Raw genomic sequence first — 57031 nt, 5'->3', positions numbered from 1 at the left:
CAGGTCTCTGAGACTTCTGAACAGCTGTGCTTAGCCCAAAATCAGACAGTTTCACATCACCCTGGGAAAAAAAAAATCCAAGAAAAGAATTCAGAAAGATTGTGCTTGAGCAAAAGAAAAGGTTTAACCGCTGCACAGCCTCCTGAGCCCATGGCAGGCTTGCAGAGCTACTGTGAGCACCACTCTGCGCGGCCTCTGGGGGGTTTCAAGCACAGGCACTCCAGGAGACTGCAGGCACTCCATAGAGACTCCAAAACCTCACTGAGAACCCCCCAACTCCTTCAGGACCCCCACAGATTCCCCAACTTAGATGCCCACAAAACCCCTTTGGAGGCACCCAAACCCCCCATCTGATACGCCCAGCTCCGTTTTAGGTACCCCCAGACGCTTCTAATGTCCCCAGACCCGCTGGTGGACCAGCCCAGAACCCCCTGACACTATCCCAGACCCTTTCAGGGGGCTCCACACCCCTTCTAGATGCCCACAAAACCCCTTCACACGCCAAAAGAAACCTTTACCTGCCTCCAAACCCCATTTGGGGCCCACTCAGACCCCTTAGCAGCGGGTGGCAGCAACCAAGTCTGTTGCTCTCACCAATTAAACCCTTTGGTGCTCTCAGCTCTCTGACCCTGTGTCAGTGCAAGTCCTTGTCAGCCGGTACCTTTGTCCTGATCCAGGCGGAGAGAGAACTGCCAGGAACACAGCTTCGCCGCTCCGCTTGCGGCACGCCTGCTGCCGAGGGCAGCCTCGTCCGCAGCCTGCCCGAGAGGAACACGGCCCCCGGGGCCGGGGGACAAACAAAAGCCTTCCACAAAGGAAACAAGGGAAGTCTCTTGGCCACTCTTCACGTGCCGAGTGCGATTGTCATGTGGAACACACCGCGGCATCTGGAACGAGTTTAAGTCCAGGTCTATGGCAGCACAGAGGTTCCTGGAATATCCCGGTACATCGATCCACAGGAGGTTGTCTTTCGGTCCCCAGTCTGATGCTTTGCAGCACAGCCATCACATCATTTCTCTCGAGTGCTTTGAACTGACAATTCATACAGGAGAATAAACCCAAACAGGAGTAAGCAGGTTGGAAAAGAACTTTGATCATCACCGGGCCCAGCAAGAGGACACAGTCTCAGGCTGCACCAGGGGAGGTTTAGGCTAGAGGTTAGGAAGAGGTTCTGCACAGAGAGAGTGATGGCCCATTGGAATGGGCTGCCCAGGGAGGTGGTGGAGTCACCATCTTTGGAGGTGTTCAGGAGGAGACTGGATAGGGTGCTTGGTTGCATGGTTTAGTTGATTAGGTGGTGTTGGATGATAGGTTGGACACGATGATCTTGAAGGTCTCTTCCAACTCGGTCTGGTCTATTCTTTTCTATTCCGTTCCATTCCATACCATTCCATTCCAACACCATCTAATCAACTAAACCATGGCACTGAGTGCCTCATCCAGTCTCTTTCTAAACACTTCCAGTGATGGTGACTCCCTGGGCACCACCTCACTGAGCAGCACATTCCAAAGGCCAATCTCTCTTTCAACCTGCTCTATTCTATTCTATGAAGACCTTCTTCCTAACATCCAGCCTAAACCTCCCCTGGCACAGCTTGAGACTGTGTCCTCTTGCTCTGGTGCTGCTTTCCTGGGAGAAGAGACCAACCCCCACCTGGCTACAACCAGAACTGAGGGGACTGCAGTCTTTGCAGCTTCAGCTTTCCTTCTCTGCTACTTCTTTTTTCAGATGGATTTTTTTTCAAAGGGACTGCTGGACAGCAGAACAGGATGGATGGCCAGGCCCCAAGAGCGGTGGGGAACAGAGTTAAACCCAGCCGGTGGCCGGCCGGGCACAAGTGGTGTTCCCCAGGACACCCCTTGTGAGAGAGTGAGTCCAGAGAAGGGCCACAAAGCTGGTGAGGGGTCTGGATAACAAGTCTTATGAGGAGTGGCTGAGGGAACTGGGACTGTTTAATCTGCAGAAGAGGAAGCTGAGGGAATTATGGTGTGGTCTGGCTTCAGCTCTCAACTACTTCCACGTTGAGCAAGGACAGCTTGTACTCACAGAAGGCACTGGCTGCTTGGGTTCAAGGTTCCTGCAGAGCTCAGGCTATCTCTCTTCATTAGTGAGGTCGTCCTGTCACCTAGGCAGAGAGATGAAAATGCAGCTATGAAATTAGACCACTGGAATCGTGAGAGTCGTTCTGTGTGCGACTCCAGGAGAATCCAAACCTAACCTTGGAGCTGCCCTGAAGAGCTCCTCTTTGGAAAGCTCTCGCTGCCGGGCCCCACAAACCCCACACCCTCTGTCAGCAAACCGGATGTACGAGCTGAAGAGTGTCGACAGAAACTGTACATGGACAGCTCAGGAAGATCCTGCCAGTCCCAGCACACCAGACCTGGAATGATCAAAGAAAGTCCGTTAACATCTCTCTGTGTGTCTGCTCATAGCTTGACGAGAACCCCCCAACTCCTTCAGGACCCCCCCAGATTCCCCAACTTAGATGCCCACAAAACCCCTTTGGAGGCACCCAAACCCCCCATCTCATACGCCCAGCTCCATTTTAGGTACCCCCAGACGCTTCTAATGTCCCCAGACCCGCTGGTAGACCAGCCCAGAACCCCCTGACACTATCCCAGACCCTTTCAGGGGGCTCCACACCCCTTCTAGATGCCCACAAAACCCCTTCACACGCCAAAAGAAACCTTTACCTGCCTCCAAACCCCATTTGGGGGCCACTCAGACCCCTTAGCAGCGGGTGGCAGCAACCAAGTCTGTTGCTCTCACCAATGAAACCAGGATGTTAGGAAGAAGGTCTTCATAGAATAGAATAGAGCAGGTTGAAAGAGAGATTGGCCTTTGGAATGTGCTGCCCAGGGAGGTGGTGGAGTCACCATCACTGGGAGTGTTTAGAAAGAGACTGGATGAGGCACTCAGTGCCATGGTTTAGTTGATTGGAATGGGATGGAATGGACCAGGTTGGAAGAGACCTTCAAGATCATCGTGTCCAAGCTATCATCCAACACCACCTAATCAACTAAACCATGCAACCAAGCACCCTATCCAGTCTCCTCCTGAACACCTCCAAAGATGGTGACTCCACCACCTCCCTGGGCAGCCCATTCCAATGGGCAATCACTCTCTCTGTGCAGAACCTCTTCCTAACCTCTAGCCTAAACCTCCCCTGGCACAGCTTGAGACTGTGTCCTCTTGTTCTGGTGCTGCTTGCCTGGAAGAAGAGACCAACCGCCACCTGGCTACAACCTCCCTTCAGGGAGTCGTAGAAAGCAAGAAGGTCTCCCCTGAGCCTCCTCTTCTCCAGGCTAAGCAACCCCAGCTCCCTCAGCCTCTCCTCACAGGCCTGTGCTCCAAACCCCTCCCCAGCTTTGTTGCCCTTCTCCGGACACCTTCCAGCAACTCAACGTCTTGCTTAAACGGAGGGGCCCAGAACTGGACACGGGACTCAAGGTGTGCCCTAACCAGTGCCAAGTGCAGGGGCAGAATGACCTCCCTGCTCCTGCTGGCCACTCTGATCCTGATATTGGCCAGGTTGCCAGTGGCCTTCTTGGCCACCCGTGCACGCTGCTGGTCACGACCAGAAGACAGGGATCGGAAGAGTCTTTGGCCAAGCTGTAAGCCTCTTCCTAACATCCAGCCTAAACCTCCCCTGGCACAGCTTGAGACTGTGTCCTCTTGTTCTGGTGCTGCTTGCCTGGGAGAAGAGACCAACCCCCACCCGGCTACAACCAGAACTGAGGGGACTGCAATCTTTGCAGCTTCAGCTTTCCTTCTCTGCTACTTCTTTTTTCAGATGGATTTTTTTTCCATAGCGACCACCGGGACGCTGCCCCCCTGGCGCGAGCAGAGCCGGGCTAGGGCGCAGGCGCCGGATCCATAGCGACCACCGGGACGCTGCCCCCCTGGCGCGAGCAGAGCCGGGCTAGGGCGCAGGCGCCGGATCCATAGCGACACTCGAGTCAAGCTCTCCGCTCTCCGCTCTTCCCTTAAGAATTTTCGAGCATTCGGCGCAGTTAGGCTGCAGAAATTAGCTCCCACGGGGCGGCACACGCCGCGGCACGGCTGCACTGCGGCCATTACACACAGGGTTGAGCACTGAGCTCCCACGGGGCGCTATACGCCGCGGTACGGCTGCACTGCCGGCCATTACACACCGGGTGGCAGCATTGAGCTCCCCCGGGGCGGCACACGCCGCGGCACGGCTGCACTGCCGGCCATTACACACAGGGTGGCAGCATTGAGCTCCCCCGGGGCGGCACACGCCGCGGCACGGCTGCACTGCCGGCCATTACACACAGGGTGGCAGCATTGAGCTCCCACGGGGCCTCTGGGTACGGTTGAGGCAGCAGCCGCCACCCCCGCAGAGCCCCACCGGTCAAGCCCGGACACGCCCCCCCCCCCCCCCCCCCAAAAGCCCCGCGCTGCCCCGCCGGTGGCCACCCCCCCAAGCCCCGCGCACCTCCAGCGGCTGCTATAGAGAAACCCCACAAAGCAGCAGAGACTGGCACTGACCTGGGACACAGCAGAAGAGCTGCAACCTCTACCAGCCACAACCCTGAAAGCATCTGGCGCCATGTTGTTGAGGGCGGTGCCATGCTGGGGGGTGGGGTTCAGGCTGGGGGGCGGTGACACGCTGGAGGGGGGTGGTGACACGCTGGGCGGGGGCGGTGCCACGCTGGGGGGGCGGTGCCACGCTGGGGGGGCGGTGACACGCTGGAGGGGGGCGGTGCCACGCTGGAGGGGGGCGGTGACACGCTGGAGGGGGGCGGTGACACGCTGGAGGGGGGCGGTGCCACGCTGGGGGGGCGGTGACACGCTGGGGGGGCGGTGCCACGCTGGGGGAGGCGGTGACACGCTGGAGGGGGGCGGTGCCACGCTGGAGGGGGGCGGTGACACGCTGGAGGGGGGCGGTGACACGCTGGGGGGGCGGTGACACGCTGGGGGGGGGCGGTGACACGCTGGAGGGGGGCGGTGACACGCTGGGGGGGCGGTGCCACGCTGGGGGAGGCGGTGCCACGCTCGAGGGGGCGGTGCCACGCTGAGGGGGCGGTGCCACGCTGGGGGGGCGGTGACACGCCGGGGGGGGGCGGTGCCTGCGTTGTCACCTCACGCTCAGCTTTCCATTGGGTTTTATTCCCCTCCAAGACAACACGTTGAGTTCTGAGCAGCTGAGGAGCCCTGGGGAACACCTGTACAGAAATGTTCCTCCAAGAGCTGTCAGAAAAACGTTCGTTCTGCCAGCAGGCAGCTCTGGCTTCAGAGCAAAAGCCTTCTGTGATCATTCTGTTTAGCTCAGCACCAGCTGCAGCCGTCGGTATTACCAAACTACACAGTAATGGCCTCCTCCCGGTGCCCTCCCGGTCCCAACAGTTTCCCCCCACCAAAGGACTGGCAGAGAACTGGAAGCGACTGGGAAGCAGATCCGGGCTAGGGCGCAGGCGCCGGATCCATAGCGACGCTCGAGTCAAGCTCTCCGCTCTCCCCCTAAGAATTTTCGAGCATTCAGCGCAGTTAGGCTGCAGAAATTAGCTCCCCCGGGGCGGCACACGCCGCGGCACGGCTGCACTGCCGGCCAGTACACACCGGGTGGCAGCATTGAGCTCCCCCGGGGCGACACACGCCACGGCACGGCTGCACTGCCGGCCGTTACACACCGGGTGGCAGCACTGAGCACCTCCCTGGGCGTGGGCAGCAGCCGGGCCCCCACGTGGGTTTTATTTTCCAATGCTAAAAGCCTTTTAGAAGCAGAGAGGGCAGACAGGGGTCGTTTCCAAAGCTTTCTTACGCACCAGTCACTCCAAGCCCTCCCTCTCCAGCTGCAAACCAGAGGTTTGCCTCCGCCTCGCCTCACCCCAGTACTTACACTTTCAAAGATAGTGTGGTGCCCTCGGAGAATTTTCAGCACTTTAGGGGGGGGCCCCCAGCCCTCGCTCACCTGCTCCTCTGCTGCAGCAGCCCCCTGCCCCACGTGGCAGAACCAGCCCACCCACAATCCCCCCACTCCCTTTGATTCGCCCCCAGAAAGGCACAAAATAAAGCAAACTGCCCAGCCAGCACCTCCTGCCTTTCACAGCAAGGACTGAACATTGCAGCTTTGGCCAAGACTATCAGCCCAAAGGAAGGCCTGGCCCCTGAGGAGCTAAATGCAAGTGAACTGTCTGACACCACCACAGTCCTGTGAATGTTGCAAAGCAGTAGTGCATGCAGTATAATAATTCGAAAGTTAAGGGCTGCTCAAGCTTTACACAAAGTATCCTATTCAGTTTTGGGTTCCACTTAACACAAAGTAAAAGTATAAAAGGTCAGAGGGAAAGCCAACTCTACCTCTGAACTACAGCAAGAAATACTGGAATCAAGGGGCCCTTTCTTCTGCTACTAATAGATGAAGAGAACATGAAAACTGATGGGCTAAACCAACAGGGCAAGATTAGAATAACTCGTAGAGAGAACGGAAGATACAAAGCTTCAACTACATCTGTTTAGCAACGACTCCTACCAGATAACTTCCATGCCATAACTTTACTGAATTCAAACAAGCCAGCTGGCGAAGCGTCTCGCTTACAGGCGGCCGACGAGGACACGCGCAGAAGGAAGAGGCGAGGGAACAAGTCCTGAGCTTTGCTGCAGGCTGTCCTGCGGCTTCCCCTACCGACTCTTTCCCGTACACCACCGCAGAAGGAGTTGGGTGAATTTTGTCTCAAACCCATTAAACCCTTTGGTGGTTTCAGCTTCCCGAGGATGTGTCGGCACAAGTCCTTGTCGGGGCACCGCAAACAGGGAGAGACAAAGCTCCGAGATCCAGGAAGAGGACGGCTGAGCAGACACTTCTAAAAGAGAGAAACTTCATCAGCTGAACCTCACACTTCTCCCAGCTTTGCAACAGCAAAGAACTTTGTGAACAACACAGTGGTGCTCCTAAGGAGGTCACCAGCTTGCAAGTTACAGGAGAAATAAAAACCTTTTTATTACAGAAGCACTGGCAAAAATTTACGGACAGGAACAGCAGACGAGGAAATTCTGCAATTGAGCTAACGATAGACATCAGGCCTAGGATCTGGCTACCCTGACAAAGGATGCCAACAGGACAGAGTGAGGCCTCAGCAGCACTCCCAAAAAGCCCCACAGAGAGCCACAGGCTCTGGCCCGTGCCCCACCTACGGGCCGGCCCTCCTGGCAGCAGCGCAACACCACCTCTTCAGGAGCCCAGGGACTGACCTCAGCCCCCTAAGGGCCAGGCAAGGTTGGTTCCTGTTAGCTGCCTAAAGCAGCCTCCCCAGCCCTGCTTACAGGGACCTTGGGCTGCTGCTGGGGACAGAAGGGGGAATGGAGGGCTCCACAACTCGTCACACAGACCCCAAGTACAGGGCTGTTAAGCTGACAGGGTGCCAAGGGAACAGGCTGCCATGAAGGCACAGACCCAGGCCCTGAACTACAGGGTGGGTCACCTTGCCGCAGCAACACGACCGAGCGGCTTCGCTGTGTCCGACGAATAAAAGGAGGAAGTTCCACAGGAACAGAAGGGAAAACCTTTTCACTGTGTGTGCCAGAGCCCTGGAGCAGGCTGCCCAGAGAGTTAGTGGAGTCTCTGGAGACATTCAAAACCTGCCCCAGGTGATCCTGCACTGGCACAGGGGTTGGACCGGATGCTATTTTGGGGTCCCTTCCAACCCCTAACACTCAGTGATTCTGTGATTAGCTATGCTGGTGACAGAGTCTCACTGAGTGCTCTTTAAAATGTTTTTCTTTTCTTTCAGCCTAGGAGTTTCATATTTAAATAGACCTTCTGCTCTGTCTTCCCCCTTCCTTCTTCCATCTTGCGTCTAAAAACTAGGAGAGCTTGATGAGGTGTATCCTGGGCGTCCCAATGTAACACATCTCAATTGCATACATGGATTTTGTAATCTTTTGCCCCATTGCTTGCACAGGGTGGATTAAGTTCATTACTTAGAGCTTGTCAGGACAGCTGTTGAAGTGTCCTGTGCAATGCAGGAGGAGTTGAATCCCATAGGAAACCACATTACTGTGCTTTGTCAGCCTGGTTATGGTCAGAAACCTCCTTCATTTTTTTTTCTCTTAAACAGATATATCACATGAGTCCCCAGAATTAATTTGCCTCTTCTCATAATTATTTCTTTAAAACTGTCTTAGAAGTGTCACTGTCCTTCCCTCTCCCTCTCTCTAGATACTGGCCTCCTGAGCCCATGGCAGACTTGCACAGAGCTACTGCGAGCACCACTCTGCACGGCCTCTGGGGGGCTTTCAAGCACAGGCACCCCTGGAGAATCCAAACCTAACCTTGCAGCTGGCCTTAGAGCTCCTCTTTGGAAAACTGTCGCTGCCAGGGCCCACAAACCCAACATCCTCTGTCAGCAACCTGGATGTAAGAGCTGAAAAGTGTCAACACAAATTGTACTTGGACAGCTCAGGAAGATCCTTCAATGAAAGAGCTGGCTCCTCCTGAAGGGCAAGTATGAATGGAGCTCTCAAAGTACCACACTTCAGAGCCTCCTGCTTGCTAGCACTAAGACAATTGTTCATGTAGAACGACTGGCCACTCACTTCAACAAACCCCACAGAACTGGCTCCTATCAACTCTCCAGAAGACACTGCTGCACTAGCTTGGCTGCCTGACCGGCTCAGTTCAGGTGGCTTAGGATCTCACAGAGGGTACCACAAGAACTGAGGGGACTGCAGTCTTTGCAGCTTCAGCTTTCCTTCTCTGCTACTTCTTTTTTCAGATGGATTTTTTTTCAAAGGGACTGCTGGACAGCAGAACAGGATGGATGGCCAGGCCCCAAGAGCGGTGGGGAACAGAGTTAAACCCAGCCGGTGGCCGGCCGGGCACAAGTGGTGTTCCCCAGGACACCCCTTGTGAGAGAGTGAGTCCAGAGAAGGGCCACAAAGCTGGTGAGGGGTCTGGATAACAAGTCTTCTGAGGAGTGGCTGAAGGAACTGGGACTGTTTAATCTGCAGAAGAGGAAGCTAAGGGAATTATGGTGTGGTCTGGCTTCAGCTCTCAACTAGTTCCACGTTGAACAAGGACAGCTTGTACTCACAGAAGGCACTGGCTGCTTGGGTTCAAGGTTCCTGTAGAGCTCAGGTCTCTGAGACTTCTGAACAGCTGTGCTTAGCCCAAAATCAGACAGTTTCACATCACCCTGGGAAAAAAAAAATCCAAGAAAAGAATTCAGAAAGATTGTGCTTGAGCAAAAGAAAAGGTTTAACCGCTGCACAGCCTCCTGAGCCCATGGCAGGCTTGCAGAGCTACTGTGAGCACCACTCTGCGCGGCCTCTGGGGGGTTTCAAGCACAGGCACTCCAGGAGACTGCAGGCACTCCATAGAGACTCCAAAACCTCACTGAGAACCCCCCAACTCCTTCAGGACCCCCACAGATTCCCCAACTTAGATGCCCACAAAACCCCTTTGGAGGCACCCAAACCCCCCATCTGATACGCCCAGCTCCGTTTTAGGTACCCCCAGACGCTTCTAATGTCCCCAGACCCGCTGGTGGACCAGCCCAGAACCCCCTGACACTATCCCAGACCCTTTCAGGGGGCTCCACACCCCTTCTAGATGCCCACAAAACCCCTTCACACGCCAAAAGAAACCTTTACCTGCCTCCAAACCCCATTTGGGGCCCACTCAGACCCCTTAGCAGCGGGTGGCAGCAACCAAGTCTGTTGCTCTCACCAATTAAACCCTTTGGTGCTCTCAGCTCTCTGACCCTGTGTCAGTGCAAGTCCTTGTCAGCCGGTACCTTTGTCCTGATCCAGGCGGAGAGAGAACTGCCAGGAACACAGCTTCGCCGCTCCGCTTGCGGCACGCCTGCTGCCGAGGGCAGCCTCGTCCGCAGCCTGCCCGAGAGGAACACGGCCCCCGGGGCCGGGGGACAAACAAAAGCCTTCCACAAAGGAAACAAGGGAAGTCTCTTGGCCACTCTTCACGTGCCGAGTGCGATTGTCATGTGGAACACACCGCGGCATCTGGAACGAGTTTAAGTCCAGGTCTATGGCAGCACAGAGGTTCCTGGAATATCCCGGTACATCGATCCACAGGAGGTTGTCTTTCGGTCCCCAGTCTGATGCTTTGCAGCACAGCCATCACATCATTTCTCTCGAGTGCTTTGAACTGACAATTCATACAGGAGAATAAACCCAAACAGGAGTAAGCAGGTTGGAAAAGAACTTTGATCATCACCGGGCCCAGCAAGAGGACACAGTCTCAGGCTGCACCAGGGGAGGTTTAGGCTAGAGGTTAGGAAGAGGTTCTGCACAGAGAGAGTGATGGCCCATTGGAATGGGCTGCCCAGGGAGGTGGTGGAGTCACCATCTTTGGAGGTGTTCAGGAGGAGACTGGATAGGGTGCTTGGTTGCATGGTTTAGTTGATTAGGTGGTGTTGGATGATAGGTTGGACACGATGATCTTGAAGGTCTCTTCCAACTCGGTCTGGTCTATTCTTTTCTATTCCGTTCCATTCCATACCATTCCATTCCAACACCATCTAATCAACTAAACCATGGCACTGAGTGCCTCATCCAGTCTCTTTCTAAACACTTCCAGTGATGGTGACTCCCTGGGCACCACCTCACTGAGCAGCACATTCCAAAGGCCAATCTCTCTTTCAACCTGCTCTATTCTATTCTATGAAGACCTTCTTCCTAACATCCAGCCTAAACCTCCCCTGGCACAGCTTGAGACTGTGTCCTCTTGCTCTGGTGCTGCTTGCCTGGGAGAAGAGACCAACCCCCACCTGGCTACAACCAGAACTGAGGGGACTGCAGTCTTTGCAGCTTCAGCTTTCCTTCTCTGCTACTTCTTTTTTCAGATGGATTTTTTTTCAAAGGGACTGCTGGACAGCAGAACAGGATGGATGGCCAGGCCCCAAGAGCGGTGGGGAACAGAGTTAAACCCAGCCGGTGGCCGGCCGGGCACAAGTGGTGTTCCCCAGGACACCCCTTGTGAGAGAGTGAGTCCAGAGAAGGGCCACAAAGCTGGTGAGGGGTCTGGATAACAAGTCTTATGAGGAGTGGCTGAGGGAACTGGGACTGTTTAATCTGCAGAAGAGGAAGCTGAGGGAATTATGGTGTGGTCTGGCTTCAGCTCTCAACTACTTCCACGTTGAGCAAGGACAGCTTGTACTCACAGAAGGCACTGGCTGCTTGGGTTCAAGGTTCCTGCAGAGCTCAGGCTATCTCTCTTCATTAGTGAGGTCGTCCTGTCACCTAGGCAGAGAGATGAAAATGCAGCTATGAAATTAGACCACTGGAATCGTGAGAGTCGTTCTGTGTGCGACTCCAGGAGAATCCAAACCTAACCTTGGAGCTGCCCTGAAGAGCTCCTCTTTGGAAAGCTCTCGCTGCCGGGCCCCACAAACCCCACACCCTCTGTCAGCAAACCGGATGTACGAGCTGAAGAGTGTCGACAGAAACTGTACATGGACAGCTCAGGAAGATCCTGCCAGTCCCAGCACACCAGACCTGGAATGATCAAAGAAAGTCCGTTAACATCTCTCTGTGTGTCTGCTCATAGCTTGACGAGAACCCCCCAACTCCTTCAGGACCCCCCCAGATTCCCCAACTTAGATGCCCACAAAACCCCTTTGGAGGCACCCAAACCCCCCATCTCATACGCCCAGCTCCATTTTAGGTACCCCCAGACGCTTCTAATGTCCCCAGACCCGCTGGTAGACCAGCCCAGAACCCCCTGACACTATCCCAGACCCTTTCAGGGGGCTCCACACCCCTTCTAGATGCCCACAAAACCCCTTCACACGCCAAAAGAAACCTTTACCTGCCTCCAAACCCCATTTGGGGGCCACTCAGACCCCTTAGCAGCGGGTGGCAGCAACCAAGTCTGTTGCTCTCACCAATGAAACCAGGATGTTAGGAAGAAGGTCTTCATAGAATAGAATAGAGCAGGTTGAAAGAGAGATTGGCCTTTGGAATGTGCTGCCCAGGGAGGTGGTGGAGTCACCATCACTGGGAGTGTTTAGAAAGAGACTGGATGAGGCACTCAGTGCCATGGTTTAGTTGATTGGAATGGGATGGAATGGACCAGGTTGGAAGAGACCTTCAAGATCATCGTGTCCAAGCTATCATCCAACACCACCTAATCAACTAAACCATGCAACCAAGCACCCTATCCAGTCTCCTCCTGAACACCTCCAAAGATGGTGACTCCACCACCTCCCTGGGCAGCCCATTCCAATGGGCAATCACTCTCTCTGTGCAGAACCTCTTCCTAACCTCTAGCCTAAACCTCCCCTGGCACAGCTTGAGACTGTGTCCTCTTGTTCTGGTGCTGCTTGCCTGGAAGAAGAGACCAACCGCCACCTGGCTACAACCTCCCTTCAGGGAGTCGTAGAAAGCAAGAAGGTCTCCCCTGAGCCTCCTCTTCTCCAGGCTAAGCAACCCCAGCTCCCTCAGCCTCTCCTCACAGGCCTGTGCTCCAAACCCCTCCCCAGCTTTGTTGCCCTTCTCCGGACACCTTCCAGCAACTCAACGTCTTGCTTAAACGGAGGGGCCCAGAACTGGACACGGGACTCAAGGTGTGCCCTAACCAGTGCCAAGTGCAGGGGCAGAATGACCTCCCTGCTCCTGCTGGCCACTCTGATCCTGATATTGGCCAGGTTGCCAGTGGCCTTCTTGGCCACCCGTGCACGCTGCTGGTCACGACCAGAAGACAGGGACCGGAAGAGTCTTTGGCCAAGCTGTAAGCCTCTTCCTAACATCCAGCCTAAACCTCCCCTGGCACAGCTTGAGACTGTGTCCTCTTGTTCTGGTGCTGCTTGCCTGGGAGAAGAGACCAACCCCCACCCGGCTACAACCAGAACTGAGGGGACTGCAATCTTTGCAGCTTCAGCTTTCCTTCTCTGCTACTTCTTTTTTCAGATGGATTTTTTTTCCATAGCGACCACCGGGACGCTGCCCCCCTGGCGCGAGCAGAGCCGGGCTAGGGCGCAGGCGCCGGATCCATAGCGACACTCGAGTCAAGCTCTCCGCTCTCCGCTCTTCCCTTAAGAATTTTCGAGCATTCGGCGCAGTTAGGCTGCAGAAATTAGCTCCCACGGGGCGGCACACGCCGCGGCACGGCTGCACTGCGGCCATTACACACAGGGTTGAGCACTGAGCTCCCACGGGGCGCTATACGCCGCGGTACGGCTGCACTGCCGGCCATTACACACCGGGTGGCAGCATTGAGCTCCCCCGGGGCGGCACACGCCGCGGCACGGCTGCACTGCCGGCCATTACACACAGGGTGGCAGCATTGAGCTCCCCCGGGGCGGCACACGCCGCGGCACGGCTGCACTGCCGGCCATTACACACAGGGTGGCAGCATTGAGCTCCCACGGGGCCTCTGGGTACGGTTGAGGCAGCAGCCGCCACCCCCGCAGAGCCCCACCGGTCAAGCCCGGACACGCCCCCCCCCCCCCCCCCAAAAGCCCCGCGCTGCCCCGCCGGTGGCCACCCCCCCAAGCCCCGCGCACCTCCAGCGGCTGCTATAGAGAAACCCCACAAAGCAGCAGAGACTGGCACTGACCTGGGACACAGCAGAAGAGCTGCAACCTCTACCAGCCACAACCCTGAAAGCATCTGGCGCCATGTTGTTGAGGGCGGTGCCATGCTGGGGGGTGGGGTTCAGGCTGGGGGGCGGTGACACGCTGGAGGGGGGTGGTGACACGCTGGGCGGGGGCGGTGCCACGCTGGGGGGGCGGTGCCACGCTGGGGGGGCGGTGACACGCTGGAGGGGGGCGGTGACACGCTGGAGGGGGGCGGTGACACGCTGGAGGGGGGCGGTGACACGCTGGAGGGGGGCGGTGACACGCTGGAGGGGGGCGGTGACACGCTGGAGGGGGGCGGTGACACGCTGGAGGGGGGCGGTGACACGCTGGAGGGGGGCGGTGACACGCTGGAGGGGGGCGGTGACACGCTGGAGGGGGGCGGTGACACGCTGGAGGGGGGGCGGTGCCACGCTGGAGGGGGGCGGTGCCACGCTGGGGGGGGCGGTGACACGCTGGGGGGGCGGTGACACGCTGGGGGAGGCGGTGACACGCTGGAGGGGGGCGGTGCCACGCTGGAGGGGGGCGGTGACACGCTGGAGGGGGGCGGTGACACGCTGGGGGGGCGGTGACACGCTGGGGGGGGCGGTGACACGCTGGAGGGGGGCGGTGCCACGCTGGGGGGGGCGGTGCCACGCTGGGGGAGGCGGTGCCACGCTCGAGGGGGCGGTGCCACGCTGAGGGGGCGGTGCCACGCTGGGGGGGCGGTGACACGCCGGGGGGGGCGGTGCCTGCGTTGTCACCTCACGCTCAGCTTTCCATTGGGTTTTATTCCCCTCCAAGACAACACGTTGAGTTCTGAGCAGCTGAGGAGCCCTGGGGAACACCTGTACAGAAATGTTCCTCCAAGAGCTGTCAGAAAAACGTTCGTTCTGCCAGCAGGCAGCTCTGGCTTCAGAGCAAAAGCCTTCTGTGATCATTCTGTTTAGCTCAGCACCAGCTGCAGCCGTCGGTATTACCAAACTACACAGTAATGGCCTCCTCCCGGTGCCCTCCCGGTCCCAACAGTTTCCCCCCACCAAAGGACTGGCAGAGAACTGGAAGCGACTGGGAAGCAGATCCGGGCTAGGGCGCAGGCGCCGGATCCATAGCGACGCTCGAGTCAAGCTCTCCGCTCTCCCCCTAAGAATTTTCGAGCATTCAGCGCAGTTAGGCTGCAGAAATTAGCTCCCCCGGGGCGGCACACGCCGCGGCACGGCTGCACTGCCGGCCAGTACACACCGGGTGGCAGCATTGAGCTCCCCCGGGGCGACACACGCCACGGCACGGCTGCACTGCCGGCCGTTACACACCGGGTGGCAGCACTGAGCACCTCCCTGGGCGTGGGCAGCAGCCGGGCCCCCACGTGGGTTTTATTTTCCAATGCTAAAAGCCTTTTAGAAGCAGAGAGGGCAGACAGGGGTCGTTTCCAAAGCTTTCTTACGCACCAGTCACTCCAAGCCCTCCCTCTCCAGCTGCAAACCAGAGGTTTGCCTCCGCCTCGCCTCACCCCAGTACTTACACTTTCAAAGATAGTGTGGTGCCCTCGGAGAATTTTCAGCACTTTAGGGGGGGGCCCCCAGCCCTCGCTCACCTGCTCCTCTGCTGCAGCAGCCCCCTGCCCCACGTGGCAGAACCAGCCCACCCACAATCCCCCCACTCCCTTTGATTCGCCCCCAGAAAGGCACAAAATAAAGCAAACTGCCCAGCCAGCACCTCCTGCCTTTCACAGCAAGGACTGAACATTGCAGCTTTGGCCAAGACTATCAGCCCAAAGGAAGGCCTGGCCCCTGAGGAGCTAAATGCAAGTGAACTGTCTGACACCACCACAGTCCTGTGAATGTTGCAAAGCAGTAGTGCATGCAGTATAATAATTCGAAAGTTAAGGGCTGCTCAAGCTTTACACAAAGTATCCTATTCAGTTTTGGGTTCCACTTAACACAAAGTAAAAGTATAAAAGGTCAGAGGGAAAGCCAACTCTACCTCTGAACTACAGCAAGAAATACTGGAATCAAGGGGCCCTTTCTTCTGCTACTAATAGATGAAGAGAACATGAAAACTGATGGGCTAAACCAACAGGGCAAGATTAGAATAACTCGTAGAGAGAACGGAAGATACAAAGCTTCAACTACATCTGTTTAGCAACGACTCCTACCAGATAACTTCCATGCCATAACTTTACTGAATTCAAACAAGCCAGCTGGCGAAGCGTCTCGCTTACAGGCGGCCGACGAGGACACGCGCAGAAGGAAGAGGCGAGGGAACAAGTCCTGAGCTTTGCTGCAGGCTGTCCTGCGGCTTCCCCTACCGACTCTTTCCCGTACACCACCGCAGAAGGAGTTGGGTGAATTTTGTCTCAAACCCATTAAACCCTTTGGTGGTTTCAGCTTCCCGAGGATGTGTCGGCACAAGTCCTTGTCGGGGCACCGCAAACAGGGAGAGACAAAGCTCCGAGATCCAGGAAGAGGACGGCTGAGCAGACACTTCTAAAAGAGAGAAACTTCATCAGCTGAACCTCACACTTCTCCCAGCTTTGCAACAGCAAAGAACTTTGTGAACAACACAGTGGTGCTCCTAAGGAGGTCACCAGCTTGCAAGTTACAGGAGAAATAAAAACCTTTTTATTACAGAAGCACTGGCAAAAATTTACGGACAGGAACAGAAGACGAGGAAATTCTGCAATTGAGCTAACGATAGACATCAGGCCTAGGATCTGGCTACCCTGACAAAGGATGCCAACAGGACAGAGTGAGGCCTCAGCAGCACTCCCAAAAAGCCCCACAGAGAGCCACAGGCTCTGGCCCGTGCCCCACCTACGGGCCGGCCCTCCTGGCAGCAGCGCAACACCACCTCTTCAGGAGCCCAGGGACTGACCTCAGCCCCCTAAGGGCCAGGCAAGGTTGGTTCCTGTTAGCTGCCTAAAGCAGCCTCCCCAGCCCTGCTTACAGGGACCTTGGGCTGCTGCTGGGGACAGAAGGGGGAATGGAGGGCTCCACAACTCGTCACACAGACCCCAAGTACAGGGCTGTTAAGCTGACAGGGTGCCAAGGGAACAGGCTGCCATGAAGGCAGAGACCCAGGCCCTGAACTACAGGGTGGGTCACCTTGCCGCAGCAACACGACCGAGCGGCTTCGCTGTGTCCGACGAATAAAAGGAGGAAGTTCCACAGGAACAGAAGGGAAAACCTTTTCACTGTGTGTGCCAGAGCCCTGGAGCAGGCTGCCCAGAGAGTTAGTGGAGTCTCTGGAGACATTCAAAACCTGCCCCAGGTGATCCTGCACTGGCACAGGGGTTGGACCGGATGCTATTTTGGGGTCCCTTCCAACCCCTAACACTCAGTGATTCTGTGATTAGCTATGCTGGTGACAGAGTCTCACTGAGTGCTCTTTAAAATGTTTTTCTTTTCTTTCAGCCTAGGAGTTTCATATTTAAATAGACCTTCTGCTCTGTCTTCCCCCTTCCTTCTTCCATCTTGCGTCTAAAAACTAGGAGAGCTTGATGAGGTGTATCCTGGGCGTCCCAATGTAACACATCTCAATTGCATACATGGATTTTGTAATCTTTTGCCCCATTGCTTGCACAGGGTGGATTAAGTTCATTACTTAGAGCTTGTCAGGACAGCTGTTGAAGTGTCCTGTGCAATGCAGGAGGAGTTGAATCCCATAGGAAACCACATTACTGTGCTTTGTCAGCCTGGTTATGGTCAGAAACCTCCTTCATTTTTTTTTCTCTTAAACAGATATATCACATGAGTCCCCAGAATTAATTTGCCTCTTCTCATAATTATTTCTTTAAAACTGTCTTAGAAGTGTCACTGTCCTTCCCTCTCCCTCTCTCTAGATACTGGCCTCCTGAGCCCATGGCAGACTTGCACAGAGCTACTGCGAGCACCACTCTGCACGGCCTCTGGGGGGCTTTCAAGCACAGGCACCCCTGGAGAATCCAAACCTAACCTTGCAGCTGGCCTTAGAGCTCCTCTTTGGAAAACTGTCGCTGCCAGGGCCCACAAACCCAACATCCTCTGTCAGCAACCTGGATGTAAGAGCTGAAAAGTGTCAACACAAATTGTACTTGGACAGCTCAGGAAGATCCTTCAATGAAAGAGCTGGCTCCTCCTGAAGGGCAAGTATGAATGGAGCTCTCAAAGTACCACACTTCAGAGCCTCCTGCTTGCTAGCACTAAGACAATTGTTCATGTAGAACGACTGGCCACTCACTTCAACAAACCCCACAGAACTGGCTCCTATCAACTCTCCAGAAGACACTGCTGCACTAGCTTGGCTGCCTGACCGGCTCAGTTCAGGTGGCTTAGGATCTCACAGAGGGTACCACAAGAACTGAGGGGACTGCAGTCTTTGCAGCTTCAGCTTTCCTTCTCTGCTACTTCTTTTTTCAGATGGATTTTTTTTCAAAGGGACTGCTGGACAGCAGAACAGGATGGATGGCCAGGCCCCAAGAGCGGTGGGGAACAGAGTTAAACCCAGCCGGTGGCCGGCCGGGCACAAGTGGTGTTCCCCAGGACACCCCTTGTGAGAGAGTGAGTCCAGAGAAGGGCCACAAAGCTGGTGAGGGGTCTGGATAACAAGTCTTCTGAGGAGTGGCTGAAGGAACTGGGACTGTTTAATCTGCAGAAGAGGAAGCTAAGGGAATTATGGTGTGGTCTGGCTTCAGCTCTCAACTAGTTCCACGTTGAACAAGGACAGCTTGTACTCACAGAAGGCACTGGCTGCTTGGGTTCAAGGTTCCTGTAGAGCTCAGGTCTCTGAGACTTCTGAACAGCTGTGCTTAGCCCAAAATCAGACAGTTTCACATCACCCTGGGAAAAAAAAAATCCAAGAAAAGAATTCAGAAAGATTGTGCTTGAGCAAAAGAAAAGGTTTAACCGCTGCACAGCCTCCTGAGCCCATGGCAGGCTTGCAGAGCTACTGTGAGCACCACTCTGCGCGGCCTCTGGGGGGTTTCAAGCACAGGCACTCCAGGAGACTGCAGGCACTCCATAGAGACTCCAAAACCTCACTGAGAACCCCCCAACTCCTTCAGGACCCCCACAGATTCCCCAACTTAGATGCCCACAAAACCCCTTTGGAGGCACCCAAACCCCCCATCTGATACGCCCAGCTCCGTTTTAGGTACCCCCAGACGCTTCTAATGTCCCCAGACCCGCTGGTGGACCAGCCCAGAACCCCCTGACACTATCCCAGACCCTTTCAGGGGGCTCCACACCCCTTCTAGATGCCCACAAAACCCCTTCACACGCCAAAAGAAACCTTTACCTGCCTCCAAACCCCATTTGGGGCCCACTCAGACCCCTTAGCAGCGGGTGGCAGCAACCAAGTCTGTTGCTCTCACCAATTAAACCCTTTGGTGCTCTCAGCTCTCTGACCCTGTGTCAGTGCAAGTCCTTGTCAGCCGGTACCTTTGTCCTGATCCAGGCGGAGAGAGAACTGCCAGGAACACAGCTTCGCCGCTCCGCTTGCGGCACGCCTGCTGCCGAGGGCAGCCTCGTCCGCAGCCTGCCCGAGAGGAACACGGCCCCCGGGGCCGGGGGACAAACAAAAGCCTTCCACAAAGGAAACAAGGGAAGTCTCTTGGCCACTCTTCACGTGCCGAGTGCGATTGTCATGTGGAACACACCGCGGCATCTGGAACGAGTTTAAGTCCAGGTCTATGGCAGCACAGAGGTTCCTGGAATATCCCGGTACATCGATCCACAGGAGGTTGTCTTTCGGTCCCCAGTCTGATGCTTTGCAGCACAGCCATCACATCATTTCTCTCGAGTGCTTTGAACTGACAATTCATACAGGAGAATAAACCCAAACAGGAGTAAGCAGGTTGGAAAAGAACTTTGATCATCACCGGGCCCAGCAAGAGGACACAGTCTCAGGCTGCACCAGGGGAGGTTTAGGCTAGAGGTTAGGAAGAGGTTCTGCACAGAGAGAGTGATGGCCCATTGGAATGGGCTGCCCAGGGAGGTGGTGGAGTCACCATCTTTGGAGGTGTTCAGGAGGAGACTGGATAGGGTGCTTGGTTGCATGGTTTAGTTGATTAGGTGGTGTTGGATGATAGGTTGGACACGATGATCTTGAAGGTCTCTTCCAACTCGGTCTGGTCTATTCTTTTCTATTCCGTTCCATTCCATACCATTCCATTCCAACACCATCTAATCAACTAAACCATGGCACTGAGTGCCTCATCCAGTCTCTTTCTAAACACTTCCAGTGATGGTGACTCCCTGGGCACCACCTCACTGAGCAGCACATTCCAAAGGCCAATCTCTCTTTCAACCTGCTCTATTCTATTCTATGAAGACCTTCTTCCTAACATCCAGCCTAAACCTCCCCTGGCACAGCTTGAGACTGTGTCCTCTTGCTCTGGTGCTGCTTTCCTGGGAGAAGAGACCAACCCCCACCTGGCTACAACCAGAACTGAGGGGACTGCAGTCTTTGCAGCTTCAGCTTTCCTTCTCTGCTACTTCTTTTTTCAGATGGATTTTTTTTCAAAGGGACTGCTGGACAGCAGAACAGGATGGATGGCCAGGCCCCAAGAGCGGTGGGGAACAGAGTTAAACCCAGCCGGTGGCCGGCCGGGCACAAGTGGTGTTCCCCAGGACACCCCTTGTGAGAGAGTGAGTCCAGAGAAGGGCCACAAAGCTGGTGAGGGGTCTGGATAACAAGTCTTATGAGGAGTGGCTGAGGGAACTGGGACTGTTTAATCTGCAGAAGAGGAAGCTGAGGGAATTATGGTGTGGTCTGGCTTCAGCTCTCAACTACTTCCACGTTGAGCAAGGACAGCTTGTACTCACAGAAGGCACTGGCTGCTTGGGTTCAAGGTTCCTGCAGAGCTCAGGCTATCTCTCTTCATTAGTGAGGTCGTCCTGTCACCTAGGCAGAGAGATGAAAATGCAGCTATGAAATTAGACCACTGGAATCGTGAGAGTCGTTCTGTGTGCGACTCCAGGAGAATCCAAACCTAACCTTGGAGCTGCCCTGAAGAGCTCCTCTTTGGAAAGCTCTCGCTGCCGGGCCCCACAAACCCCACACCCTCTGTCAGCAAACCGGATGTACGAGCTGAAGAGTGTCGACAGAAACTGTACATGGACAGCTCAGGAAGATCCTGCCAGTCCCAGCACACCAGACCTGGAATGATCAAAGAAAGTCCGTTAACATCTCTCTGTGTGTCTGCTCATAGCTTGACGAGAACCCCCCAACTCCTTCAGGACCCCCCCAGATTCCCCAACTTAGATGCCCACAAAACCCCTTTGGAGGCACCCAAACCCCCCATCTCATACGCCCAGCTCCATTTTAGGTACCCCCAGACGCTTCTAATGTCCCCAGACCCGCTGGTAGACCAGCCCAGAACCCCCTGACACTATCCCAGACCCTTTCAGGGGGCTCCACACCCCTTCTAGATGCCCACAAAACCCCTTCACACGCCAAAAGAAACCTTTACCTGCCTCCAAACCCCATTTGGGGGCCACTCAGACCCCTTAGCAGCGGGTGGCAGCAACCAAGTCTGTTGCTCTCACCAATGAAACCAGGATGTTAGGAAGAAGGTCTTCATAGAATAGAATAGAGCAGGTTGAAAGAGAGATTGGCCTTTGGAATGTGCTGCCCAGGGAGGTGGTGGAGTCACCATCACTGGGAGTGTTTAGAAAGAGACTGGATGAGGCACTCAGTGCCATGGTTTAGTTGATTGGAATGGGATGGAATGGACCAGGTTGGAAGAGACCTTCAAGATCATCGTGTCCAAGCTATCATCCAACACCACCTAATCAACTAAACCATGCAACCAAGCACCCTATCCAGTCTCCTCCTGAACACCTCCAAAGATGGTGACTCCACCACCTCCCTGGGCAGCCCATTCCAATGGGCAATCACTCTCTCTGTGCAGAACCTCTTCCTAACCTCTAGCCTAAACCTCCCCTGGCACAGCTTGAGACTGTGTCCTCTTGTTCTGGTGCTGCTTGCCTGGAAGAAGAGACCAACCGCCACCTGGCTACAACCTCCCTTCAGGGAGTCGTAGAAAGCAAGAAGGTCTCCCCTGAGCCTCCTCTTCTCCAGGCTAAGCAACCCCAGCTCCCTCAGCCTCTCCTCACAGGCCTGTGCTCCAAACCCCTCCCCAGCTTTGTTGCCCTTCTCCGGACACCTTCCAGCAACTCAACGTCTTGCTTAAACGGAGGGGCCCAGAACTGGACACGGGACTCAAGGTGTGCCCTAACCAGTGCCAAGTGCAGGGGCAGAATGACCTCCCTGCTCCTGCTGGCCACTCTGATCCTGATATTGGCCAGGTTGCCAGTGGCCTTCTTGGCCACCCGTGCACGCTGCTGGTCACGACCAGAAGACAGGGATCGGAAGAGTCTTTGGCCAAGCTGTAAGCCTCTTCCTAACATCCAGCCTAAACCTCCCCTGGCACAGCTTGAGACTGTGTCCTCTTGTTCTGGTGCTGCTTGCCTGGGAGAAGAGACCAACCCCCACCCGGCTACAACCAGAACTGAGGGGACTGCAATCTTTGCAGCTTCAGCTTTCCTTCTCTGCTACTTCTTTTTTCAGATGGATTTTTTTTCCATAGCGACCACCGGGACGCTGCCCCCCTGGCGCGAGCAGAGCCGGGCTAGGGCGCAGGCGCCGGATCCATAGCGACACTCGAGTCAAGCTCTCCGCTCTCCGCTCTTCCCTTAAGAATTTTCGAGCATTCGGCGCAGTTAGGCTGCAGAAATTAGCTCCCACGGGGCGGCACACGCCGCGGCACGGCTGCACTGCGGCCATTACACACAGGGTTGAGCACTGAGCTCCCACGGGGCGCTATACGCCGCGGTACGGCTGCACTGCCGGCCATTACACACCGGGTGGCAGCATTGAGCTCCCCCGGGGCGGCACACGCCGCGGCACGGCTGCACTGCCGGCCATTACACACAGGGTGGCAGCATTGAGCTCCCCCGGGGCGGCACACGCCGCGGCACGGCTGCACTGCCGGCCATTACACACAGGGTGGCAGCATTGAGCTCCCACGGGGCCTCTGGGTACGGTTGAGGCAGCAGCCGCCACCCCCGCAGAGCCCCACCGGTCAAGCCCGGACACGCCCCCCCCCCCCCCCCCAAAAGCCCCGCGCTGCCCCGCCGGTGGCCACCCCCCCAAGCCCCGCGCACCTCCAGCGGCTGCTATAGAGAAACCCCACAAAGCAGCAGAGACTGGCACTGACCTGGGACACAGCAGAAGAGCTGCAACCTCTACCAGCCACAACCCTGAAAGCATCTGGCGCCATGTTGTTGAGGGCGGTGCCATGCTGGGGGGTGGGGTTCAGGCTGGGGGGCGGTGACACGCTGGAGGGGGGTGGTGACACGCTGGGCGGGGGCGGTGCCACGCTGGGGGGGCGGTGCCACGCTGGGGGGGCGGTGACACGCTGGAGGGGGGCGGTGACACGCTGGAGGGGGGCGGTGACACGCTGGAGGGGGGCGGTGACACGCTGGAGGGGGGCGGTGACACGCTGGAGGGGGGCGGTGACACGCTGGAGGGGGGCGGTGACACGCTGGAGGGGGGCGGTGACACGCTGGAGGGGGGGCGGTGACACGCTGGAGGGGGGCGGTGACACGCTGGAGGGGGGCGGTGACACGCTGGAGGGGGGCGGTGCCACGCTGGGGGGGCGGTGACACGCTGGGGGGGCGGTGCCACGCTGGGGGAGGCGGTGACACGCTGGAGGGGGGCGGTGCCACGCTGGAGGGGGGCGGTGACACGCTGGAGGGGGGCGGTGACACGCTGGGGGGGGCGGTGACACGCTGGGGGGGGCGGTGACACGCTGGAGGGGGGCGGTGCCACGCTGGGGGGGGCGGTGCCACGCTGGGGGAGGCGGTGCCACGCTCGAGGGGGCGGTGCCACGCTGAGGGGGCGGTGCCACGCTGGGGGGGCGGTGACACGCCGGGGGGGGCGGTGCCTGCGTTGTCACCTCACGCTCTGCTTTCCATTGGGTTTTATTCCCCTCCAAGACAACACGTTGAGTTCTGAGCAGCTGAGGAGCCCTGGGGAACACCTGTACAGAAATGTTCCTCCAAGAGCTGTCAGAAAAACGTTCGTTCTGCCAGCAGGCAGCTCTGGCTTCAGAGCAAAAGCCTTCTGTGATCATTCTGTTTAGCTCAGCACCAGCTGCAGCCGTCGGTATTACCAAACTACACAGTAATGGCCTCCTCCCGGTGCCCTCCCGGTCCCAACAGTTTCCCCCCACCAAAGGACTGGCAGAGAACTGGAAGCGACTGGGAAGCAGATCCGGGCTAGGGCGCAGGCGCCGGATCCATAGCGACGCTCGAGTCAAGCTCTCCGCTCTCCCCCTAAGAATTTTCGAGCATTCAGCGCAGTTAGGCTGCAGAAATTAGCTCCCCCGGGGCGGCACACGCCGCGGCACGGCTGCACTGCCGGCCAGTACACACCGGGTGGCAGCATTGAGCTCCCCCGGGGCGACACACGCCACGGCACGGCTGCACTGCCGGCCGTTACACACCGGGTGGCAGCACTGAGCACCTCCCTGGGCGTGGGCAGCAGCCGGGCCCCCACGTGGGTTTTATTTTCCAATGCTAAAAGCCTTTTAGAAGCAGAGAGGGCAGACAGGGGTCGTTTCCAAAGCTTTCTTACGCACCAGTCACTCCAAGCCCTCCCTCTCCAGCTGCAAACCAGAGGTTTGCCTCCGCCTCGCCTCACCCCAGTACTTACACTTTCAAAGATAGTGTGGTGCCCTCGGAGAATTTTCAGCACTTTAGGGGGGGGCCCCCAGCCCTCGCTCACCTGCTCCTCTGCTGCAGCAGCCCCCTGCCCCACGTGGCAGAACCAGCCCACCCACAATCCCCCCACTCCCTTTGATTCGCCCCCAGAAAGGCACAAAATAAAGCAAACTGCCCAGCCAGCACCTCCTGCCTTTCACAGCAAGGACTGAACATTGCAGCTTTGGCCAAGACTATCAGCCCAAAGGAAGGCCTGGCCCCTGAGGAGCTAAATGCAAGTGAACTGTCTGACACCACCACAGTCCTGTGAATGTTGCAAAGCAGTAGTGCATGCAGTATAATAATTCGAAAGTTAAGGGCTGCTCAAGCTTTACACAAAGTATCCTATTCAGTTTTGGGTTCCACTTAACACAAAGTAAAAGTATAAAAGGTCAGAGGGAAAGCCAACTCTACCTCTGAACTACAGCAAGAAATACTGGAATCAAGGGGCCCTTTCTTCTGCTACTAATAGATGAAGAGAACATGAAAACTGATGGGCTAAACCAACAGGGCAAGATTAGAATAACTCGTAGAGAGAACGGAAGATACAAAGCTTCAACTACATCTGTTTAGCAACGACTCCTACCAGATAACTTCCATGCCATAACTTTACTGAATTCAAACAAGCCAGCTGGCGAAGCGTCTCGCTTACAGGCGGCCGACGAGGACACGCGCAGAAGGAAGAGGCGAGGGAACAAGTCCTGAGCTTTGCTGCAGGCTGTCCTGCGGCTTCCCCTACCGACTCTTTCCCGTACACCACCGCAGAAGGAGTTGGGTGAATTTTGTCTCAAACCCATTAAACCCTTTGGTGGTTTCAGCTTCCCGAGGATGTGTCGGCACAAGTCCTTGTCGGGGCACCGCAAACAGGGAGAGACAAAGCTCCGAGATCCAGGAAGAGGACGGCTGAGCAGACACTTCTAAAAGAGAGAAACTTCATCAGCTGAACCTCACACTTCTCCCAGCTTTGCAACAGCAAAGAACTTTGTGAACAACACAGTGGTGCTCCTAAGGAGGTCACCAGCTTGCAAGTTACAGGAGAAATAAAAACCTTTTTATTACAGAAGCACTGGCAAAAATTTACGGACAGGAACAGCAGACGAGGAAATTCTGCGATTGAGCTAACGATAGACATCAGGCCTAGGATCTGGCTACCCTGACAAAGGATGCCAACAGGACAGAGTGAGGCCTCAGCAGCACTCCCAAAAAGCCCCACAGAGAGCCACAGGCTCTGGCCCGTGCCCCACCTACGGGCCGGCCCTCCTGGCAGCAGCGCAACACCACCTCTTCAGGAGCCCAGGGACTGACCTCAGCCCCCTAAGGGCCAGGCAAGGTTGGTTCCTGTTAGCTGCCTAAAGCAGCCTCCCCAGCCCTGCTTACAGGGACCTTGGGCTGCTGCTGGGGACAGAAGGGGGAATGGAGGGCTCCACAACTCGTCACACAGACCCCAGGTACAGGGCTGTTAAGCTGACAGGGTGCCAAGGGAACAGGCTGCCATGAAGGCAGAGACCCAGGCCCTGAACTACAGGGTGGGTCACCTTGCCGCAGCAACACGACCGAGCGGCTTCGCTGTGTCCGACGAATAAAAGGAGGAAGTTCCACAGGAACAGAAGGGAAAACCTTTTCACTGTGTGTGCCAGAGCCCTGGAGCAGGCTGCCCAGAGAGTTAGTGGAGTCTCTGGAGACATTCAAAACCTGCCCCAGGTGATCCTGCACTGGCACAGGGGTTGGACCGGATGCTATTTTGGGGTCCCTTCCAACCCCTAACACTCAGTGATTCTGTGATTAGCTATGCTGGTGACAGAGTCTCACTGAGTGCTCTTTAAAATGTTTTTCTTTTCTTTCAGCCTAGGAGTTTCATATTTAAATAGACCTTCTGCTCTGTCTTCCCCCTTCCTTCTTCCATCTTGCGTCTAAAAACTAGGAGAGCTTGATGAGGTGTATCCTGGGCGTCCCAATGTAACACATCTCAATTGCATACATGGATTTTGTAATCTTTTGCCCCATTGCTTGCACAGGGTGGATTAAGTTCATTACTTAGAGCTTGTCAGGACAGCTGTTGAAGTGTCCTGTGCAATGCAGGAGGAGTTGAATCCCATAGGAAACCACATTACTGTGCTTTGTCAGCCTGGTTATGGTCAGAAACCTCCTTCATTTTTTTTTCTCTTAAACAGATATATCACATGAGTCCCCAGAATTAATTTGCCTCTTCTCATAATTATTTCTTTAAAACTGTCTTAGAAGTGTCACTGTCCTTCCCTCTCCCTCTCTCTAGATACTGGCCTCCTGAGCCCATGGCAGACTTGCACAGAGCTACTGCGAGCACCACTCTGCACGGCCTCTGGGGGGCTTTCAAGCACAGGCACCCCTGGAGAATCCAAACCTAACCTTGCAGCTGGCCTTAGAGCTCCTCTTTGGAAAACTGTCGCTGCCAGGGCCCACAAACCCAACATCCTCTGTCAGCAACCTGGATGTAAGAGCTGAAAAGTGTCAACACAAATTGTACTTGGACAGCTCAGGAAGATCCTTCAATGAAAGAGCTGGCTCCTCCTGAAGGGCAAGTATGAATGGAGCTCTCAAAGTACCACACTTCAGAGCCTCCTGCTTGCTAGCACTAAGACAATTGTTCATGTAGAACGACTGGCCACTCACTTCAACAAACCCCACAGAACTGGCTCCTATCAACTCTCCAGAAGACACTGCTGCACTAGCTTGGCTGCCTGACCGGCTCAGTTCAGGTGGCTTAGGATCTCACAGAGGGTACCACAAGAACTGAGGGGACTGCAGTCTTTGCAGCTTCAGCTTTCCTTCTCTGCTACTTCTTTTTTCAGATGGATTTTTTTTCAAAGGGACTGCTGGACAGCAGAACAGGATGGATGGCCAGGCCCCAAGAGCGGTGGGGAACAGAGTTAAACCCAGCCGGTGGCCGGCCGGGCACAAGTGGTGTTCCCCAGGACACCCCTTGTGAGAGAGTGAGTCCAGAGAAGGGCCACAAAGCTGGTGAGGGGTCTGGATAACAAGTCTTCTGAGGAGTGGCTGAAGGAACTGGGACTGTTTAATCTGCAGAAGAGGAAGCTAAGGGAATTATGGTGTGGTCTGGCTTCAGCTCTCAACTAGTTCCACGTTGAACAAGGACAGCTTGTACTCACAGAAGGCACTGGCTGCTTGGGTTCAAGGTTCCTGTAGAGCTCAGGTCTCTGAGACTTCTGAACAGCTGTGCTTAGCCCAAAATCAGACAGTTTCACATCACCCTGGGAAAAAAAAAATCCAAGAAAAGAATTCAGAAAGATTGTGCTTGAGCAAAAGAAAAGGTTTAACCGCTGCACAGCCTCCTGAGCCCATGGCAGGCTTGCAGAGCTACTGTGAGCACCACTCTGCGCGGCCTCTGGGGGGTTTCAAGCACAGGCACTCCAGGAGACTGCAGGCACTCCATAGAGACTCCAAAACCTCACTGAGAACCCCCCAACTCCTTCAGGACCCCCACAGATTCCCCAACTTAGATGCCCACAAAACCCCTTTGGAGGCACCCAAACCCCCCATCTGATACGCCCAGCTCCGTTTTAGGTACCCCCAGACGCTTCTAATGTCCCCAGACCCGCTGGTGGACCAGCCCAGAACCCCCTGACACTATCCCAGACCCTTTCAGGGGGCTCCACACCCCTTCTAGATGCCCACAAAACCCCTTCACACGCCAAAAGAAACCTTTACCTGCCTCCAAACCCCATTTGGGGCCCACTCAGACCCCTTAGCAGCGGGTGGCAGCAACCAAGTCTGTTGCTCTCACCAATTAAACCCTTTGGTGCTCTCAGCTCTCTGACCCTGTGTCAGTGCAAGTCCTTGTCAGCCGGTACCTTTGTCCTGATCCAGGCGGAGAGAGAACTGCCAGGAACACAGCTTCGCCGCTCCGCTTGCGGCACGCCTGCTGCCGAGGGCAGCCTCGTCCGCAGCCTGCCCGAGAGGAACACGGCCCCCGGGGCCGGGGGACAAACAAAAGCCTTCCACAAAGGAAACAAGGGAAGTCTCTTGGCCACTCTTCACGTGCCGAGTGCGATTGTCATGTGGAACACACCGCGGCATCTGGAACGAGTTTAAGTCCAGGTCTATGGCAGCACAGAGGTTCCTGGAATATCCCGGTACATCGATCCACAGGAGGTTGTCTTTCGGTCCCCAGTCTGATGCTTTGCAGCACAGCCATCACATCATTTCTCTCGAGTGCTTTGAACTGACAATTCATACAGGAGAATAAACCCAAACAGGAGTAAGCAGGTTGGAAAAGAACTTTGATCATCACCGGGCCCAGCAAGAGGACACAGTCTCAGGCTGCACCAGGGGAGGTTTAGGCTAGAGGTTAGGAAGAGGTTCTGCACAGAGAGAGTGATGGCCCATTGGAATGGGCTGCCCAGGGAGGTGGTGGAGTCACCATCTTTGGAGGTGTTCAGGAGGAGACTGGATAGGGTGCTTGGTTGCATGGTTTAGTTGATTAGGTGGTGTTGGATGATAGGTTGGACACGATGATCTTGAAGGTCTCTTCCAACTCGGTCTGGTCTATTCTTTTCTATTCCGTTCCATTCCATACCATTCCATTCCAACACCATCTAATCAACTAAACCATGGCACTGAGTGCCTCATCCAGTCTCTTTCTAAACACTTCCAGTGATGGTGACTCCCTGGGCACCACCTCACTGAGCAGCACATTCCAAAGGCCAATCTCTCTTTCAACCTGCTCTATTCTATTCTATGAAGACCTTCTTCCTAACATCCAGCCTAAACCTCCCCTGGCACAGCTTGAGACTGTGTCCTCTTGCTCTGGTGCTGCTTTCCTGGGAGAAGAGACCAACCCCCACCTGGCTACAACCAGAACTGAGGGGACTGCAGTCTTTGCAGCTTCAGCTTTCCTTCTCTGCTACTTCTTTTTTCAGATGGATTTTTTTTCAAAGGGACTGCTGGACAGCAGAACAGGATGGATGGCCAGGCCCCAAGAGCGGTGGGGAACAGAGTTAAACCCAGCCGGTGGCCGGCCGGGCACAAGTGGTGTTCCCCAGGACACCCCTTGTGAGAGAGTGAGTCCAGAGAAGGGCCACAAAGCTGGTGAGGGGTCTGGATAACAAGTCTTATGAGGAGTGGCTGAGGGAACTGGGACTGTTTAATCTGCAGAAGAGGAAGCTGAGGGAATTATGGTGTGGTCTGGCTTCAGCTCTCAACTACTTCCACGTTGAGCAAGGACAGCTTGTACTCACAGAAGGCACTGGCTGCTTGGGTTCAAGGTTCCTGCAGAGCTCAGGCTATCTCTCTTCATTAGTGAGGTCGTCCTGTCACCTAGGCAGAGAGATGAAAATGCAGCTATGAAATTAGACCACTGGAATCGTGAGAGTCGTTCTGTGTGCGACTCCAGGAGAATCCAAACCTAACCTTGGAGCTGCCCTGAAGAGCTCCTCTTTGGAAAGCTCTCGCTGCCGGGCCCCACAAACCCCACACCCTCTGTCAGCAAACCGGATGTACGAGCTGAAGAGTGTCGACAGAAACTGTACATGGACAGCTCAGGAAGATCCTGCCAGTCCCAGCACACCAGACCTGGAATGATCAAAGAAAGTCCGTTAACATCTCTCTGTGTGTCTGCTCATAGCTTGACGAGAACCCCCCAACTCCTTCAGGACCCCCCCAGATTCCCCAACTTAGATGCCCACAAAACCCCTTTGGAGGCACCCAAACCCCCCATCTCATACGCCCAGCTCCATTTTAGGTACCCCCAGACGCTTCTAATGTCCCCAGACCCGCTGGTAGACCAGCCCAGAACCCCCTGACACTATCCCAGACCCTTTCAGGGGGCTCCACACCCCTTCTAGATGCCCACAAAACCCCTTCACACGCCAAAAGAAACCTTTACCTGCCTCCAAACCCCATTTGGGGGCCACTCAGACCCCTTAGCAGCGGGTGGCAGCAACCAAGTCTGTTGCTCTCACCAATGAAACCAGGATGTTAGGAAGAAGGTCTTCATAGAATAGAATAGAGCAGGTTGAAAGAGAGATTGGCCTTTGGAATGTGCTGCCCAGGGAGGTGGTGGAGTCACCATCACTGGGAGTGTTTAGAAAGAGACTGGATGAGGCACTCAGTGCCATGGTTTAGTTGATTGGAATGGGATGGAATGGACCAGGTTGGAAGAGACCTTCAAGATCATCGTGTCCAAGCTATCATCCAACACCACCTAATCAACTAAACCATGCAACCAAGCACCCTATCCAGTCTCCTCCTGAACACCTCCAAAGATGGTGACTCCACCACCTCCCTGGGCAGCCCATTCCAATGGGCAATCACTCTCTCTGTGCAGAACCTCTTCCTAACCTCTAGCCTAAACCTCCCCTGGCACAGCTTGAGACTGTGTCCTCTTGTTCTGGTGCTGCTTGCCTGGAAGAAGAGACCAACCCCCACCTGGCTACAACCTCCCTTCAGGGAGTCGTAGAAAGCAAGAAGGTCTCCCCTGAGCCTCCTCTTCTCCAGGCTAAGCAACCCCAGCTCCCTCAGCCTCTCCTCACAGGCCTGTGCTCCAAACCCCTCCCCAGCTTTGTTGCCCTTCTCCGGACACCTTCCAGCAACTCAACGTCTTGCTTAAACGGAGGGGCCCAGAACTGGACACGGGACTCAAGGTGTGCCCTAACCAGTGCCAAGTGCAGGGGCAGAATGACCTCCCTGCTCCTGCTGGCCACTCTGATCCTGATATTGGCCAGGTTGCCAGTGGCCTTCTTGGCCACCCGTGCACGCTGCTGGTCACGACCAGAAGACAGGGACCGGAAGAGTCTTTGGCCAAGCTGTAAGCCTCTTCCTAACATCCAGCCTAAACCTCCCCTGGCACAGCTTGAGACTGTGTCCTCTTGTTCTGGTGCTGCTTGCCTGGGAGAAGAGACCAACCCCCACCCGGCTACAACCAGAACTGAGGGGACTGCAATCTTTGCAGCTTCAGCTTTCCTTCTCTGCTACTTCTTTTTTCAGATGGATTTTTTTTCCATAGCGACCACCGGGACGCTGCCCCCCTGGCGCGAGCAGAGCCGGGCTAGGGCGCAGGCGCCGGATCCATAGCGACCACCGGGACGCCGCCCCTCTGGCGCCAGCAGAGCCGGGCTAGGGCGCAGGCGCCGGATCCATAGCGACCACCGGGACGCTGCCCCCCTGGCGCGAGCAGAGCCGGGCTAGGGCGCAGGCGCCGGATCCATAGCGACCACCGGAACACTGCCCCTGTGGCGCCAGCAGAGCCGGGCTAGGGCGCAGGCGCCGGATCCATAGCGACACTCGAGTCAAGCTCTCCGCTCTCCGCTCTTCCCTTAAGAATTTTCGAGCATTCGGCGCAGTTAGGCTGCAGAAATTAGCTCCCACGGGGCGGCACACGCCGCGGCACGGCTGCACTGCGGCCATTACACACAGGGTTGAGCACTGAGCTCCCACGGGGCGCTATACGCCGCGGTACGGCTGCACTGCCGGCCATTACACACCGGGTGGCAGCATTGAGCTCCCCCGGGGCGGCACACGCCGCGGCACGGCTGCACTGCCGGCCATTACACACAGGGTGGCAGCATTGAGCTCCCACGGGGCCTCTGGGTACGGTTGAGGCAGCAGCCGCCACCCCCGCAGAGCCCCACCGGTCAAGCCCGGACACGCCCCCCCCCCCCCCCCCCCAAAAGCCCCGCGCTGCCCCGCCGGTGGCCACCCCCCCAAGCCCCGCGCACCTCCAGCGGCTGCTATAGAGAAACCCCACAAAGCAGCAGAGACTGGCACTGACCTGGGACACAGCAGAAGAGCTGCAACCTCTACCAGCCACAACCCTGAAAGCATCTGGCGCCATGCTGTTGAGGGCGGTGCCATGCTGGGGGGTGGGGTTCAGGCTGGGGGGCGGTGACACGCTGGAGGGGGGTGGTGACACGCTGGGCGGGGGCGGTGCCACGCTGGGGGGGCGGTGCCACGCTGGGGGGCGGTGCCACGCTGGGGGGGGCGGTGACACGCTGGAGGGGGGCGGTGACACGCTGGAGGGGGGCGGTGACACGCTGGAGGGGGGCGGTGCCACGCTGGGGGGGCGGTGACACGCTGGAGGGGGGCGGTGACACGCTGGAGGGGGGCGGTGCCACGCTGGAGGGGGGCGGTGACACGCTGGAGGGGGGCGGTGACACGCTGGAGGGGGGCGGTGACACGCTGGAGGGGGGCGGTGACACGCTGGGGGGGGCGGTGACACGCTGGGGGGGGGCGGTGACACGCTGGAGGGGGGCGGTGACACGCTGGGGGGGGCGGTGCCACGCTGGGGGAGGCGGTGCCACGCTCGAGGGGGCGGTGCCACGCTGAGGGGGCGGTGCCACGCTGGGGGGGCGGTGACACGCCGGGGGGGGCGGTGCCTGCGTTGTCACCTCACGCTCAGCTTTCCATTGGGTTTTATTCCCCTCCAAGACAACACGTTGAGTTCTGAGCAGCTGAGGAGCCCTGGGGAACACCTGTACAGAAATGTTCCTCCAAGAGCTGTCAGAAAAACGTTCGTTCTGCCAGCAGGCAGCTCTGGCTTCAGAGCAAAAGCCTTCTGTGATCATTCTGTTTAGCTCAGCACCAGCTGCAGCCGTCGGTATTACCAAACTACACAGTAATGGCCTCCTCCCGGTGCCCTCCCGGTCCCAACAGTTTCCCCCCACCAAAGGACTGGCAGAGAACTGGAAGCGACTGGGAAGCAGATCCGGGCTAGGGCGCAGGCGCCGGATCCATAGCGACGCTCGAGTCAAGCTCTCCGCTCTCCCCCTAAGAATTTTCGAGCATTCAGCGCAGTTAGGCTGCAGAAATTAGCTCCCCCGGGGCGGCACACGCCGCGGCACGGCTGCACTGCCGGCCAGTACACACCGGGTGGCAGCATTGAGCTCCCCCGGGGCGACACACGCCACGGCACGGCTGCACTGCCGGCCGTTACACACCGGGTGGCAGCACTGAGCACCTCCCTGGGCGTGGGCAGCAGCCGGGCCCCCACGTGGGTTTTATTTTCCAATGCTAAAAGCCTTTTAGAAGCAGAGAGGGCAGACAGGGGTCGTTTCCAAAGCTTTCTTACGCACCAGTCACTCCAAGCCCTCCCTCTCCAGCTGCAAACCAGAGGTTTGCCTCCGCCTCGCCTCACCCCAGTACTTACACTTTCAAAGATAGTGTGGTGCCCTCGGAGAATTTTCAGCACTTTAGGGGGGGGCCCCCAGCCCTCGCTCACCTGCTCCTCTGCTGCAGCAGCCCCCTGCCCCACGTGGCAGAACCAGCCCACCCACAATCCCCCCACTCCCTTTGATTCGCCCCCAGAAAGGCACAAAATAAAGCAAACTGCCCAGCCAGCACCTCCTGCCTTTCACAGCAAGGACTGAACATTGCAGCTTTGGCCAAGACTATCAGCCCAAAGGAAGGCCTGGCCCCTGAGGAGCTAAATGCAAGTGAACTGTCTGACACCACCACAGTCCTGTGAATGTTGCAAAGCAGTAGTGCATGCAGTATAATAATTCGAAAGTTAAGGGCTGCTCAAGCTTTACACAAAGTATCCTATTCAGTTTTGGGTTCCACTTAACACAAAGTAAAAGTATAAAAGGTCAGAGGGAAAGCCAACTCTACCTCTGAACTACAGCAAGAAATACTGGAATCAAGGGGCCCTTTCTTCTGCTACTAATAGATGAAGAGAACATGAAAACTGATGGGCTAAACCAACAGGGCAAGATTAGAATAACTCGTAGAGAGAACGGAAGATACAAAGCTTCAACTACATCTGTTTAGCAACGACTCCTACCAGATAACTTCCATGCCATAACTTTACTGAATTCAAACAAGCCAGCTGGCGAAGCGTCTCGCTTACAGGCGGCCGACGAGGACACGCGCAGAAGGAAGAGGCGAGGGAACAAGTCCTGAGCTTTGCTGCAGGCTGTCCTGCGGCTTCCCCTACCGACTCTTTCCCGTACACCACCGCAGAAGGAGTTGGGTGAATTTTGTCTCAAACCCATTAAACCCTTTGGTGGTTTCAGCTTCCCGAGGATGTGTCGGCACAAGTCCTTGTCGGGGCACCGCAAACAGGGAGAGACAAAGCTCCGAGATCCAGGAAGAGGACGGCTGAGCAGACACTTCTAAAAGAGAGAAACTTCATCAGCTGAACCTCACACTTCTCCCAGCTTTGCAACAGCAAAGAACTTTGTGAACAACACAGTGGTGCTCCTAAGGAGGTCACCAGCTTGCAAGTTACAGGAGAAATAAAAACCTTTTTATTACAGAAGCACTGGCAAAAATTTACGGACAGGAACAGCAGACGAGGAAATTCTGCGATTGAGCTAACGATAGACATCAGGCCTAGGATCTGGCTACCCTGACAAAGGATGCCAACAGGACAGAGTGAGGCCTCAGCAGCACTCCCAAAAAGCCCCACAGAGAGCCACAGGCTCTGGCCCGTGCCCCACCTACGGGCCGGCCCTCCTGGCAGCAGCGCAACACCACCTCTTCAGGAGCCCAGGGACTGACCTCAGCCCCCTAAGGGCCAGGCAAGGTTGGTTCCTGTTAGCTGCCTAAAGCAGCCTCCCCAGCCCTGCTTACAGGGACCTTGGGCTGCTGCTGGGGACAGAAGGGGGAATGGAGGGCTCCACAACTCGTCACACAGACCCCAGGTACAGGGCTGTTAAGCTGACAGGGTGCCAAGGGAACAGGCTGCCATGAAGGCAGAGACCCAGGCCCTGAACTACAGGGTGGGTCACCTTGCCGCAGCAACACGACCGAGCGGCTTCGCTGTGTCCGACGAATAAAAGGAGGAAGTTCCACAGGAACAGAAGGGAAAACCTTTTCACTGTGTGTGCCAGAGCCCTGGAGCAGGCTGCCCAGAGAGTTAGTGGAGTCTCTGGAGACATTCAAAACCTGCCCCAGGTGATCCTGCACCGGCACAGGGGTTGGACCGGATGCTATTTTGGGGTCCCTTCCAACCCCTAACACTCAGTGATTCTGTGATTAGCTATGCTGGTGACAGAGTCTCACTGAGTGCTCTTTAAAATGTTTTTCTTTTCTTTCAGCCTAGGAGTTTCATATTTAAATAGACCTTCTGCTCTGTCTTCCCCCTTCCTTCTTCCATCTTGCGTCTAAAAACTAGGAGAGCTTGATGAGGTGTATCCTGGGCGTCCCAATGTAACACATCTCAATTGCATACATGGATTTTGTAATCTTTTGCCCCATTGCTTGCACAGGGTGGATTAAGTTCATTACTTAGAGCTTGTCAGGACAGCTGTTGAAGTGTCCTGTGCAATGCAGGAGGAGTTGAATCCCATAGGAAACCACATTACTGTGCTTTGTCAGCCTGGTTATGGTCAGAAACCTCCTTCATTTTTTTTTCTCTTAAACAGATATATCACATGAGTCCCCAGAATTAATTTGCCTCTTCTCATAATTATTTCTTTAAAACTGTCTTAGAAGTGTCACTGTCCTTCCCTCTCCCTCTCTCTAGATACTGGCCTCCTGAGCCCATGGCAGACTTGCACAGAGCTACTGCGAGCACCACTCTGCACGGCCTCTGGGGGGCTTTCAAGCACAGGCACCCCTGGAGAATCCAAACCTAACCTTGCAGCTGGCCTTAGAGCTCCTCTTTGGAAAACTGTCGCTGCCAGGGCCCACAAACCCAACATCCTCTGTCAGCAACCTGGATGTAAGAGCTGAAAAGTGTCAACAGAAATTGTACTTGGACAGCTCAGGAAGATCCTTCAATGAAAGAGCTGGCTCCTCCTGAAGGGCAAGTATGAATGGAGCTCTCAAAGTACCACACTTCAGAGCCTCCTGCTTGCTAGCACCAAGACAATTGTTCATGTAGAACGACTGGCCACTCACTTCAACAAACCCCACAGAACTGGCTCCTATCAACTCTCCAGAAGACACTGCTGCACTAGCTTGGCTGCCTGACCGGCTCAGTTCAGGTGGCTTAGGATCTCACAGAGGGTACCACAAGAACTGAGGGGACTGCAGTCTTTGCAGCTTCAGCTTTCCTTCTCTGCTACTTCTTTTTTCAGATGGATTTTTTTTCAAAGGGACTGCTGGACAGCAGAACAGGATGGATGGCCAGGCCCCAAGAGCGGTGGGGAACAGAGTTAAACCCAGCCGGTGGCCGGCCGGGCACAAGTGGTGTTCCCCAGGACACCCCTTGTGAGAGAGTGAGTCCAGAGAAGGGCCACAAAGCTGGTGAGGGGTCTGGATAACAAGTCTTATGAGGAGTGGCTGAGGGAACTGGGACTGTTTAATCTGCAGAAGAGGAAGCTAAGGGAATTATGGTGTGGTCTGGCTTCAGCTCTCAACTAGTTCCACGTTGAACAAGGACAGCTTGTACTCACAGAAGGCACTGGCTGCTTGGGTTCAAGGTTCCTGTAGAGCTCAGGTCTCTGAGACTTCTGAACAGCTGTGCTTAGCCCAAAATCAGACAGTTTCACATCACCCTGGGAAAAAAAAAATCCAAGAAAAGAATTCAGAAAGATTGTGCTTGAGCAAAAGAAAAGGTTTAACCGCTGCACAGCCTCCTGAGCCCATGGCAGGCTTGCAGAGCTACTGTGAGCACCACTCTGCGCGGCCTCTGGGGGGTTTCAAGCACAGGCACTCCAGGAGACTGCAGGCACTCCATAGAGACTCCAAAACCTCACTGAGAACCCCCCAACTCCTTCAGGACCCCCACAGATTCCCCAACTTAGATGCCCACAAAACCCCTTTGGAGGCACCCAAACCCCCCATCTGATACGCCCAGCTCCGTTTTAGGTACCCCCAGACGCTTCTAATGTCCCCAGACCCGCTGGTGGACCAGCCCAGAACCCCCTGACACTATCCCAGACCCTTTCAGGGGGCTCCACACCCCTTCTAGATGCCCACAAAACCCCTTCACACGCCAAAAGAAACCTTTACCTGCCTCCAAACCCCATTTGGGGCCCACTCAGACCCCTTAGCAGCGGGTGGCAGCAACCAAGTCTGTTGCTCTCACCAATTAAACCCTTTGGTGCTCTCAGCTCTCTGACCCTGTGTCAGTGCAAGTCCTTGTCAGCCGGTACCTTTGTCCTGATCCAGGCGGAGAGAGAACTGCCAGGAACACAGCTTCGCCGCTCCGCTTGCGGCACGCCTGCTGCCGAGGGCAGCCTCGTCCGCAGCCTGCCCGAGAGGAACACGGCCCCCGGGGCCGGGGGACAAACAAAAGCCTTCCACAAAGGAAACAAGGGAAGTCTCTTGGCCACTCTTCACGTGCCGAGTGCGATTGTCATGTGGAACACACCGCGGCATCTGGAACGAGTTTAAGTCCAGGTCTATGGCAGCACAGAGGTTCCTGGAATATCCCGGTACATCGATCCACAGGAGGTTGTCTTTCGGTCCCCAGTCTGATGCTTTGCAGCACAGCCATCACATCATTTCTCTCGAGTGCTTTGAACTGACAATTCATACAGGAGAATAAACCCAAACAGGAGTAAGCAGGTTGGAAAAGAACTTTGATCATCACCGGGCCCAGCAAGAGGACACAGTCTCAGGCTGCACCAGGGGAGGTTTAGGCTAGAGGTTAGGAAGAGGTTCTGCACAGAGAGAGTGATGGCCCATTGGAATGGGCTGCCCAGGGAGGTGGTGGAGTCACCATCTTTGGAGGTGTTCAGGAGGAGACTGGATAGGGTGCTTGGTTGCATGGTTTAGTTGATTAGGTGGTGTTGGATGATAGGTTGGACACGATGATCTTGAAGGTCTCTTCCAACTCGGTCTGGTCTATTCTTTTCTATTCCGTTCCATTCCATACCATTCCATTCCAACACCATCTAATCAACTAAACCATGGCACTGAGTGCCTCATCCAGTCTCTTTCTAAACACTTCCAGTGATGGTGACTCCCTGGGCACCACCTCACTGAGCAGCACATTCCAAAGGCCAATCTCTCTTTCAACCTGCTCTATTCTATTCTATGAAGACCTTCTTCCTAACATCCAGCCTAAACCTCCCCTGGCACAGCTTGAGACTGTGTCCTCTTGCTCTGGTGCTGCTTGCCTGGGAGAAGAGACCAACCCCCACCTGGCTACAACCAGAACTGAGGGGACTGCAGTCTTTGCAGCTTCAGCTTTCCTTCTCTGCTACTTCTTTTTTCAGATGGATTTTTTTTCAAAGGGACTGCTGGACAGCAGAACAGGATGGATGGCCAGGCCCCAAGAGCGGTGGGGAACAGAGTTAAACCCAGCCGGTGGCCGGCCGGGCACAAGTGGTGTTCCCCAGGACACCCCTTGTGAGAGAGTGAGTCCAGAGAAGGGCCACAAAGCTGGTGAGGGGTCTGGATAACAAGTCTTATGAGGAGTGGCTGAGGGAACTGGGACTGTTTAATCTGCAGAAGAGGAAGCTGAGGGAATTATGGTGTGGTCTGGCTTCAGCTCTCAACTACTTCCACGTTGAGCAAGGACAGCTTGTACTCACAGAAGGCACTGGCTGCTTGGGTTCAAGGTTCCTGCAGAGCTCAGGCTATCTCTCTTCATTAGTGAGGTCGTCCTGTCACCTAGGCAGAGAGATGAAAATGCAGCTATGAAATTAGACCACTGGAATCGTGAGAGTCGTTCTGTGTGCGACTCCAGGAGAATCCAAACCTAACCTTGGAGCTGCCCTGAAGAGCTCCTCTTTGGAAAGCTCTCGCTGCCGGGCCCCACAAACCCCACACCCTCTGTCAGCAAACCGGATGTACGAGCTGAAGAGTGTCGACAGAAACTGTACATGGACAGCTCAGGAAGATCCTGCCAGTCCCAGCACACCAGACCTGGAATGATCAAAGAAAGTCCGTTAACATCTCTCTGTGTGTCTGCTCATAGCTTGACGAGAACCCCCCAACTCCTTCAGGACCCCCCCAGATTCCCCAACTTAGATGCCCACAAAACCCCTTTGGAGGCACCCAAACCCCCCATCTCATACGCCCAGCTCCATTTTAGGTACCCCCAGACGCTTCTAATGTCCCCAGACCCGCTGGTAGACCAGCCCAGAACCCCCTGACACTATCCCAGACCCTTTCAGGGGGCTCCACACCCCTTCTAGATGCCCACAAAACCCCTTCACACGCCAAAAGAAACCTTTACCTGCCTCCAAACCCCATTTGGGGGCCACTCAGACCCCTTAGCAGCGGGTGGCAGCAACCAAGTCTGTTGCTCTCACCAATGAAACCAGGATGTTAGGAAGAAGGTCTTCATAGAATAGAATAGAGCAGGTTGAAAGAGAGATTGGCCTTTGGAATGTGCTGCCCAGGGAGGTGGTGGAGTCACCATCACTGGGAGTGTTTAGAAAGAGACTGGATGAGGCACTCAGTGCCATGGTTTAGTTGATTGGAATGGGATGGAATGGACCAGGTTGGAAGAGACCTTCAAGATCATCGTGTCCAAGCTATCATCCAACACCACCTAATCAACTAAACCATGCAACCAAGCACCCTATCCAGTCTCCTCCTGAACACCTCCAAAGATGGTGACTCCACCACCTCCCTGGGCAGCCCATTCCAATGGGCAATCACTCTCTCTGTGCAGAACCTCTTCCTAACCTCTAGCCTAAACCTCCCCTGGCACAGCTTGAGACTGTGTCCTCTTGTTCTGGTGCTGCTTGCCTGGAAGAAGAGACCAACCCCCACCTGGCTACAACCTCCCTTCAGGGAGTCGTAGAAAGCAAGAAGGTCTCCCCTGAGCCTCCTCTTCTCCAGGCTAAGCAACCCCAGCTCCCTCAGCCTCTCCTCACAGGCCTGTGCTCCAAAGCCCTCCCCAGCTTTGTTGCCCTTCTCCGGACACCTTCCAGCAACTCAACGTCTTGCTTAAACGGAGGGGCCCAGAACTGGACACGGGACTCAAGGTGTGCCCTAACCAGTGCCAAGTGCAGGGGCAGAATGACCTCCCTGCTCCTGCTGGCCACTCTGATCCTGATATTGGCCAGGTTGCCAGTGGCCTTCTTGGCCACCCGTGCACGCTGCTGGTCACGACCAGAAGACAGGGACCGGAAGAGTCTTTGGCCAAGCTGTAAGCCTCTTCCTAACATCCAGCCTAAACCTCCCCTGGCACAGCTTGAGACTGTGTCCTCTTGTTCTGGTGCTGCTTGCCTGGGAGAAGAGACCAACCCCCACCCGGCTACAACCAGAACTGAGGGGACTGCAATCTTTGCAGCTTCAGCTTTCCTTCTCTGCTACTTCTTTTTTCAGATGGATTTTTTTTCCATAGCGACCACCGGGACGCTGCCCCCCTGGCGCGAGCAGAGCCGGGCTAGGGCGCAGGCGCCGGATCCATAGCGACCACCGGGACGCCGCCCCTCTGGCGCCAGCAGAGCCGGGCTAGGGCGCAGGCGCCGGATCCATAGCGACCACCGGGACGCTGCCCCCCTGGCGCGAGCAGAGCCGGGCTAGGGCGCAGGCGCCGGATCCATAGCGACCACCGGAACACTGCCCCTGTGGCGCCAGCAGAGCCGGGCTAGGGCGCAGGCGCCGGATCCATAGCGACACTCGAGTCAAGCTCTCCGCTCTCCGCTCTTCCCTTAAGAATTTTCGAGCATTCGGCGCAGTTAGGCTGCAGAAATTAGCTCCCACGGGGCGGCACACGCCGCGGCACGGCTGCACTGCGGCCATTACACACAGGGTTGAGCACTGAGCTCCCACGGGGCGCTATACGCCGCGGTACGGCTGCACTGCCGGCCATTACACACCGGGTGGCAGCATTGAGCTCCCCCGGGGCGGCACACGCCGCGGCACGGCTGCACTGCCGGCCATTACACACAGGGTGGCAGCATTGAGCTCCCACGGGGCCTCTGGGTACGGTTGAGGCAGCAGCCGCCACCCCCGCAGAGCCCCACCGGTCAAGCCCGGACACGCCCCCCCCCCCCCCCCCCCCCAAAAGCCCCGCGCTGCCCCGCCGGTGGCCACCCCCCCAAGCCCCGCGCACCTCCAGCGGCTGCTATAGAGAAACCCCACAAAGCAGCAGAGACTGGCACTGACCTGGGACACAGCAGAAGAGCTGCAACCTCTACCAGCCACAACCCTGAAAGCATCTGGCGCCATGCTGTTGAGGGCGGTGCCATGCTGGGGGGTGGGGTTCAGGCTGGGGGGCGGTGACACGCTGGAGGGGGGTGGTGACACGCTGGGCGGGGGCGGTGCCACGCTGGGGGGGCGGTGCCACGCTGGGGGGCGGTGCCACGCTGGGGGGGGCGGTGACACGCTGGAGGGGGGCGGTGACACGCTGGGGGGGCGGTGACACGCTGGGGGGGGCGGTGACACGCTGGAGGGGGGCGGTGACACGCTGGAGGGGGGCGGTGACACGCTGGAGGGGGGCGGTGACACGCTGGAGGGGGGCGGTGACACGCTGGAGGGGGGCGGTGACACGCTGGAGGGGGGCGGTGACACGCTGGGGGGGCGGTGACACGCTGGGGGGGGGCGGTGACACGCTGGAGGGGGGCGGTGACACGCTGGAGGGGGGCGGTGACACGCTGGAGGGGGGCGGTGACACGCTGGGGGGGGCGGTGCCACGCTGGGGGAGGCGGTGCCACGCTCGAGGGGGCGGTGCCACGCTGAGGGGGGCGGTGCCACGCTGGGGGGGCGGTGACACGCCGGGGGGGGCGGTGCCTGCGTTGTCACCTCACGCTCAGCTTTCCATTGGGTTTTATTCCCCTCCAAGACAACACGTTGAGTTCTGAGCAGCTGAGGAGCCCTGGGGAACACCTGTACAGAAATGTTCCTCCAAGAGCTGTCAGAAAAACGTTCGTTCTGCCAGCAGGCAGCTCTGGCTTCAGAGCAAAAGCCTTCTGTGATCATTCTATTTAGCTCAGCACCAGCTGCAGCCGTCGGTATTACCAAACTACACAGTAATGGCCTCCTCCCGGTGCCCTCCCGGTCCCAACAGTTTCCCCCCACCAAAGGACTGGCAGAGAACTGGAAGCGACTGGGAAGCAGATCCGGGCTAGGGCGCAGGCGCCGGATCCATAGCGACGCTCGAGTCAAGCTCTCCGCTCTCCCCCTAAGAATTTTCGAGCATTCAGCGCAGTTAGGCTGCAGAAATTAGCTCCCCCGGGGCGGCACACGCCGCGGCACGGCTGCACTGCCGGCCAGTACACACCGGGTGGCAGCATTGAGCTCCCCCGGGGCGACACACGCCACGGCACGGCTGCACTGCCGGCCGTTACACACCGGGTGGCAGCACTGAGCACCTCCCTGGGCGTGGGCAGCAGCCGGGCCCCCACGTGGGTTTTATTTTCCAATGCTAAAAGCCTTTTAGAAGCAGAGAGGGCAGACAGGGGTCGTTTCCAAAGCTTTCTTACGCACCAGTCACTCCAAGCCCTCCCTCTCCAGCTGCAAACCAGAGGTTTGCCTCCGCCTCGCCTCACCCCAGTACTTACACTTTCAAAGATAGTGTGGTGCCCTCGGAGAATTTTCAGCACTTTAGGGGGGGGCCCCCAGCCCTCGCTCACCTGCTCCTCTGCTGCAGCAGCCCCCTGCCCCACGTGGCAGAACCAGCCCACCCACAATCCCCCCACTCCCTTTGATTCGCCCCCAGAAAGGCACAAAATAAAGCAAACTGCCCAGCCAGCACCTCCTGCCTTTCACAGCAAGGACTGAACATTGCAGCTTTGGCCAAGACTATCAGCCCAAAGGAAGGCCTGGCCCCTGAGGAGCTAAATGCAAGTGAACTGTCTGACACCACCACAGTCCTGTGAATGTTGCAAAGCAGTAGTGCATGCAGTATAATAATTCGAAAGTTAAGGGCTGCTCAAGCTTTACACAAAGTATCCTATTCAGTTTTGGGTTCCACTTAACACAAAGTAAAAGTATAAAAGGTCAGAGGGAAAGCCAACTCTACCTCTGAACTACAGCAAGAAATACTGGAATCAAGGGGCCCTTTCTTCTGCTACTAATAGATGAAGAGAACATGAAAACTGATGGGCTAAACCAACAGGGCAAGATTAGAATAACTCGTAGAGAGAACGGAAGATACAAAGCTTCAACTACATCTGTTTAGCAACGACTCCTACCAGATAACTTCCATGCCATAACTTTACTGAATTCAAACAAGCCAGCTGGCGAAGCGTCTCGCTTACAGGCGGCCGACGAGGACACGCGCAGAAGGAAGAGGCGAGGGAACAAGTCCTGAGCTTTGCTGCAGGCTGTCCTGCGGCTTCCCCTACCGACTCTTTCCCGTACACCACCGCAGAAGGAGTTGGGTGAATTTTGTCTCAAACCCATTAAACCCTTTGGTGGTTTCAGCTTCCCGAGGATGTGTCGGCACAAGTCCTTGTCGGGGCACCGCAAACAGGGAGAGACAAAGCTCCGAGATCCAGGAAGAGGACGGCTGAGCAGACACTTCTAAAAGAGAGAAACTTCATCAGCTGAACCTCACACTTCTCCCAGCTTTGCAACAGCAAAGAACTTTGTGAACAACACAGTGGTGCTCCTAAGGAGGTCACCAGCTTGCAAGTTACAGGAGAAATAAAAACCTTTTTATTACAGAAGCACTGGCAAAAATTTACGGACAGGAACAGCAGACGAGGAAATTCTGCGATTGAGCTAACGATAGACATCAGGCCTAGGATCTGGCTACCCTGACAAAGGATGCCAACAGGACAGAGTGAGGCCTCAGCAGCACTCCCAAAAAGCCCCACAGAGAGCCACAGGCTCTGGCCCGTGCCCCACCTACGGGCCGGCCCTCCTGGCAGCAGCGCAACACCACCTCTTCAGGAGCCCAGGGACTGACCTCAGCCCCCTAAGGGCCAGGCAAGGTTGGTTCCTGTTAGCTGCCTAAAGCAGCCTCCCCAGCCCTGCTTACAGGGACCTTGGGCTGCTGCTGGGGACAGAAGGGGGAATGGAGGGCTCCACAACTCGTCACACAGACCCCAGGTACAGGGCTGTTAAGCTGACAGGGTGCCAAGGGAACAGGCTGCCATGAAGGCAGAGACCCAGGCCCTGAACTACAGGGTGGGTCACCTTGCCGCAGCAACACGACCGAGCGGCTTCGCTGTGTCCGACGAATAAAAGGAGGAAGTTCCACAGGAACAGAAGGGAAAACCTTTTCACTGTGTGTGCCAGAGCCCTGGAGCAGGCTGCCCAGAGAGTTAGTGGAGTCTCTGGAGACATTCAAAACCTGCCCCAGGTGATCCTGCACCGGCACAGGGGTTGGACCGGATGCTATTTTGGGGTCCCTTCCAACCCCTAACACTCAGTGATTCTGTGATTAGCTATGCTGGTGACAGAGTCTCACTGAGTGCTCTTTAAAATGTTTTTCTTTTCTTTCAGCCTAGGAGTTTCATATTTAAATAGACCTTCTGCTCTGTCTTCCCCCTTCCTTCTTCCATCTTGCGTCTAAAAACTAGGAGAGCTTGATGAGGTGTATCCTGGGCGTCCCAATGTAACACATCTCAATTGCATACATGGATTTTGTAATCTTTTGCCCCATTGCTTGCACAGGGTGGATTAAGTTCATTACTTAGAGCTTGTCAGGACAGCTGTTGAAGTGTCCTGTGCAATGCAGGAGGAGTTGAATCCCATAGGAAACCACATTACTGTGCTTTGTCAGCCTGGTTATGGTCAGAAACCTCCTTCATTTTTTTTTCTCTTAAACAGATATATCACATGAGTCCCCAGAATTAATTTGCCTCTTCTCATAATTATTTCTTTAAAACTGTCTTAGAAGTGTCACTGTCCTTCCCTCTCCCTCTCTCTAGATACTGGCCTCCTGAGCCCATGGCAGACTTGCACAGAGCTACTGCGAGCACCACTCTGCACGGCCTCTGGGGGGCTTTCAAGCACAGGCACCCCTGGAGAATCCAAACCTAACCTTGCAGCTGGCCTTAGAGCTCCTCTTTGGAAAACTGTCGCTGCCAGGGCCCACAAACCTAACATCCTCTGTCAGCAACCTGGATGTAAGAGCTGAAAAGTGTCAACACAAATTGTACTTGGACAGCTCAGGAAGATCCTTCAATGAAAGAGCTGGCTCCTCCTGAAGGGCAAGTATGAATGGAGCTCTCAAAGTACCACACTTCAGAGCCTCCTGCTTGCTAGCACCAAGACAATTGTTCATGTAGAACGACTGGCCACTCACTTCAACAAACCCCACAGAACTGGCTCCTATCAACTCTCCAGAAGACACTGCTGCACTAGCTTGGCTGCCTGACCGGCTCAGTTCAGGTGGCTTAGGATCTCACAGAGGGTACCACAAGAACTGAGGGGACTGCAGTCTTTGCAGCTTCAGCTTTCCTTCTCTGCTACTTCTTTTTTCAGATGGATTTTTTTTCAAAGGGACTGCTGGACAGCAGAACAGGATGGATGGCCAGGCCCCAAGAACGGTGGGGAACAGAGTTAAACCCAGCCGGTGGCCGGCCGGGCACAAGTGGTGTTCCCCAGGACACCCCTTGTGAGAGAGTGAGTCCAGAGAAGGGCCACAAAGCTGGTGAGGGGTCTCGATAACAAGCCTTAGGAGGAGTGGCTGAAGGAACTGGGACTGTTTAATCTGCAGAAGAGGAAGCTGAGGGAATTACGGTGTGGTCTGGCTTCAGCTCTCAACTAGTTCCACGTTGAGCAAGGACAGCTTGTACTCACAGAAGGCACTGGCTGCTTGGGTTCAAGGTTCCTGCAGAGCTCAGGCTATCTCTCTTCATTAGTGAGGTCGTCCTGTCACCTAGGCAGAGAGAAGAAAATGCAGCTATGAAATTAGACCACTGGAATCGTGAGACTCGTTCTGTGTGAGACTCCAGGAGAATCCAAACCTAACTTTGGAGCTGCCCTGAAGAGCTCCTCATAGCTTGAGGAGTACCAGAGCAGGAACAATTCCCAAAAGGTTTTCACTGCATTCCTAGGGCACTTGAAGGATTGCCCTGGCTGTAGTTAATACCTAGAAATTCCCCTCAAAATCTTTGCAGCACAGCAAGGAAATTGAGGGATGGGAAGGCAATATGTACTTACACGTTAGGCAAGAATTGGCTTTGCAAACTAATCTCTCTAACTGTTGGATATGCACTGAACTTCCTCGAGGCCAAATGAGGACCCCTTTATTTGGGGAAGCCTCAATGAATTGGACTTGGGGGGCATCAGACTGGGTGACTACATCTGAGAGTAACTTCCACAAGTGTCAGCATGGGAAAGATAGCTCAGAAAGCCTGGGTCCAAAGTTTGACTTAAGAAAATATAGTATAGGAATATACTGTTGGCTGTGAGAAAGGGGGGAACTGATGAACAGAAAAGTCTCATTAACAGAACCACAGAGTTGATAAGAATTTTCCGCTTGTTAGCTGAAATGCTGGAACGCAGGGAGGGGGAGAGGGGTTGGCAGACAGCCTTTGGATAGAGAAGGAATAACAGGATTTGTCAGTGATTCACTTCTGTTAGTCTTGGACAAGATGCTCTTTTGTATACGATAAAGGACACCTGCATGATATGTATACTTCTGCTCTTTTAGATAGATAAGCTTTGTATAGATAGGCAGCATCTGGACCTCTGTCATTATAGACAGATAACTTTTTGTATAAAAGTTTGCCCAAACCTCTCTGAAGACACACAGCTCTTTTGAAATGATCCTACCTGTGTCAGGCGCCAGAACAGAAGCACGATACAAGAGACTTACTCTCTTGTGTGTCTTTCTCTAAGTCATTATCAACGCTGTTTGCAGCACAAACCCAAACCAAAACCCACCCCGAGACACCCCCAGCTCCCACGGGAGCCTGCAGAGACCTCTCAAAGGGTCCGTCGGAGGTGCCCAGCTGCCTCTCCACGACCCTTGATCCTTTCAGATGGACCCACGAGAACTTTACCCAGACCCTTTTAGGTGCCCCCAGACCTCCTCCGTCACCCCCAAAAGCCCTGCCGACGGCCCCAGGCCACCTTCAGACGCCGGAAGGAACACACCTGGGAGTCCCGGGCCGGCAGCGACACCGGAAACCGCAGTGCAAGCTCCCCGAATGCGCCACGACCCCTTGCCCCGCCAAAGTACGGCGGTTCGCAGGCACCCTGGGGCACAGAACGGCGTCAGGCACCGAATCAGGGCTCTCCGCGACAGCTCCGGCTCCAAAGCTGCTCAGCGCGGCGCCCGCCCCCCCGGCCAGAAAAGCGGGGCGAAGCCCGCGAGGAGGGCGCGTGCGCGGGACCGGACCCGCTGCGGCGCAGGCGCCGTATCCATAGCGATGACCGGGACGCTGCCCCCTGGGGCGAGCAGAGCCGGGCTAGGGCGCAGGCGCCGTATCCATAGCGACGACCGGGACGCTGCCCCCCTGGGGCGAGCAGAGCCGGGCTAGGGCGCAGGCGCCGTATCCATAGCGACGACCGGTACGCTGCCCCCCTGGGGCGAGCAGAGCCGGGCTAGGACGCAGGCGCCGGATCCATAGCGACGGTCGAGTCAAGCTCTCCGCCCTCCGCTCTTCCCCTAAGAATTTTCGAGCATTCAGCGCAGTTAGGCTGCAGAAATTAGCTCCCCCGGGGCGGCACACGCCGCGGCAAGGCTGCACTGCCGGCCATTACACACCGGGTGGCCGCATTGAGCTCCCACGGGGCCTCTGGGTACGGTTGAGGCAGCAGCCGCCACCCCCGCAGAGCCCCACCGGCCAAGCCCGTACACGCCCCCCCCCCCCCCCCCCCCCAAAAGCCCCGCGCTGCCCCGCCGGTGGCCACCCCCCCAAGCCCCGCGCACCTCCAGCGGCTGCTATAGAGAAACCCCACAAAGCAGCAGAGACTGGCACTGACCTGGGACACAGCAGAAGAGCTCCAACCTCTACCAGCCACAACCCTGCACTGAGCCATTTTAAAGCATCTGGCGCCATGTTGTTGAGGGCGGTGCCATGCTGGGGGGTGGGGTTCAGGCTGGGGGGCGGTGCCACGCTGGTGGGGGCGGTGCCACGCTGGAGGGGGCGGTGCCACGCTGGGGGGGCGGTGCCACGCTGGGGGGCGGTGCCACGCTGGAGTGGGCGGTGCCACGCTGGAGGGGGGCGATGCCACGCTGGAGGGGGCGGTGCCACGCTGGAGGGGGGTGGTGCCATGCTGGAGGGGGGCGGTGCCACGCTGGGGGGGCGGTGCCACCCTGGGGGGCGGTGCCACGCTGGAGTGGGGCGGTGCCACGCTGGGGGAGGCGGTGACACGCTGGGGGGGCGGTGCCACGCTGGAGGGGGGCGGTGCCACGCTGGAGGGGGGCGGTGCCACGCTGGAGGGGGGCGGTGCCACGCTGGAGCGGGGCGGTGACACGCTGGAGGGAGGCGGTGCCACGCTGGGGGAGGCGGCGCCGCGCTGGGGGAGGCGGTGCCTGCGTTGTCACCTCACGCTCAGCTTTGCATGGGTTTTATTCCCCTCCGAGGCAACACGTTGAGTTCTGAGCAGCTGAGGAGCCCTGGGGAACACCTGTACAGAAATGTTCCTCCAAGAGCTGTCAGAAAAACGTTCGTTCCGCCAGCAGGCAGCTCTGGCTTCAGAGCAAAAGCCTTCTGTGATCATTCTGTTTAGCTCAGCACCAGCTGCAGCCGTCAGTATTACCAAACTACACAGTAATGGCCTCCTCCCGGTGCCCTCCCGGTCCCAACAGTTTCCTCCCACCAAAGGACTGGCAGAGAACTGGAAGCGACTGGGAAGAAACTGGGAGTGACTGGGAGGGCACAAGGTGGAATCTGGGAGGGAAGGAGGAGGAAACTGTCAGAGAGTGAAAGAAAACTGGGAGGAAACTGGTAGAGACTAAGAGGTAGTGGAGGCTCAAGTGGGAGGCACTGGGGAGAACTGTGAGTGAGCTCCGAAGGAACTGGAAGGGACTGGGAACAACTGGGAAAAAAGTCCCAAAGAGGATCCTAAATGGGCCCAAATGGCCCCAAAATAAACAGAGCCCAAACTGGGGTGATCTGGACCAATGGAGCCAGTGGAAGCACTTCCCACCTAAACTGCACTGACCAAAGAGAGCGCGGCTCTGCTTTCCCACTCCGGGAAATCTGCCACGCTGCAAGATGAGAAGGAGACTGGGAGGGATTGAGCTTCTCCAGCACGGAGGCGAGCGTCCTTCTGTCTCGCACTTCAGGCTGTTTACTGCAGTCAGTTCTTCTTTATCATCAGACCGTTCTTCCGTCGTCAGCAGCCTGTTGTTCTTTCCTGTCCTGAAACCTTCCATAGATACTTTCTGCTTTCCTCCAGGCAGAGTCCAAGGGCATGATATTGAACACATCCAAGTGCCAGGTTCTACACATTACCACAACAACCCCAGGCATTGCTACAGGCTGGGGTCAGACTAGCTGGAGAGGAACCAGGCAGAAAGGGACCTGAGGGTGCTGGTTGACACCAGCTGAACATGAGCCAGCAGTGTGCCCAGGTGGCCAAGAAGGCCAAATACATCCTGGCCTGCATCAGGAACAGTGTGGCCAGCAGGAGCAGGGAGGTCATTGTGCCCTGTGCTCAGCACTGGTCAGGCCACACTTTGAGTTCTGTGTCCAGTTCCTGGGCCCCTCAGTTTAGGAAAGATGTTGAGATGCTGGAAGGTGTCCAGAGAAGGGCAACAAAGCTGGGGAGGGGTCTGGAGCACAGCCCTGTGAGGCAAGGCTGAGGGAGCTGGGGTTGCTTAGCCTGGAGAAGAGGAGGCTCAGGGGAGACCTTCTTGCTCTCTACAACTACCTGAGGGCAGGTTGTAGCCAGGTGGGGTTTGGTCTGTTCACCCAGGCACCCAGTACCAGAACAAGAGGACACAGTCTCAAGCTGTGCCAGGGGAGGTTTAGGCTGGAGGTGAGGACAAAGTTCATCCCAGAAAGAGGAATTGGCCATTGGATTGTGCTGCCCAGGGAGGTGGTGGAGTCCCCATCCCTGGAGGTGTTCCAAAAAAGAACTGGATGTGGCACCTGGAGCCATGGTTTAATTGTGAGGAGGGGATAGGGATGCAGACATAGAAGGGAATTGATGAGATCTGAGGTCTCTTCAAACCTGGTTGATTATGTGAGACTGGGAGGTACTAGGAGGAACTGGGGGTTACTGGGAAGTACTAGAAGGTACTGGGAGGCTGTGGAAGGACTCTGGGGGTGGAGAGTTACTGGGGGGGAGTGAGGGGCACTGGAGAACTATAAGGGTTAACTGGGAGGTACTGGGAAGGGCTCTGAATGGCACTGGGAAAAACTCAGAGACTGCGGAGAGACTTTGGGGCGGTCTGGAGGGGCTCAGGGGGGCACTGGGAGCTATGGGGACTGTAATGGGTTGGGGCAGGCCCCCCCTCCCCACCACGCGCAGAAATAACGACTCAGACAAACAGATTGCAAAAGTGATGGAAAGTTTAAATAGAACGGTGAGTGCGTGCAGAGAGCTAGAAATACAGTGACAAGAGAAAAGAACCCAAAACAGACCCAGAGAAATCCCATCCCTACCTGAGGGTACACCCGAGACCCCCAGGGCTCCTTCTTCCCCCCCCACTGCTAGGCTAGTCTCAGCTGGCCAGATCTGAGACTGCCCATGCCCCCGTGGCCTTGGGCCTAGCCAGGCCCAAAGCCAGGAGATCTCTCCCCCAGTTACCGGCTGACGGAGGAGGAAGGAAAGAGGAAGTGCCAGACCCCGCCGTGAAACTTATAGTGGTGCAAGGGATCATGGTAGGAAATAACCTAATTTCCTGTGTCCACCCACTGGGCTGGACTTCTGGACACAGGAAACACCCCTGTAGCAGAGGGCAGCCAGCCCAAACTACGACAGGGACATACTCTCAGTGCTCCCAGTTGGGTTCCTGATGCTTCCAGTTGTCTCCCAGGGCTCCAGAACTGACTCCAGGTGCTGCAGGTATGGCTCCCAGTCCCTCCCAGTGCCTCTCAGTCCCTGCCAGCCTCCTCCCAGACTGGGAAAGGACTGGGAGACACTGGGAGGGGCTCAGGACAGTACTGGGAGGTACTGGGAGGCTGAGAAAGGATCTGGGGGGGGAAGGTTACTGGGGGGGAGTGAGGGGCACTGGGGAATTCTAAGGGTTAACTGGGAGGTACTGGGAAGGGCTCTACATGGCACTGGGAAGAACTCAGAGACTGTGGAAAGACTTTGGGGTGGTCTGGAGGGGCTCAGGGGGGCACTGGGTGGTCATGGGGAGATACTCCCAGTGCTCTCCCAGTTGTCTCCCAGCTCCTCCCAGGGACCCCTAGTGCTCCCAGTTGGGTTCCCGCTGCTTCCAGTTGTGTCCCAGGGCTCCAGCAATGCCTCCACCTGGTCCAGGTATGTCTCCCAGTGCCTCCTGGTCCCTACTGGTCTCCTATACTGGGATAGGAGTAGAAGGGATTGGGAGGTACTGGGAGGGACAGGAATAAACAGGGAGGGACTGGGAGGGGAGTGGGACAGTGTGGGAGGGGACTTGGAGGGACAGGGAGGGGACATAGTGGGAATGGACTGGGAGGCTGTAAAGGGCTGTGGGAGGGAAATGGGGGGCTGAGGGGGGTACTGGGAATTCCTGGGTCATGCTCCCAGTGCTCCCAGTTGTCTCCCACGACCCTTGACCCTTTCAGATGGCCCCACGAGAACTTTACATATCCCCAGACCCTTTTAGGTGTCCCCAGACCTCCTCCGTCACCCCCAAAAGCCCTGCCGATGGCCCCAGACCACCTTCAGACGCCGGAAGGAACACACCTGGGAGTCCCGGGCCGGCAGCGACACCGGAAACCGCAGTGCAAGCTCCCCGAATGCGCCACGACCCCTTGCCCCGCCAAAGTACGGCGGTTCGCAGGCACCCTGGGGCACAGAACGGCGTCAGGCGCCGAATCAGGGCTCTCCGCGACAGCTCCGGCTCCAAAGCTGCTCAGCGCGGCGCCCGCCCCCCCGGCCAGAAAAGCGGGGCGAAGCCCGCGAGGAGGGCGCGTGCGCGGGACCGGACCCGCTGCGGCGCAGGCGCCGTATCCATAGCGATGACCGGGACGCTGCCCCTCTGGCGCGAGCAGAGCCGGGCTAGGGCGCAGGCGCCGTATCCATAGCGATGACCGGGACGCTGCCCCTCTGGCGCGAGCAGAGCCGGGCTAGGGCGCAGGCGCCGTATCCATAGCGACCACCGGGACGCTGCCCCCCTGGCGCGAGCAGAGCCGGGCTAGGGCGCAGGCGCCGTATCCATAGCGACCACCGGGACGCTGCCCCTCTGGCGCGAGCAGAGCCGGGCTAGGGCGCAGGCGCCGGATCCATAGCGACGCTCGAGTCAAGCCCTCCGCTCTTCCCCTAAGAATTTTCGAGCATTCAGCGCAGTTAGGCTGCAGAAATTAGCTCCCCCGGGGCGGCACACGCCGCGGCACGGCAGCACTGCCGGCCGTTACACACGGGGTGGCAGCATTGAGCTCCCCCGGGGCGGCACACGCCGCGGCACGGCTGCACTGCCGGCCATTACACACAGGGTGGCAGCATTGAGCTCCCCCGGGGCGGCACACGCCGCGGCACGGCTGCACTGCCGGCCGTTACACACCGGGTGGCAGCACTGAGCACCTCCCTGGGCGTGGGCAGCAGCCGGGCCCCCACGTGGGTTTTATTTTCCAATGCTAAAAGCCTTTTAGAAGCAGAGAGGGCAGACAGTGGTCGTTTCCAAAGCTTTCTTAAGCACCAGTCACTCCAAGCCCTCCCTCTCCAGCTGCAAACCAGAGGTTTGGCTCCGCCTCGCCTCACCCCAGTGCTTACACTTTTAAAGATATTGTGGTGCCCTCGGAGAATTTTCAGCACTTTAGGGGGGGGGGGGCCCAGCCCTCGCTCACTTGCTCCTCTACTGCAGCAGCCCCCTGCCCCACGTGGCAGAACCAGCCCACCCACAATCCCCCCCACTCCCTTTGATTCACCCCCAAAAAGGCACAAAATAAAGCAAACTTCCCCAGCCTTCCTGTAGGCCCCCTTCAGATACTGGAAGGCCACAATTAGGTCACCTCGGAGCCTTCTCTTCTGCAGACTGAACAGCCCCAACTCCTTCAGTCTGTCCTCATAGGAGAGGTGCTCCAGCCCTCTGATCATCCTTGTGGCCCTTCTCTGGACACGTTCCAGCACCTCCACATCCCTCTTGTAATAGGGGCTCCAGAACTGGACACAGTACTCCAGGTGGGGTCTCACCAGGGCTGAGCAGAGGGGGAGGATCACCTCCCTCGACCTGCTGGCCACACTTTTCCTGATGCAGCCCAGGATCTGATTGGCTTTGCAGGCTGCAAGTGCACACTGAGAGCTCATGTTGAGCTTTTCGTCCACCAGCACCCCCAAGTCTCTCTCCTCAGGGCTACTTTCCAGCCAGTCCCTGCCCAGCCTGGATTTGTGCCTGGGATTGCCTCGACCCAGATGCAGGACCCTGCACTTGCTCTTATTGAACTTCATGAGGTTGGCTTGTGCCCACCTCTCCAGCCTGTCCAGGTCCCTCTGGATGGCCTCCCTTCCCTCCAGCTGTCTGCTGCACCACACAGCTTGGTGTCATCAGCAAACTTGCTGAGGGTGCACTCAATGCCACTGTCCATGTCACCCACAAAGATGTTGAACAAGACAGGTCCCAGGACTGATCCCTGAGGGACTCCGCTTGTCCCTGGCCTCCACTGGGACATGGAGCCATTGACAGCCACTCTTTGGGTGTGGCCATCAAGCCAGTTCACAGTATCACAGTATCACTTAGGTTGGAAAGGACCTGGAGGATCATCGAGTCCAACCTATCAACACAGACCCCATGACTAGACCATGGCACCAAGTGCCACGTCCAATCTCCCCTTGAACGCCTCCAGGGTTGATGACTCAACCACCTCCCTGGGCAACCGGTTCCAATGCCGAATGACTCGCTCGGTGAAGAATTTCCTCCTCACCTCGAGTCTGAACCGCCCCTGGCACAGCTTGAGACTGTGTCCCCTTTTTTTGTTGGTTTTTTTTTTTTTTTAAAGTTTTTTAAATAAAAAAATCTTTTCCAGTCTTTATTCCAACAATCACATCCCGACTTTGGTCACAGTTCTGAGAAGGTCGTGTCTGGTTTTTGGTAGCTGTTGTGGTGCTTGTTGGTTGCTTTGCTTTCTCCTCTCCTCTAACCACCCACACCCCCCCCACTCCCCCCAACTCCCCTCCCCCCCCCCCTTTATGTGACTATTATAAAATGACACAAGTTGCAGTAACCACCAGCTGATAATAAATAGGTTATTTGTTAGTCCACTAAGTTAAAGTGCTTTGAGAAGGGCTGTAAGAAGCTCTATCCTAGACTGAGGGGAGGAGGATCTTGGAAATGTAGTGCAGTAGGAAGCTCTGGCCGGGCACAAGGAGCCCCCCCCCACACCTCGGCCAGGAGAAAATCAAACCACAAAAGAGCCCTCAGGCACAGCCCCAGGAGCCGTGCTGCCACACCAGGTGACTGGAAGCATGAGCCAAGATGCCCACTCCTGAGGCTGGAAGGGTTTGGGCCCCTCCAGAGGGCCGGGCAAGGTTTGGTCGAGGCATTGGGACCCTCGCCCCTCGCTCGCGGGGAGAACCTCCCCCGCTTTATTTTCACAGTTTAGTCTTGCTGGGAGACCTCCAAGCCCAAGGGGAGCTAAAGCCTGCTCCTCCCCTGCGCCCTCACTGCAAGGGTAGACAGGGGGCAGAGCTGCCCTGGGCGGTGGGGACAGGCTGCCCCCCAGCCCCAAGCCCCTTGGCATTGACCTGAGATCAGCAGCCTGCCGCCTCTTTCCCTGAGGAAGCCAAGTCCCTCTCCCTGAGGAGAGCGCTTTTGGGGAGCAGGGGCTGCCTGCTGCCCCTGGATAAATGCCCTTAGCTGCCTGCAGAGGATTTGTGCGTTTATCCATCTAGTGGTCACCCATCACACCCATGTGTCACCAGTTTGGAGACCAGGCTGTGGTGCGGGACAGTGTCGAAGGCTTTGCTCAGGTCCAGGTAAATGACATCAGCTGCTCGCCCCTCATCTATTAATTTTGTCACCTGCTCATAGAAGGCCACCAGGTTGGTCAGGCAGGATTTGCCCTTGGCAAAGCCATGCTGACTGTTCCCAATCACCTCTTCACTATTCTTTTGAGCGAGTAGTGACTCCAGGAGGATCTGCTCCATGATCTTTCCAGGCACAGAGGTGAGACTGACTGGCCTGTAGTTCCCTGGTTCCTCCGTCTTGCCCTTTTTGAAGATGGGGGCAATGTTTCCCCTTTTCCAGTCTGTGGGGACTGCCCCAGCTTGCCATGACTTTTGAAATATAATAGAGGGGTTTAGCAACCTCCTCTGCCAGTTCTCTCAGCACCCGTGGGTGTACCCCGTTGGGTCCCATGGACTTGAACACTTTCAGGTTCTTCAGATGATCACAAACCTGATCTGCACTTACAATGGGCAGTTCTTCCTCCCCGTCCCTGGCTTTGACTTCCATAACATCAGGAGTGTGGCTAGAGACCCTTGCAGTGAAGACTGAGGTAAAGAAGTTATTAAGCACCTCAGCCTTTTCCTCATCACTTGTGACCATGTCACCAGTTTCCTTTCTGAGGGGAACCTCCTCAGAAAGGAAACCTCCTGATGAACCTCCTGCCTTTCACAGCAAGGACTGAACATTGCAGCTTTGGCCAAGACTATCAGCCCAAAGGAAGGCCTGGCCCCTGAGGAGCTAAATGCAAGTGAACTATCTGACACCACCACAGTCCTGTGAATGTTGCAAAGGAGTAGTGCATGCAGTATAATAATTCGAAAGTTAAGGGCTGCTCAAGCTTTACACAAAGTATCCTATTCAGTTTTGGGTTCCACTTAACACAAAGTAAAAGTATAAAAGGTCAGAGGGAAAGCCAACTCTACCTCTGAACTACTGTCCTCCTCAAGCCCCGCCTCCAGTGACGTAACCTATGCGCTCTTCCCCGCTCCCCCTCCCCTCCAGCTCCCTTCCCATCCTTTCCCTTTCCTATCCCCTCACAGCGCCGCCGCCGCTTTCTCTGCTCCCCGCCCCTCCTTTGCGCGGCCCCTAATCACGTGACGATCGCTGGGCGAGTCTGGGTGCTGCGGGGTTGACCCTGGGATCGCTGGGCGAGTCTGGGGGCATTGGGGTCAGCCTGCAAGAGCTGGGAGAGACAGGAGAACAGCTCGTGAACTGGGAGCAGACTGCTCCCGACCACGGCAAATCGACACCCACCCCCGCCCCCTCGCCGCTGGTGTTTCTCGCCCCTCTCCTCGCTGCTGCCCACCCTCAGACCCATAGCAGAGTCCTGCAGCAGGGACAGAGCAACTCCAGAGAGCAGCAGAGTCTACACTAAGCTGATGCGGAGCGGAGAAAGCAGAGGGGACAATAGTTAGGCTGGCTAGGTAGGAGACGAGGGGGCGAGGGCGGCGCCATCTTGGGAAGGGCAAGCGCTGTCACGGGGAGGGCGACGCCATCTTGGGAAGGGCAGGCGCTGTCACGGGGAGAGCGGTGCCGTCTTGGTGCCCTCACTTCCGTCTACATGCCCCCAGACCTCCTTTGTCACCCTCTAAGGCCCTTGAGGTGCTCGCAGCTCGCCTTGAGATGCCGGGGGAGATGTGGCTGGGGGGTCCTGGGACTGCAGGACACCCAATACCGGAGTGAGACCACCCGAATCCTGCGGGACCCCAAAACCTGGAACCCCCCAGAGACCTCTAACACAACACCACCACTCCCCGCCCCCTCAGCTGCTTCAGGACCCTCCAGAGACTCCCCCCCCGGAGACCCTCCAGAGGCCGCCAGACACCTCTCGATGCCCACAAAGCCCCTCTAGACGCCCCAGAATACCTCTCTGCGCCTCCCTTCAGAGGCCACTCACACCCTTGGCAGCAGGCGACAGCAAGCAGTACCTGGCCGTGCCCACAAGGTGGGAGCAGTGAGCAGAAGAGTCAGGGGCGCTAGGGACACCGAGACTCCAGCAGTGCCACACAGCAAC

General features: G+C 56.5%; 5 long non-coding RNA genes across 5 annotated transcripts; all 5 read right to left on the bottom strand.

Annotated features, from left to right (window-relative positions):
- Window positions 1–597: 597 nt before the first annotated feature.
- LOC137448659 (uncharacterized) lies at window positions 598–2420 on the bottom strand. Its single transcript, XR_010989184.1, has 3 exons — window positions 2220–2420; window positions 2048–2126; window positions 598–1032 (listed from the first exon to the last, which is right to left on the bottom strand). It is a non-coding gene; the product is annotated as an uncharacterized lncRNA (long non-coding RNA).
- A 7275-nt stretch (window positions 2421–9695) lies between these two features.
- On the bottom strand, window positions 9696–11518 carry LOC137448658 (uncharacterized). Its single transcript, XR_010989183.1, has 3 exons — window positions 11318–11518; window positions 11146–11224; window positions 9696–10130 (listed from the first exon to the last, which is right to left on the bottom strand). It is a non-coding gene; the product is annotated as an uncharacterized lncRNA (long non-coding RNA).
- A 7374-nt stretch (window positions 11519–18892) lies between these two features.
- On the bottom strand, window positions 18893–20715 carry LOC137448657 (uncharacterized). The gene is made up of 3 exons (XR_010989182.1): window positions 20515–20715; window positions 20343–20421; window positions 18893–19327 (listed from the first exon to the last, which is right to left on the bottom strand). It is a non-coding gene; the product is annotated as an uncharacterized lncRNA (long non-coding RNA).
- A 7353-nt stretch (window positions 20716–28068) lies between these two features.
- LOC137448656 (uncharacterized) lies at window positions 28069–29891 on the bottom strand. Its single transcript, XR_010989181.1, has 3 exons — window positions 29691–29891; window positions 29519–29597; window positions 28069–28503 (listed from the first exon to the last, which is right to left on the bottom strand). It is a non-coding gene; the product is annotated as an uncharacterized lncRNA (long non-coding RNA).
- A 7363-nt stretch (window positions 29892–37254) lies between these two features.
- Window positions 37255–39077, bottom strand: LOC137448655 (uncharacterized). The gene is made up of 3 exons (XR_010989180.1): window positions 38877–39077; window positions 38705–38783; window positions 37255–37689 (listed from the first exon to the last, which is right to left on the bottom strand). It is a non-coding gene; the product is annotated as an uncharacterized lncRNA (long non-coding RNA).
- Window positions 39078–57031: the final 17954 nt, after the last annotated feature.

This window comes from Melanerpes formicivorus, unplaced genomic scaffold (assembly GCF_026170545.1).
Source record: "Melanerpes formicivorus ecotype bairdi unplaced genomic scaffold, bMelFor1.0.p_v2 SCAF_25, whole genome shotgun sequence".
Classification (NCBI taxonomy): domain Eukaryota; kingdom Metazoa; phylum Chordata; class Aves; order Piciformes; family Picidae; genus Melanerpes; species Melanerpes formicivorus.
This window is presented reverse-complemented; position numbering and strand designations above follow the sequence as displayed.